General features: G+C 39.4%; 1 protein-coding gene across 9 annotated transcripts; it reads right to left on the bottom strand.

Moving 5' to 3' along the window:
• Window positions 1-9,157: 9,157 nt before the first annotated feature.
• On the bottom strand, window positions 9,158-46,358 carry LOC128862767 (uncharacterized). Of its 9 annotated transcripts, none has more exons than XM_054101490.1 (7): window positions 46,131-46,358; window positions 43,622-44,480; window positions 28,587-29,028; window positions 25,380-25,495; window positions 24,767-25,288; window positions 16,426-16,585; window positions 9,158-9,369 (listed from the first exon to the last, which is right to left on the bottom strand). In XM_054101490.1, exons 2-7 carry the CDS (start codon window positions 44,108-44,110, stop codon window positions 9,311-9,313), a joined length of 1,788 nt encoding a protein of 595 aa, XP_053957465.1. In that variant the 5' UTR covers window positions 44,111-44,480; window positions 46,131-46,358; the 3' UTR covers window positions 9,158-9,310. The 9 variants fall into 9 exon arrangements, with proteins under 9 accessions (XP_053957465.1, XP_053957464.1, XP_053957461.1 ...); XM_054101489.1 differs by lacking the exon at window positions 9,158-9,369 and adding an exon at window positions 9,401-9,931; XM_054101486.1 differs by lacking the exons at window positions 9,158-9,369; window positions 16,426-16,585 and adding an exon at window positions 19,108-24,539 and having other exon boundaries at window positions 43,622-44,279.
• Between the last annotated feature and the right edge of the window lie 25,731 nt (window positions 46,359-72,089).

Raw genomic sequence — 72,089 nt, forward strand, 5'->3', positions numbered from 1 at the left:
AACTCACAAGCGAGCTTGGCAGGCTGAAAGAGGCTGCAGATGGACTAAACTGATGTTACCTGTCATGTCCGATCGACTTTCGCAAATTCTTCTATCATTAAGCAGAAGGGAGTGCAGACAGCTGGTTGGACTGATGACGGGCCACTTTCTGTGGGCGAAGCACATGGATAAGGTAGGCGTCTCAGACAGTGTGCTCTGCCCAGCTAGTGAAGAGGATGCCTCTTGCAATGTTGCCTCGGAGTAAATGAATGTTTGTCTGTATGTCATCGATGAACTCAACTTTTGAACTTTTTTGAATAAAACACAAACGGTTTGACTTTTTTAACTAATTTTTTTTTATTATCGAATTTGAACATATACATTTAAGTATGAAGTTCGATTTCTTTTGCATAACCACCGCGTGTACGTTTTACGAAGTCCAATTGTTGAACCCAATTCTCGACCACTCTTTTGCATAAATCGGCCGAAATTCCAGCAATTTCGCGTTCAATATTGGCTCTGAGCTCACAAATCGTCGCCGGCTTGTTACTGTAGACCAATGACTTCACATAACCCCAAAACGGGACGGCTTGTTAAATGGCAGCAGCAACAGAACGATTATTTTCATAAAAAATTTGCACGATTTGCAATCGTTGCTCAAGTGTGTAGCGTTCCATGATGAAATTTATACTAATGAAGTTTACAAATGACAAGCGAAAAATAAAAAAATATTGCGTCGTTCGCCCTCCCTATCGGAAAAAAGTTGAAGCGCGCCTATTGAACAACTCTATATATGTATCTCAAACTGCAAACTGTGTGGTACAAGTAGCATTGCCACTTCAGCCAATACGAGATGGGTTGTTGGTCTGACATCTAACGCTGAAAAAAGAATTTGTCCAAAATGGGGCGTAAGACACTCAAAGACGCTACTTAATAGGTCAAGGAAAAACCTTTCTATGTAAGTTGCTTTTATCATTGGCCACTGTCTCCTAGGTCGATATGCTCAAAATTGAACGTACCTCATTTCGACCATTGCAGAAGCTGCAAGAATAAGGAGCAGGAAGAAACTGTCAGACATCTTTTCTGTCACTGTCTTGCGTGGAATGCCACTAGATTTAGATATTTTGACTCATCGTTCTTGAATGATATGCCTGCCCGATCAATGAGCTTGCACCTAAAACAAGTGGGTTTCACGAGTGAAGAGAAGCAGGTAAATTGCTACTAAGGTATCACAATGCATCGGCAACGGTCCAAGTCAGTTGGCTTAAAGACCGACTACAACTTCTACTTACCGATCTCCCTACCTACCATCCCCAAAGCGGGTTTGGAACTTGTTCTCTATCGATAGGTAGTCAAGCACAAATCAAATGCATCAGCAGCATTATCGTCCAGTATAAAACTTCATACATTAAACATGAACTGCTTTTCAGATCTATCGTACGATCGATTTATCGTAACGATTATTCGTACTGCTTACCGCCTTTGCAGCCTACATTTAATTGGATATTTTCGAAATACAATCGCATTTGTGCTTTTAAATTTTAAATTTTCACACCAGCAACATGAATATTAACGTTAAGTGAAGAAAAACGCCTTTACCCAAAAGTTTCGTCGTTTAGTTTAGGTATGTGAGTGAACCTATCGACATACTTGTAACTAATCGCTCATCAAACTCATGAAAGTTAAATACATTCCTAGAATTCAATTCGTTAGTAAGCCATTAATTTGCATTGAACTTCAAAGCGCCAAACCTAGCAAAATTTCATCATTTTAAAAGCACTGCCTGGCTGAATGCACTCCTCAACTCACCATTTCAACTTCTTAGCCCTTAGGCAGGCTCAGTTCAATTTAGAGAAAACAAGGGCGCGCAAGTGGGGAGAGAGCTGCCAAAACCTTTGCGCTTAAATTTTGTTGTACGAGTATTCCAAATAGTTTTACCATCGCACTTCGTTCTTTGATTCCGCAATAGCAATCGCACTAAGCGCTAAAGTGTGAATTGAGGCGAATTACCGCCCTACTGCTACTGCTCGGTCTTTATCATTGCATTTATTTTGCGGCCAAAACTTTAATTGAGTTTAAGCCCAACCATTTCGTTCTGAACTACTTTTCACTTTTCCTACCTCGCTGGGTGCTGAGTGCATTAGGTGTACATGGTACAGAGCTGGCCTGGGTGCCTTGCGCTGCACGTGAAATTTCTAGCTGAGCGTTCGGTTGAGTTGAGTGCTGAGTATCTTATGCTGCCCATTTAATTTTGATCTCACTACTTTTTCTACTCGATTTTACATTTTATATAAAGTTTTCGATTGGTTTTTTTTTTGTTTTTGAGATTTTAGGTTTATTTCATTTGTTTGGCTTACCATTTTTTAGGAGTTAGGCCAAAAGCGTTTTAGGCACGAACCCTAATTGCTAAAGTTTTTTTTTTCGTATACAAATGAAAATGCCAATAAATAACAACAAACGCACTTTTTGAGAGTCAGAAAAACGTAAATGCAGAAGTAGACATTTACTGCAAATGCAAACTTTTTTTTGGGGTGGTAGAAGCAACAATAGTTTTCGGCAATCAAACTGAATTTTACATACACATACAAATGCCGTTGTGCTAACAAACAGAGCAGCACCATTGGACTATGGCACAGGGTTTTGATACGTCCGCACACATAAGTATATGTGCGTATATATGTATACATTAGGGCGGGTCGATTTAAAAATCGCTCATTGCTCTGTGAAAATCGTATTCTAGGGATCAAAATAAGAAACTTTGCCGAAGGAACCATACCTCTAAAACGAATCCTGATGTCCCCCAATTTGGGTCGAACGAAAAATCCCACTTTGACCCATTTAGAGTGCTCCAATCGAGTCCAAATGTATGACCGACCCCGACTAACTTTGGACGGCCGATCCACCCATGCCAGTGGCACACCCGCTGGAACTCCCCTGGGGGTTCCCCATACAATCATTTCAAAATATCACCATTTTTGGCCTTTACATGAGAAAAGAAACTAAAAACTTCGACCCAAATTGGGGGACATCAGAATTCGTTTTAGAGGTATGGTTCCTTCGCAAAGTTTCTTATTTTGATCCCTAGAATACGATTTTCACAGAGCAATGGGCGATTTTTTTGTCTCCCCACAAAAGACACTAAAAGTTCGACCTAAATTGGGGGACATCAGAATTCGTTTTAGAGGTATGGTTCCTTCGACAAAGTTTCTTATTTTGATACCTAGAATACGATTTTCACAGAGCAATGGGAGATTTTTTTGCCTCCCACAAATCGACCCGGCCTAGTATACATGCGTGTAAATACATTACGGTACCACACGCCAAAAGAATTATAGTACAAAGTGGCACAAAATTAATCACTCTATCACCCAATTTTTGCAAATGCCGTACTATTCATATTTGACACTTGTGGAATGGAAACCTGCGGTTTACAAACAGACAAGCAGTGCAGCGCGTAAAGGTCAAAGTAGAGATTACCATCATTCAAAATATATATATTTTTTGGAATAAAAAAGTTATTTCATAAAGAAATTCGATGATTAATTTTGCTCCTTGTATTCACTATATCTTAAAACTTTCCCTAAGATATTTCATATAGGTACCTATGAAATGAGACTTTTTTCAATTTCAAACGTTTATTAACAAAAAATGGTTACAAATTTAATCTTCAAAATAATAGCCATCACTAGCGACACATGTTTCCCATCTCTCAGGCAATTTGTGGATGCCGCACCAAAAAAATTGGCCGTCTTTGACCGCAAACCAATCATCGAGCCATTTTTTGGCTTCTTCGTGAGAATTGAAGCGCTGCTCGGAAAGTGCGTGGCCCATCGATGCAAACAAATAATAATCGGTAAGCGCCAAATCTGGTGAGTAAGCCGCATGCACCAGCGGTTCCTAATCGTACGCCTCCACCAATTCCCGGGTCGCTCTTGTTCGATGTGGCGGTGCATTGTCATCAAGAAAAATTACTTTGTGACGCCGATCGGCATATTCTGGGCGTTTTTGGTGTATAGCGTTGTTCAAATCGGCCAATTGTCGTTGGCAGCGTGCACCGTCAACTGTTTCACCTGGTTTTAATAGCTCGTACCAAATCATACCACGCTGATCCCAGAAAACACAAAGCATTGCCTTGCGGCCGAAGCGATTTGGTTTGGCCGCTGTTTTTGGCTTATGGCCGGACGGACCATACGATCGTCTACGATTGGGATTGGAGAAATACACCCATTTTTCATCACCCGTAACGATTCGATGCAAAAAATACTTCCTTTTGAAACGGCAGAGCAGCATTTCACAAGTAGTTTTTCGGTTCTCTTGCTGCCTTTCAGTCAGTTCATGCGGCACCCATCTTCCGACCTTCGAAATCATCCCCATGTCTTTCAAACGTTTGGAAATGGTTTCTTGGATCACTCCCAACTGCTCTGCCATCATTTCTTGCATTTGACCATCATCTTCATTCAACAATGCTGGCAATTCGGCGTCCTCAAACTTTTTCGATGGCCGGCCATGGTCCTCGTTCTCCACGCTAAAATCACCACTTCGGAATTTTTCAAACCACCTGAAGCACTGTGCTTTACTTAGAGCATGTCCACCATAAGCTTCTATAAGCATTTGATGAGCTTGAGAAGCGTTTTGCTTCAATTTATAACAGAAATACAACGATGTCCGCAAATCGTAGTTTGAAGGCACGAAATTCGACATTTTTAAGAGCGACAAAAATGCATTGTTGTATGAAGCGTTACAAACAATGAGCGTTACAAAAAAACTAAAAAAATGGTCAACCCGTTCTAAAGTTTGAAGATTACAAAGATTCAGGAACCAAACGATTAAAAAATTATTTAATGCCGATGAAGAAAGGTAAGCATTTTTTTTTTTTGTACCGATAGTGACGCACCCTGATGCACATATTTACATAAGCTCCTATGCATTCGTACCTACATACATATCTTCAAGCATCCGGAGGGATCCCATAATAGTAGTATTAGCAAATTTTTTGAGTTGGTTTTTTTTCGTAAACTTTCACTTTGATTAAAAGTTTATTTGCATTGTTCTCATGCAACTCACATGCGCTTTGAGCAGCACCATTGGTTGCTGCTCTATCAAGGAGGTGATAACTTAGGTACTACCGAAGTCCCCCTCTAGCAGCGTACGCCCACTATTCACACTCGTTTACAGCAGCTGCCTCTACTTCAGTATTTTTATTTTATTTTCTTTTTGTTTTTGCATTTTAGATCTTTTAGTTTTGTGACTAAATTTGCGTACAATACTCACGAAAACCACAAAAATCAGTTGAAATAAATTTAGAAGTTTTGACTAGAACTCAAATCAAATTGAAATTCTGCGCCCGGCCCGTTTTAGCAATAAGACTTTAATTGCTTCAATGCCTTTGCATTGAAATGTGCGAAATTAATGCTAAAGTCAACGGATTTCTAATTAAAAAAAGACAGAAAAAAAATATAAAAAAAATTATGAAAAACAAATTCCGCTGTTGTTTTTCAAAAACACCTTAATTTTTTAGTTATTAATTTCTTTCCATTCAGATCTCGGGCTCACGATTTTGACTGTTAACCAACATCTTTCCCAGTTCGAGAATAATTGAAAAATGTCTAGTCCTGAAAATCTATATTCTGCAAAAAATGGGGACTTAAGCCCCAAGTCGTTTTGCTGAATATACAACGTAGTGATTTTGCCAATTTTAACGTTTGGATGTCTGGTTTGTTGGAAAGCTCTTCGGAAGGGCTATAATATCACTAAATTGGGGAGGGTGCAAAGGACTGCATGTATTGGCACCAGCGGAGTACGTAGAACTTGTCCCAGTACTGCCCTGAATCGTCGTTTTGCCCTTACTTCCCATCGACTTTGCGCACGTTGGCGTCTAGAGGCAATCTCTCAAGGGACATGGGAGCATTTTTGGGCAGTTAGTAGACCGCTTTATCTGCAAACTAAAGTTTGAGAAAACCTTTCCAAGTAGGCAGGATTGGAACGAGGGGAAAATATATATACATATCATATTTTCTTAAACCTGCCTAATATTGCTAGTGTTTTGCATGCAGAAGTCTTCGCGCTTAAGGCTCTGACGACGCCCTCGTGTAGATCGAAATTAGTAAACTCCTGTTAGGAGGAGATCAAATCTATTGGGTGTGCAGGTAACATCCCTCAGATCTGGATTCCAGGACATAGGAAAATCGTGGGAAATGAAATTGCTGATGAGCTCGGCAAAAAGGGGACTGAAATCGTCTCAGAGATCTCCTACCCAGGCATCGTCATCCCCTCGGCTGTTGTTAAAGGGAAACTGCACAACTTATTTCTCAGAAGAGCGCTGGACAGTTAGAGCTCTATTCCCTTGTGTGCTATTTCGGAAATCTTTGGGCCCAGTATTATACGCAGAGCATACATAATTCCGGGGGGCTCCTCGCCACTCAATTTCAAAACTCGTACCAATGCTTACCGGCCATTTGACGACCTGAAAACACGCAGGAGGGCTAGGGCTTCCATTTAACCCTCATTGCAGAAGCTGTGAGGACCTTTCAGAGAAGGACTCTGTTGGGCACTGACTCTGTAAATGTGCGGGCTTGACAGCTAGACGATTAAATTGACTGGCTCCTCCTTTCTTTGACAGCCTGGGTAGAGCTTCAAGCAACCAGATTCCAGCAACCTTCTCTATTATGAACATAAACAGCTCTCGTTGTCTGCAGACATCTGCGTGGTGGAGGTCTCGAAATGGTATCAAAACGGCGCTTTAGTGGTGCTTGGAGAGTGTCAGATTGATACGTTAATCATTTCACCTATCTTCCTAAAAAAGTTATTCAAAACAAGATTGACTAATTAATTTTGCGCCACCTGTTTTATTGATTCATACTTCTTTAGATGGGTGGCTAGTCGAACTCTTCATCGAATTAGTGGTGTGCATGTAGTTGTTGTTGTTGCTGAAGTGGTTGAGTATTTCCACTGAAATAATCCTAGTTAGTGACCAGCACCGTTTCAGTAAAGTTTTTTTTTTTTTTTTTGTTGTTCTAAGTCAAATCAATTTGGTGAGGTCCAAGTATATCAGCAAATCTTTTACCACGTCGGAGATCTCATAAATTTGCTACAAGAAAGGCTTGCCAAAGGAGCGGAGTCGTGCCCTATCTAGCCCCGGACATTCACATAAGTAGTGGAAAAGACTTTCCTGCACCCCTTCCGCTTTACAGCTTCTGCAGATGGGATTGAAGCAGAGGTTGAGTTTTGCTGCATGCTCCCCTACTTTTCAATGACCTGTAAGTGTTGCAGTGGTGCGTGAGATGTTTGGTCGAGAGCATCCTAACAGGAAAATTTCGCCTTTGGATTTTGTAGGACGGCCATGTGTTTTTTGTTGTAATACAAGTAGTTAGGTGCTTCCATCTTCTTTCGGCTAAAGCATGTTAGTGTGAAGCAATGGATGATTTTAATGTGTTGAGTGGGGTGGAGACTGCCACCGCCTCTGCTATTTCTAGTGTCGAACCTTTTCTTGGCAGCTCATCCGCTATCTCATTACCCCGTGTGCTCCTGTAAGTGATTTCAAGCCAATGACTGAGCAGTTTCAGCTCCTCTTTACACTGTAAAACTAGTTTCGATGAAATGTAGTTGGAGTCTAAGGCCTTTATAGCTGCTTGACTGTCTAACAAGACAGCTACTCTTGCATCAATTTCCTTGTAGAGTTTTAGTGATTTACATGCTTCTCTGATCGCTAAAAAATCTGCTTCGAACACGCCGGCATAGTCAGGAAGATGAATTGACTGAGATAGGTTGAGTGGCTCCGAATGGAAGCCATCTCAGACATCACAGTTCATCTTGGAGCCATCGGTATAGGTTTCAATATCGTTTTTTCCAATCACCTTCCCTTTGCTCCATTCGGCTCTCGGTGGAAAACGTACCGTAAAGTCTTTCTTGAAGTTAAGGTCGGGGACTGTGTAGTCTGATCTGTTTTTGAGCAACGAGGGTTCCTGACGGAGGATCTTACTGTGGCCGCACAACCTTGTTGTCCAGCTCCTACGTCTCTAATGCCCGAATTCTGTAAGCGAATCTCATCTCAAGTCACTAAAATTGAGATTATAAATTAGTGACTCTTTTTGTGACTTGAGACGATTTTGCTATTCAGTAAGGGAAAGTCACAAGAATTTCACCAAATATCATGGTGAAAATAAATAGAGACAGTCAGCTGATGGCACGTATCAACTAGAGATAGTCAAAAAGTGGAGCAAAAATTCACTTTTCGATTCCATGTGTAATGGAATTTTTCAAACTCATTTATCAAGCGATATTCTTCATCAAAAACATAAAGAATATGAATATTACTAAGCTCATACAAAATAACGTTTTTAATTTCTGTTTTATAAACCTTTTACCTGAATTGGTTTATCAACAATTTCATTGAGACAAACAAAATTAATTATCGATAAATGTTGAATTGCATCTCTATATACAATACATTCCGTTGAAACGAACGAGCTGGGAATTCCGCTCAAACTTGTCAAGTGGCTTGAGATCTTAAATAAGTTCCCAGCAGAAGGATTTCGGGAATCTAAAAAACCTCCTGAAAACGTCTTCTTCCAGAAGGAATGGGTCTTCCGTGCTGCGTAAACTTGCCGGAATCCGTCTACGCATATTTCTAAAACGTCAATAAATACACAATTATTCGTGTTTTTAAGAAATTTTTACCCAAAACATATTACTTCGCTTCATTTTCGCGCTTTTTTTGCAATATATATAAAATAATTAATTCCTCTTCCATATTTTTCGTTTTGTGAGCTGCTCAGAAGTAGATCACTAACTGACTTTTTTTTAGACTAATGACGTGAGATTGCTTACTGAATTGCAATTAGTCTCAAAATCAAATTTCACCACGAAAAGTCTCAATTAGTGACTTGAGACTGCTTATAGAATTCGGGCATAAGTCACACCGCGCTGCAAGTAGCGATTGTTTTATTGTGCAAATCTAATGGTAGCAGATGCGTTAGTCCATTGAGCGCTTCAGTAGAACTGGTGCTAAGCGCTCCTGTAGTTAGGATGCACGTTATTCTTTGTATCTTGTTCAGCTTAGTTTTGTTGTGCTGTGTTGTTTTTGTGGTGTGCATATTGATGTTGTTCAAATATGCCACTACTTACCTTTTATAAAGTCCCATGAACGTTTCGGAAGTTGTTAAAAAAATGCATAGATATATTGAATAAAAATTTAAAATATATTAATATTATATTTACTTGGATGCTTATTTTAATTATAGAATGAACTTATCTCATTTTAGATACTTTACAAGATATGAATATTTTAAATGTGAAAGTAGTGATGCCATAAATTCTTAGGTAAAGCAAGCACTTAAAAGCGATCCTGTAGATAGGGATCCGTGGCATAAGCAATACAACTGCAGGGATACCCTATACAAATAAAACAAAAGAACAACAGTGCTTGAATTAGAATTGCGTACTTTATTGATTAATATTCGCTTAAATATGAGAGTATAAATACAAGAGTAAATGTTATACAATGTTACGAAAATAGTAGTAATTTTAAGAAAATTTAAGTACACAGCAAAAAAGGTAAGTGATTACAGTGGAAGTTTAAAACTTCAGCTTAAAACTTTGTCACATTTAACATTTTTCGTATTTCTATATAAAAATATTTGCTATAAGTGAACTACATACATATATACTCGTATATACAATATGATCAGGAAATTATTAGATTTGAGCCAGACTAAAATATTTAAGATAGTGGAGTTGTAGTTATAACTTAAATGTTTATATGTACATACATACACTCTTGCAATTTATAGTCAATGTGCTCTAATGTCTGTCCGCGTGAGAGCGTGCTTATACAAACCCATACATATTGATACACACACATATGTAATTTTTAAAGTGCACTAAAATTTTTCTTTTCAACTCAAGTACAGTGGGAAACGGCTCCAAACTACTTGGCCTATGCTATTAATAACAACTGTATTTAAAAGTTTATGGAAAAGAAAAGGACATAGAAGAATAATTAAAACACTAAACGAAAAATATGAGGGCAACAAAAAAAAGAAACCAAAAATGGTGGCGATGAAAAAATATGATGTTAATAAAAATAATAATAAACATGAATTAAGGGACGAATTTTGATTAATTGTTAGAAATAAAAAAGAAAAAAAATGAAAAAGAAAAAATATAAAATATAAAAAAGGCAGAGGCACAATTATATGTATGTATGTATGTAGTACTCATATACTACTGTGGGCAAAAAGTAAGGCGAATTTATTTGTCAAACTTCGTGGGATTAAAATTTCGCTCTAGTTATTTTTTTCATGAGTTGGCAGCACTGTTAATAACATCTGGGCCAACTTTCATGTGAATGTCATTATCAGTAATATATTTACGCCTGTGTTTACCAAACGACCAAGAGTGCGTTTTTCGATATTTACAAACTCTGATTTGATTGAGCAGAGAAGTGCCATCAAATTTTGTTTGCGGAATCAAATTTCGGCTGCGGAAACGTTTAGCATGTAGAAGGCATTTGGTGATTCGACCATGTGGCAGAAAAATGTTTATAAGTGGTACAAAGACTTCAACGAGGGTCGAGAACGTGTTGATGACTTGGAGCGCTCCGGACGACCATCGACGTCAACAGATGACCAACACGTCAATAAAGTGAAGGAGTTAGTGCTCAAAAATCGTCGGTTGACTGTTAAAGACTTTACTGATCTGTGAAAACCATTTTGAAAGACCATTTGGGCCTACGAAAAGTCAAATCTCGTTTGGTGCCGAAAACTCTGAATTTCTTGGAAAAAAGTCGTCGCGTTGATGTGTGTGAAACAATGCTTTCAGACTATCAGGAGAAGCTCAAATGCATCATTACGGGAGATGAGACTTGGATTTATGCTTAAATAAATAAATAAATAATTGGCGCGTACACTTCTGTTATGTGTTTGGCCGAGCTCCTCCTCCTATTTGTGGTGTGCGTCTTGATGTTGTTCCACAAATGGAGGGACCTACAATTTCAAGCCGACTCCGAACGGCAGATATTTTTATGAGGAGCTTTTTCATGGCAGAAATACACTCGGAGGTTTGCCATTGCCTGCCGAGGGGCGACCGCTATTAGAAAAATGTTTTTATTAATTTTGCTTTCACCGAGATTCGAACCAACGACCTCTCTGTGAATTCCGAATGGTAATCACGCACCAACCCATTCGGCCACGGTTGGATTTATGCTTACGACCCTGAAACAACCGAACAATCAAACGAATATCGTGCTAAAGGCGAGGCCAGACCGAAAAGAGCACGTCAAAGTCATTCAAAAATAAAGGTCATGATGACAGTTTTTTTCGATTTTCGATTTTCGTGGTGTGGTGCACTATGAATTCCTTCCACCTGGCCAAACTGTTAATAAGGAATATTATTTGAGCGTTATGCGTCGTTTACGTGAAGCAATTCGTTTAAAAAGACCAGAATTATGGGCCAACAACTCTTGGTTTTTGCATCACGATAATGCACCGTCTCACACTGCACTCGTTCTTCGTGACCATTTCGTCAAAAATTCCACGCATATCGTTCCGCAACCACCGTATTTGCCTGATTTGGCTCCGTGTGACTTCTGGCTATTCCCAAAACTCAAGAGACCACTCCGGGGAACGCGTTTCAAGTCGATTGGGGAGATAAAAGCAGAATCGAAGAAGGTGCTGATGGCTATACCGGATATGGACTATTTGGCATGTTTCGTGGGTTTGAAAAATCGTGGGCATAAGTGTATTTCATCGAGAGGGGATTATTTTGAAGGGGATGGAATTGATTTACAAGAATAAATAAAGATTTTTCATTTTACAACCAAATTCATCGTACTTTTTGCCCACAGTATATATGCTGATGATTGATAGTCAGACAAATTTCATGTATTTGTGCACTAAGTTGCTTGGGTTAGGTTTAGGTTTTCAGTATAATTTCATCATTTGCATATACATATAAACGTATTTGTATGCATATATGTATATACACATATACAGCGCACGCTCGATAAAGTGAACGGTCTAAAGCGTGAACACCCCAAAACGTGAGCGGACATTTTTGTGCATTGACTACTCTAAAACGTGAACAAACCCAAAAAGGTCTATAACATGAACAATAAACGTTACAATTATTTGAATGTAGCTTACATTGATCTCAAGTAGTTCTGAAATTGGGGTATCCCCTAGTTATAAAATAGGCATTTTATTCGTAATTGCATGTAAGGAGTAAAATATTTCAGTCGCGGTTTTGGTTTTGCAAAGAGTGTTTCGTCTTATGTTTTCAGGTGAAAATGAGTTCTAAAAAACCCGTGTGCTTGACATTAAAACAAAAGGCTCATCTGTGACGATTTTAGCAAAGAAATACAGCGTAGCCAATATTCCTGGGACCCATCGGGCAACCCTGTATCTTTTGACAGAGACGTCAAATCGCTTAATGACATACCGCGTTGGAAGCGTCAGTCTAAGCAGATTTTTACCATGAAGCGTTCCCAAATTGTTGAATTTACATTAAACAAAAGAAGTCAATTGTGAAAACTTAACGTGCGTATAAAAAATTAAATAATGTGAAAACTGCGCCTTCTAAGAACACCATTAAACGTTTATACGAAAGGTTTTCGACTGGTGATGCTCTTTCTAATCCAAAGAGGCCAAATCAAAACCGACCAAGGCGTCGCCAAGGACATCCCAAAATCACCGTTCTCAGCAGTTGGGCATTGCTCGGACCACTTTACAACGAATTATCCGCATTGATTTGCATTTATTCCCGTATAAGATTCAATTGACGCAAAGGTTGTTGCCTGCGGACAAGCCTCGTCGATTGGAATGGGCCCAAAAACGCACATGGGTCCGTCGAATATGGGGAAACCCTGTATAATGCTGCTAAATCCACAATTTGTAACATTAAAGCGAAAAAGCGAGTGAATTTAAAATGCGTAAACAGCACGTATTGTGGACCTGGAAATAGAAAAACACTGCATTCTTCAGAGTTGTCCAAAACGGAGAGAGCTCTTTAACGTTGGTTTATCCGAATGCGAGAGAAAAACTGGCCCTTAAGTGCTCTAATATTGAAAGAACAGGCAAAAACACTGCATGCAAAATTTAAAGAAAATAAAGCAAACTTCTTCGCTTGTGATGGATGGCACCAAGGATTCAAGAAGAGGTACGGTATTCGTCTTCTTATAATATCAGGCGAAAAACTGTCTTCTTAATCTCAGCTAGGGGATCCGTTTAAAGAAAAACTTAAAGCTAAAATGGCCGAATTGGAGTTGTGCAACGATCAGTTATGTATATAATGCTGATGAGTCGGGGTTATTCTGGCGACTTTTGCCAGAGAAACGTGTCAAGTTTGGAGAAGAAAGCCCCAGGGGTAAAGTCCGAGAAGCACCAAATCACGTTTTTATGCTGTTCAAACGCCACTGGATGAATTCTTTACCTATTTAGGCTTCAAACTGAGTAGAGACAATTCAATGAGCCTCACCATCGATGAGAGAATTCTAGCAGCGAACAGATCGTATGCGTCGTTAACGAAGCTCTTCAAATCAAAACTACTAAACAGACAATGCAAATTGACTCTGTATAAAACCATCATTAGACCAGTATTATGCTATGTGGACGCTAATCGAAGCAGATAAAACCAAACTGCAAGCCTACGAACGAAAAGCACTCAGAAGAATTTTCGGAGCAATCAAAGATCACAGCGAGTGGCGGATAAGATGAAACGACGAGCTAGATCAACTGATAAAGGGCGAAAACGTTATACGTTTCATCAAAGCGCAGCGGTTAAGATGGCTAGGTCACATTACAAGAATGGACGGTACGAGGGCGCAGAAGAAAATCGTAGAAGCCAGAGCGTTCAACACTAGAGCAAGAGGAAGGCCGAGAACAAGATGGACCGACGAACTAGAGGACGACATCAAGAAACTTATTATAACGAACTGGAAAAAAGTCGCAGGCGATCGAGATGCATGTATGGAGGTCCCACGTGCAGCAGGCCGAAGTGCACAAAGAGCTGTAGAGCCAAAAGATGATGAAACGCCACTGGATCCCACAAGCTTAAGTTTTTGGTAATTGGAAAGGCGAAGAATCCACCCTGCTTTAAAAACTTTTAGTGTCCCACCGACTATAAGAGCTCGAAATCCGCCTAGATGACGTCGGCTATTTTCAAGCAATGGTTTCATGAGTCATTTGTTTCACAGGTGAATATTCCTTTTTAAGTTTTGTCCGATTTTAAAGGTTAACTAGTTGTTTTTTAAGGTTACACCGTTTTTAAAGGTGAAAGCCTTACCAATTAAAGCTCTCCTCCTAATCGACAACGCTCGTTCTCACCCAAATGAAGCTGAACTAACAACGGAGAATGGACAAATTTCGGCAATGTAAAGGGGTTTTCAATTGGCGCGGGTCGATTTTGGCGCCCTGTGGCAGCCATTTTGTTTTGGTGAAATCTGTCAAATCTTTTCTTTATTATTCAGTTGTTTATGCCAAATCATCTTGGCAAGTTACACGATTGAACAGCACGTTCAAATGATAAAACTTTATTATCAAAATGAGTGTTCATTAACGCAAACGTTGCGCGCATTGCGCCCATTTTTCGGTAGACGTGGTGGCCCTTCAAAGTCGACTCTTCAACGTTTGGTGACCAAATTTGAGACGACCGGGTCAATAAACAATCAGCCAACACCGGCACGTTCAAGGAACGCAAGATCAGCCGAGAACATTGCCGCGGTTCGTGAAAGTGTACAGTCTATTCCTCGCCATGCACAAGAACTTGGCCTTTCGCAGACTTCAACTTGGCGAATTTTGGGTCGAGACTTGGGCCTACACCCGTACAAGATCCAACTGACCCAGGAGCTCAAAGTTGATGACCATACACAACGCCGTTCGTTCGCTGACTGGGCTTCGAATCGTTTGGAAGAGAACCCCAGTTTTGGGCGAAAAATCATCTTTAGTGACGAGGCGTATTTTTGGATGAATGGCTGTGTTAACAAACAAAATTGCCGTATATGGGACGACACCAATCCACACGAGGTTCATCAGGTGATAATGCATCCTCTAAAAGTTACCGTTTGGTGTGGATTTTGGGCCGACGGCGTCATTGGTCTGTACTTTTTTGAAAACGACGTTGTTGAGGCGGTCACCGTCAACAGCGAGCGCTACACAACGATGATAACCAATTTCTTATGGCCCATATTGAACTATATGGACCTAGACGACATGTGGTTCCAGCAGGACGGCGCTATTTGCCACACAGCAAACGCCACGATTGACATTCTGCACATCTATCCGCCCTCATTGAAAAACCCTTTATATGCCACCAAACGTTCCTCCCTTCATTCAACCGATGGATCAGATTGCAATAAAAATCACTAAGCTGCGTTACAGAAACAGCCTTCTAGCTTCAATAGCAGCGGCAGAGTCTGATTTGCTCGAGCCGTTGAAAAAAATTAACTTAAAAACAGCTATAAATCTTTTGGATGCGGCTTGGTTTCGTGTTGGTGAAGCAACATTAGCTAAGTGCTGGAACAGTATTATAAATTTTACGGCAAACAATGATGATCCCGAATATAATGTTCCGTTGGCGGTTTTAAAAGAAAAATGAGAAGCTGAACTTCGCACCTTGATGAGCAACACCGTCGATCTCCTTAGTCGTTTAAATCCTGAGGTTCGTTCGTGTTCGCAGATATGCTCAAAGATATGTATGTGGGTTATTGAAAAAACTTTTTTTATTAACAATTTCAGATTGAATTCACGTTACCAGCCATTCATAAATGGAATAGAGATATCGAGGAGGGTAATGCAGATGACGATCATCAACAAGAGGACGAATCCGATGATGGCAGCGTATCAGAGCAACTGGAGAAAATTAAGCCGACTGAGGCAGTTGAAATTTTCAACAAGGCGTTAATATGGGCTGGTCATGAATACGTCGACCAAAATGATATGAGTGTGCTAAGACGGTTAAGGGAGAACGCTGTGCTTCAAGTTGTAGAAAAACAGAAGATACAAAAAAAGATTCCTGATTTTTTTAAATAAAACCATCGTATACTAAATTTTCAATTAATATGTAACGAAAACAATAATAAAATGTGAATTTATATGTGAAAAAATATATTTACTTAGTCTTTTTGGGCATTCCAAAACGTGAACACTTTTGTTAACGTGAACTGCCTTGGTTTGAATTAGTTCACGTTATCGAGTGTGCGCTGTATATGTGTGCATGTATGTATATACTCGTATGTATGCAAATATACAAAATCTTCCACAACTGCTATTGAAAATATTCTAAAGTCACGTAGTAAAATAACTCTGCATCCGTATGTGTATATGTGTATGTATATGCATGTATATGTATGTGTGTATGCATGTAGTATGTATATAAGTGTCTAACTGTTGTCACGCTAATCATAGCGCTCCGAAGCCAACACCCAATAAATGCAATTCAAACATTTCAACTTGCCTCGCGGTTTACACTGCAAATGTTCTTTTATATACTGGCATGGACATTGGAATTGCCCGCAGTGCCTTCCCGGTTCCAATGGTGTTACATCAACCAGACCACGTAACGCCTCCATGCCCCAACGTGAGGCGTATCGCAAAAAAAGCTGTGTGCCGCGCTCCTGTCGATTCAAGGGGATTTGGTTTTTTTGTTGATTTCGATTTTGATTTTAATTTTTGGTACATGGCAATAAAATAATAGAGCAAAAGAATGTTAGCATGCAACTGAAGTGGTAAAATGGTGTAATGCAAATACTTATTAAATGAAATGTGTGCATGAAAACTTTCGTGAAAATTTTCGTATTTTTTAGAAAACTCATTCATATTTTTGAATGGCATTAATGTAACAAAGTTAGGATGCTCGATGAAATGCGCTATTAATTCTTGTGTGAGTGTGAAAGATGAGCACGATTTTACAGCAATACAGTTATTGCTTAGTATACTAATTCAGATTTATTTACAATAATTAATATACTAAAATGAGCTTCATTGTTTTAAAAATTGTTTGTTTCCAATTCCAACCTTATTTTTTGCCTTATGCATTTATTAAAATAATTTAAAATGTTACATAGTTAGCCCTTAAGTGAAGAAATACTAGAATTACTAATGCAGACGCACTTTCCAGGTTGTCTCTGCAATGAAGACAGTAGAACCCACCCTAAAGTTCACTACGAGAATCCCCCAATAGATTTTTTAAGGGAGGATAACATAAAATTTGCCATTGGCAGCTTCAAACCTTACAAATCACCGGGACCTGATGGAATCATCCCCGCTGATTTGCAACACACAAAAGATATGATTGCACCTACACTCGCCTTAATTTTTGAGGCACCCAGTGCGGCAATAAGTCTGAACACTCTAAATAAGTGGTCAAACACGGATTTTGGTCACGGTAAAATCATGGCTGGCACTTTGCGGCTGCCCGGACTGGTGGACTATGCACTCCCGCCTATACTTGCCATTACATCGTTTACGACCCTCCTACCCTCAAGGGAAGAGTGGGAACGGGACGATGTAAGACAGGGCCAAAGATGGTTCAAAGCTCGAAGGCAGGGTGGGTGGAGGTGTATATTCCGAACATCTGGGGATCTGCTTCAGTTTACGGCTCCTCGACTACTGTAGTGTCTTTCAGGCTGAACTGATGGCAATAATAAAAGCCGCGACACTGATACAGTGGGACGCGATATCCGGAAATGATATCTACATTTTCCCTGATAGCCAAGCGGCGATAAAATCCCTCACAAAACAGTCGGCTGAATCATTTCACCTAAAGGTAACATGGGTTCCTGGCCATCGCGACTTTGAGGGTAACTGTAGAGCCGATGTACTAGCGAGACTCAACACTAAATTGACTGATGAGTACATAGATAATGACATAGGGATACCATTACAAAAATGTAAGCTACTCATCCGTGAAGAAATTGTAAAGAAAGCAAACGAAAGATGGCGTAATAAAGGCACCTGCAAAATCGCCCGTCAACTGTGGCCGACTCTAAATGCTAAACGCACAGAATCTTTGCTAACCCAAAATAAACAGTCTTAGCACATTGATCTCAGTCATAACGGGGCACTGCCTAATAGGTAGACACGCCCAAAGGATGGGTGTGCAAACACATGACTTCTGTAGAAGTTATCTAGATGAGAACGAGGAAGAGATAATCTCGCACCTACTGTGCCACTGTCCTGCTCTATCCAGACACAGGTTTACTATTCTGGGTTAACAAGTTTTTAATGTTCAGTTCTACAAAAATCAGAGATATTTTAAAATTTTTGAAAAGCACACACTGGTTTTAGGAGTGATAGGATAAGCTATGAACCTGAGTGTGCCCCACAAGACAACCGCTTCAACCTAACCTAACCTAGCCCTTAAGTGATGATGTTGGTCCATGGGACTACACAAACAAAATCACGCGTAAGTACTTCCTTTCCTTTCCATCAAAATCAACTCAAACTCACATTGGCTTTCAGTTCGACAGCCTTTCGCTTGAGTTAATACCCATACGATGTGGTTAGTAATGAGGGGACAAACTACCACCTAACTCAATTCCTTTCAGTTCGCGGGATGTTTAAAATATACATAAATAGATTTCGCCATAACAGTTCTGGAAACAGCCGAATTTGCACGGCGAGGGAAAGATATGTTGATCACGTCTTGTTTCAATGCCCACGCTATGCCCCCGCCACCTTTAATATTTTAAACGGAGAAAATAATAGGACTATGAATAAGTTCGTGCGGTTTTTTCGAAATTTGAAACTTTATTGACGTAAAATGGTTACAAATTTAATATTCAAAATATTGTCCATCGCTTACTACTACTTTTTCCCATCTTTCTGGCAATTCACGGATTCCCTTTGTGAAAAATTCGGTCGGTTTTGCCGCAATCCACGAATCGATCCATTTTTTGACTTCATCGTAATTACGGAAGTGCTGGTCAGCCAGGCCATGTTGCATCGATCGGAAGAGATAGTAATCGGATGGCGCAAGGTCTGGACTATACGGCGGGTGGGGTAGGACATCCCATTTGAGCGTTTCTAAGTATGTTTTGACCACTTGTGCAACATGTGGCCGAGCATTGTCATGTTGCAAAATAACTTTGTCGTGTCTATCGGCGTATTGCGGCCGTTTTTCTCGCAGTGCTCGGCTCAAACGCATCAATTGTCGTCGGTAGACATCCCCCGTAATCGTTTCATTCGGTTTCAGTAGCTCATAATACACAACACCCAGCTGGTCCCACCAGATACACAGCATAACCTTCAGGCCATGAATATTCTGCGCCGACGTCGATGTTGAAGCATGGCCAGGGTATCCATACGTTGCCCGACGTTTTGGATTGTCGTAATGGACCCACTTTTCATCGCCAGTCACAACTCGATGCAAAAAACCCTTTCTTTTGTGCCGTTGAAGCAGTTGTTCGCATGCCATAAAACGGCGTTCAACGTCTCTTGGCTTCAATTCATACGGCACCCAATGGCCTACCTTTCGGATCATTCCCATGGCTTTTAAACGTTTGGAAATGGTTGATTGATCAACTCCCAAAGTTTTTGCAACCTCTTCTTGCGTTTGAGCCGGATCTTGATCGAGCAATTCCTCCAATTCGGTATCCATGAACTTTGGCGGCGCACCCTCGCGTTCTTCGTCTTCCAAGCCAAAATCACCACTTTTAAAGCGTGCAAACCACTTCTGGCACGTTCGCTCAGATAGAGCATGCTCACCATAAACTTCCACCAAGATACGATGACTTTCGGCTGCTTTTTTCTTCATATTAAAATAATGAAGAAGAATTCCCCGCAAAAACACATTATTTGGCACGAAATTCGACATTTTCAAGTGTGGTAAAAATATTGTTGTTTACGCTTCAAATAAAAAACTTATACTGACGTTTGTGCCTTACGACAGTAGCTCTCCAATGAATGTTTGGAAATGTGGATCGATGGAATAATAATCAAGTTACGCCATCTGTTGTAAAACCGAAACGAACTTATTCATAGTCCTATTAGTTTTCATTTTATGCTGAAACCAGCTGATAACTGGAAGGGAATTTGCGCGCATGTAAAACATATTCGTAGCGATCTAATACGTGCAGAATTTCGTAGGCGTCCACAACAACTAGGTTCAAACGCTCCTAACCGGCCCCGTGAGGTAATACCTTCTTGGCAGTTCTGCGAGGCGATTGGTAGATTGTGGAAAGGTGTTTAGGTGTAGCTGTGAGGCTGTAAATCGTGCGTACTGCAATGCCGATATAGAAGAACTCATGACCGTTTCCTCTTCACGAGCGTCAATCCAGAAAAGAAGACAGTATTACGTGATCAAGCATTGTGCGAGCAAGGATTTTTCGTAGCAACAAGTGAAGGGTCTTTTAAAAGTGACTGTAGATGTCAGAAGTGAATACTTCGTAGGCGGTTCCTTTTTTTATCATTTTTCGGTGAAAATAATCGTCGGAAAGAGTCGACAATTGAAGGGTTAGAAGATCAAAAACTGAACGTTCTGTTGAGAATATTGTTGCTGTAGCGCGAAGTGTTGCTGAACAATTCTCAATATCTTCCCAGCAATTAGGCTTTCATAGAAGCAACAAGAATGTTCGCTTTTATAACTGTTATTTTGACACACTATTGTACTGCGCTGCAATATTTCCCACTCATGTTCAATAATATTTAAATCTGGGCTTTGCGGTGATGTGTTTAATTGTCTTGTTGTCAGTCCATCCTTTACAAGGTGTGTCGTATCTTTTGGATTATTACCTTGTTGAAAGATCTCACCTGCGCCAAGTTCCAATTTAACGACCGAGGCTTCCAGCAAAGAATTCTATTTATAACGATCCATGTTACCACCAATTATTGTTATTCCAATTCCATATGTTCCCCAATTTATTACGCTGTCGCCACCGCGCTGGACAGTTGAAATTAAATTCTACGGATTAGTATTCAGATTGCAGAATTTTTTTCCTCTCTTCCATCGCCTTTAAATGCATTAAACTTTGAATCATCTGTAACCAAACTTTTTGCCACAAATCCATTTTCTTTTCTTTATGTGGTTTGACGAATTCCCAACGAAGTTTTCTATTTTTTTATTTTCAGAAATTATGAGATTTGATGTTCGTGATGTTCTACTGTGCATTGTGTGCATTTTTGTTCAAAGTTCTCCGGATTGCTTTTGGACGGGCACATTTATCTGATGTGCTTGCTGCAGGTTCGGGTAATTTTTAAGCATTAACTTTTAGAATTTTGTCAGTTCTTTGAAAATCCAATCCAGATAGTTTCCTCGGGCGGTCACTACACGACTAATTTACGGTAGAACCAATACAAGAAAAAGAATTGGTTGTCTTCGCGTGGGTCGCACCAGTAAAGCCATAAAAGCCGTTCGAGAAAGAATTCGTCGAAATTCTCTTAGAAAGCAGAAAACCATGTCCATGTCAAGACTATTCATAGAAGATCTCCACTTGAAAGCCCTCCGTCGTTCAACTGGTAATCTTTTGCAAACGCGCTTGAAGAAAATTAGGCTCGACAGATGCAGGCAGTTTCTTCGGTGACACGCGGTCAACGGCCATGGAAATATTTTTTTCCACAGATGAGAAAATTTTCACTGTTGAAGAAGTTTTTAATTAGCAAAACGACAAAATCTATGAAAAAACGTCTAAAGACGCAAAAAATGTTGTACCAAGGGCTCTGCGTGGCCACCATCCAGCCTCCGTAATGGTTTGGCGGGGAGTGTTCTGTAAAGACGTTACATCTCTTAATTTCTGCAAAAGAAGGAGTTAAAACCGGGCAAAAGTGTACCAGGAGGATGTCTCAGAAGGCGTAGTGAAGCAGTTGAGTAGTACTCTCTTCAATGGAGAGCGTCGAATCTTCGAGCAAGATTCCGCTCCAACCCATAAGGCAAAAACGCAGCAGAGGCTAAAAAGCAATAATCCTGGGTTCATAGCCGCAGAAGATTGACCGTCTGGAAGTCTAGATCTGAACCTATTGGACTACAGTTTGTGGTCAGAATGGGGAACATAGACTGCCGAAGACCTCACAGAAATTTGGAGGGTTTCAAACAATCTTTGGTTCTACCAGCGCTCAATCTCGTACAAAACTGCCAAATTTATGCTAAGAACTTGGAAAAGAAAACTACAAACGTTATTTTATTACTGATTGATGCAAAATATTAGTTGTGGTGCTGACGGGACACCGCTTCACCCCACATCACGCAGCCAAAATGGGATTAGTCCCGAGCGATGCGTGTAACTTATGCAACAAAGCGAATGCTAGGGGTATTTTGAAACCCCCACTGTGCCACCTACTTTGCCTTCGTCCTTGCAGGATATTGCGTACAAACAACACTGAACAGCTTGTCAAGAAACTCGCGAAGAGGTGCCATAAGAATCGCATAAAATAATATCTTCGACTCCAAATACATAGCACAATTAACCCTAGTGGTCTAAATGAGATCTTTTTACAGATCAGTGCTGGCTTTAGTTGGTGAAAAATATAATTGTGAAAATAATTTCGGCTGCCACATCATCATGGATTCGACAACAGATTTCTGACCGCTCATTTCACATGTGATTGGACGTTGTTCAGGCGATAGGGAAGTAATAGGGGTCGAAGGTTGCGTTGATTTTTTTCGTATATCACCAACACAATCTCAACACATGACCCTACATCAGGCAATCAAATTATTCTTTCAAATTCGCTGAGATGCGATTAAAGGTCTGGTCTTGGACACACCTCTAAAAAATTTTACACCATGTGTGTATAAGTTCGAAGCTTCGCTATGTATTTATACTGTTCCCCTGTTAAAGCGGGGATTTTTTCAGTTCATTGTGATTAGAAATGGGTTTCAATAAACCTTTTTTTTGTAGAGGTGGAGGAATGCATTGAAAGTTGAAGTGTAGAACGTGCCTTTCTGTTCACCGCACTAAAACCCCGAAATTAAAAAAAACAACGACAATGGGTGTTGTATGCAGACTATTGCCCACCACTGTTCCTACAAATGCATTCATACCAGTATAAGTTTAAGTTATATGGTGTGATAGGTGTGGTAAATAGATTTTATGGTATAAAGGGTGGTTAAATTTCAAAGGCCGATATTGAATGTGAACCACACCTAAACGTCAGGCTTTTTTCTACATTTCATTCGACGCTTTTGAATTTCAGACTAACTCAATTTGAACCATGGTAAGACACACAATCGAGCAACGCATTAAAGTTATTCAAGCTTATTATGAAGACGGGCGTTCAAATCAAAATGCATATCGCGCACTTCATGAAGAAAATCATCTTCAGTGATGAAGCACATTTTCACCTCAGTGGATTCGTCAATAAGCAGAATTTCCGCATTTGGCCGAATGATAATCCAAGAGTGATTGCCGATTGAATGAATGAATGCACCCACAAAGAATGACTGTTTGGTGCGGTTTATGGGCCGGCGGCATCATTGGGCCGTATTTTTTCCAAAATGAGGCCGGTTAGGCAGTTACTGTGAATAGTGTTCGCTATCGTGAGATGATAACGAACTTTTTATGGCCCGAATTGGAAGATATGGATGTGGACGATATGTGGTTTCAACAGGACGGTGCCACTTGTCACACAGCTAACGAAACAATGGCTCTTTTGTGCGAAAAATTTGATGGCCGAATAATCTCACGTCGCAGCGATGCCAATTGGCCCCCAAGATCATGTGATTTGACACCGTTGGACTTCTTTCTTTGGGGTTATTTGAAAGCAAAGGTGTACGTTGATAAGCCAGCAACAAATCAAGAGCTAAGGGATGAGATAATTCGGCACATTAACGGCATAGAACCTCAATTATGCCTCAGCGTCATCGAAAATTTGGACCATCGGATGGAGGTCTGCCGTAAGGCCGCGGCGGCCATTTGGCCGATATTTTGTTCCGCACGGAATACCAATATTATCATAATAAAGAGAAATGACAATAATTTGCTAAAAAATTGTATTTTATTCACAACGGCCCTTGAGATTTAACCACCCTTTATATTTGTGTATACGGGTAATTAAAAGGTGTACTAAATACTAATGCGAAGTGATTATCTTAAAAAAAAATATTTATTATTAAGGAAACATTACAATGTAAGCTTTGTGATGCATTTTCAAAACATTTAAATAAGTATTAATAAGTTCTCACGCTGCGATCGGAATAGTTTGTATAAGCCTACAACTATTACTCATTTTAACATTGTACAATAAATTTTACAGAAAACAATTAATGCAAATATATACATAACTAATCATATTTCATATTAAGGTACATTGTGTACATATGTCTGATGTAAAATATGCATATTAACACATTTTAGGTAAATTTTACAATATTCAAAGTTTGTCGCTTTCTTCCCACTGTACAGCTTAAAGCCAACAACCAATACAATTAACGCCACAACATTGCCGACTTTTCAATTGTATTTTGATTTTATTGCGCAACAGCTCCTCCTCATACTGACAGGGGCATATGGATGATTGCAAATGCCGTGGAGTTTCGTGCACGCCCGCCTCCTGCACAGTCCAGTCCAAGCGACGCCGCAGAAAGTCCTTGCCCCAACGCTGCAAATAGCTGAGAAACAGCTCCTGTGCTACAACCTAAGCGAGATGAGTGAGTAACCATAGTTATGTGTAGTAGAAAAAAAAACTATTTTTATGATTTTACATATGTATGTATGTGCATACATACACAATTTATGTACGTGCGTGGAAAGTGCGTATGTGTATGCGTGGCGTGTGAATGTGTTAATTGTGAAACAGTACAAATGGTGTGAGAAAATATTAATAGCGAAGACTTCTCCTTCCACCCACACACACTTACATACCTGCTTACGCGACAAGCGCACCGGATTACTGCCCTGTATTACGATATCGTTCACATCGATGTCTAATTTACGTTCCCAGCCCGCCTTAATTGCCTCACCGCCATTTTGTTCGGTGTGTTCCAGAAATTCATTCAAGAAATTCACGCATTGAGTCGCATCGAAGTACAAAAAGCACAAATTTACTTTGTGACAGGAAATGCGTCCACGATCGTCCAGCACGAGCAGAATTTTATGCTTCATTAGTTGACGATTGACGCGTCCCAAACATTTCTCTAAGCCACGCGATAAACGCAATTTCACCCACATACAAAGGAATATGGCGGCCGCATTGAGAAAAAGCCAGCCGACGCCGAGTGAGAAAAGCGCGACGCCCTGCAGCCCAGAGAAGAGTAGCGTCAGTAGCACTGTAAAGGCGAGCGCAATCCAACAAACGAGAATGCGTTTGTAACAGATGTTGTAGAAAGTGAAACGGTAATCGTTCACCATAGTCTCCATGGCGTGCACGTACTCTTCGACGGTAAGCTGGAGCGAGAGCGATGCAAAAGTTAAAAAAAAAAACGTTATTCGAAATGTAACCACAAAGTAAGTATGATAGTTTAGGTTTATCACTTACAGTTAGGCCTTGCGCCATCAGCTCTTCGGGTACGAGCTCTGGTCGGAAGAGAGCTGGTGTAATCCATGGCCATTTAGTGTTGGCGGGCAATAAAGTGACTATGACATCGCCATTTGCTAGAGAGAAAATAGAGAAAAAAAAGAGTGCGGAAAGTTTTTGCTTATTATTTTTGTTTTAAAGAAATATTGTTTATTGGAATGCCTAGTGCAATAAAGGCACATATAAATGTAAAGAAAGGAGAGTCCTTATCTCCCCTTTAACCTCTTCAGGTATATCGGCACATATGTGTACGTTTAGGTTTTTTTTTTATTTTAGTTATTTCAAGAGAAATGAAGCAAAATTTTATTAGAGAATATTTCACTACAGAGTCCCTCAACTAAAGAAAAACAAATCGTTAAGTATAACGGAACGGATAACGGAATATTCTGCAAGCAGCAGATTTATGTGGTTATGGTTGCGGTGAGTTAGGCAGCAGCGCGGTAAAATGCTCTATCAACAGGGGAACCACCCAGACTCCTGTCTTATCCCCGCTGCTGTGGTTACTAGTTGTCAACAATATCCTTACCAAATGCAACCGAAAGGGAATTAAAGTAGTGGCGTACCCGGACGACATAGTGCTTATGGTTTCAGGAATGTTTTCAACCTCAATCAGTGAGATTATGGAATCAGCTCTGTAAAAGCTCAGTCAAGCCAAGAAAACCTGAACTGATGCTATTAACCAAGAAAACCAAGGTAGCAAACTTTAATCCCCCAAAACTAAACGGCGTTAGTCTCACGCTAACCCAACAGGCAAAATATCTAGGTGTTATCCTAGACCCCAAACTCAGCTGGAAGTCCAACGTAGAGTACAGGGTAAATAACCTTCACTCATGGATAGTCAAACCTGGTAATCCATCAGAATTTTATTTAAAATAATTTGCTGTGTAAGTTCAAACATTGTCTTTGAGATTAGGCTCATATTCTGAATAAGAACTTGGGTAGGGTAGATATATGTATCTGGCGGATCTGAATAGGTGTCATATAGACCAAAGGATCCGTAGTGTTACCAGTGTTATTAGAGCCGTTCTAAACATAGTTTGTGATACATGTCCTGGTGAGTTTGAATAAACAGTTTGAACTTTTGTCAAGAATATGCGAGATGAAAGTTGTAACGACTTCTGCTTAGAGCAAGGCAGTGACAAAGGCATTGACTTCTATTGACGTATAAGTTGTGCTCGATATGAAGTTTGACAATATTCCGTCCAATATTTTACATTCCTTCCTTCGGAGTGATAAAATAAAGTTGGTTGTTTTCATGTTGGAAGTTCATAGAATTATTTTGACAATCTGATGGGAGGTCGAGGTTTCCCATATCGACTGTGCTTCCATAGTTAGTTCCGCGTCCAGTTCGTCTTCAAAACTGAGATACCGTTGCGGACAAAACTCTCTGTATGACCCCATTTGTCTTAATTTATCCCGATCTAAAGCATTTAAAAGAAATATAATGATGCAGTTTTGTTTCAAGTCTAATTATGTTATATAACAAATGTAAAAAAAAAATATTTTCAGTACTTAGTTTAAAAGTAATTCACGAAAAACCAAAAAAAGGCACTGACAAAAGTGTACAGACAAACTTAGAAAATAAGAATTATCTACAAAAACTGATTAAATTTGTGAAAATTAATATTTTGTTGGGCCACCACCAGCATCGATGACTGCTTGCAAACATCGGGGCATTGAAGCTGCTGAAGTTTTCAAGCTCCTCCACCGAGATATTCTGCCATTCCTCCAGCAACTTCTGTTTGCGGATCGGAGCACTAGTAATAGAATGCTTCAGGATCTTTCGCTGAAGAATTTTCCAAACATGCTCAATAAGGTTTAAGTCTGGCCTTTGTGGAGGTGAATATAGTTGCCGTGGAGCATAATACAGCAGCCAGTTCTTGACGATTTGCGCAGTATGCTTCGGGTCATTATCTTGCTGGAAGATCCAGCTCGAGCCTAGGCTTAGTTTGTCCATGGATGGCATCAGATTTTGTTCCAAAATGATCTTGTATTGGAAGCGATCCATATTTCCTTCAGTGAAAACGAGGTTTCCTACTTCTGTCGCTGCAACTGCTCCCCAAACCACGACACTGCTTCTATTCCCTTATTAAGGTGCTTTTTTGCAAGCTACAGACGAAGCTTTCGGTTTTTCTCGCTTATAAGAGGCTTCTTGCGAGGAGTTCTGCAGTTGTAACCTTCATTATTAAGGGCCCTGGTTATTGACAATTTGATACCTCTCGGCTCCCTCCTGGGCCAAATCCATAGCATGTATTTTCGGATTCTGATTCACTGCTTTGCGAATAAAGGATACATCTCTCCTGTTGAGCTTGTTGGGCCGGCCACTACGCGGCTTACGCTCCAGAGAATTAGATGTTTCAAAGTTTTTACAAATAGTTTGTACCGTAGACTTGCTTAAATGCAATAAATCAGCTATTTCACTTAAGGATTTCTTATTACTTCTGTACTAAACAACTAATTTTCTCAAATCAATAGAGAATTCTTTGCGGAGCGACATTATTCCGATCGTACACTTTTACAAAAGACAGAATGCCATAAATTTTAAGAAGAATGCAAAGTAGAACCACAAAATAAAACAAACGGTACTTTAGAGTTAAGTTTTCGCAGAAAAGAAGAGTAAAATAAGTGTCTTAATATAACGTATGTACACTTTTGTCAGTGCATTTTTTTGGTTTTTCGTGAATTACTTTTAAATTAAATACTGAAAATATTTTTTTCTTACATTTGTTACATAATTAGACGTAAAACAACACTGCATCATTACATTTCTTTAAATGCTTTAGATCGGGAGAAATTAAGAAAAAAAGGGGTCGTACGGAGAGTTTTGTCCGCAACTGTATATGTTCGACGTACTCATCCTAGGCAAGCGGGTGTCTGCCTTAGCAAGCTCGACAACTCTCTCATTTTCCTTTGTTGCCTTGTGCCCTGCTACCCAGTAAATTTTGGCCTATCTATTCTCGCAGATCTCGTCCATTTTGGAATAAGAGCTAAGAATTAGGGACTTTTTATTGGGCTTGCGCTAAAGTTCCCTTTAAATATGTACTTAAAGCCAAATGTAGTTTCTGTTATGTGGTGAATTAGTTCAAAAGAAATCTACCCCCTTAATGTGCATAAATCTATTATGAATATTTCATTTAAAAACAAATAAATAAAAACGTTCGTACTTACCGAAACCTTCACGTATGCGACCCGTCGACAATTCAATGGTACGCATTTGTGGCACCGTTTCCACCGGTATTGATACACTCGATGTGTTTGCCATGGTTGTTGCTGTTGTTGCCACTTTGTTACTACTACCATTCGACGGTGAAGTGCCATTGTTATTTTGATAATGTTGTTGTTGTTGTTGCTGCTGCTGCTGCTGTAAATGGCTGCCACTCGCCGCGCCAGCAACATTCGATGGTGACAATTTAGCCTTTTGGTGATATTGTTGCAGCTGCTGGCCTGTTGGCTGTGGCTGTGTGGGTGTGTGGGTATGGTGTGGTAGCTTGTGTTGCGCGCTACCGGATGCATTCAAATTGACATGCGTACTCTCGGTGTTTAAAACAGCGGGCGCTACATCCGGCATAGACGGAGGAGGTGAAGCCACAGTAACCGTTTTTGTTGCGCGCTGAAAATGGCAATAAATGTTTTGCATATTGAATAATGAAATTTTTAAATGTATTGTACATTGTGTATGTATGTTTATATGCATGTGTATAACGCCCACACGTACACATGTACATGTACACATACATATGTATGTAGAACGCACGAGCATTTATGGAAGCAATAATTTTTACTAGCGCCTACAGGCAAACGGAGTTGGTAACCGAATAATTTAAAGTCACGTCGATTTACCGTAATTTAGCGGAATTTTTTTCACACTGATAACTTCGCGTATGCGTTTCTACTATTTTAGTTCTGCGTTTTCGTTGTTTTTTTGCTTCCCGTTGAATTTTTGATTTCCACTTGCTTGCCTTGAATTCGGTTCTCGTTGGTTAATGACTTTGAAAGCACGTGCTTCAGTCGTGCTGGATTTTTTTCTGTACATATTTGCCATGCACTGCAAGTGCATTTTTACGATTTTTTTTTAAGCTTTGTTTCACCTACCTACTTATACATACATATTTATTTTTTTCTGCAAGCCCAGTGTTCATTAATATTTGAAAATTTATGAAATCGATATTATTGATTCGCAACGACTACTTTGCCCTTTATTTCACTTTTTCGTAGGCATGCACATATTTCTGGGCATACTTGTATGTGTGTATGTAGATGTGTATGGTATGTGTGGCTGTTCGTATTTATCGTAGATATTATTTAATAATACGCTCTTTTCCCCATACTTGCAACATTTTTCATGAAATAAGCGCACCATACGCATAACTTATTTGTGGAATGTTGATAAAATGCGAACCCATTTGGAGCATGAAAAATTAATTGAATTGAAGGAAAATTATGTGGTCAGACCTTGACCCCAACAGCTTTTAAGATTTACGCAAAGCTATAAAATTAGACATAATAAATATTTATTTAAAATTGATTGATTTTTCAAAGTAAAAAATTACAGTCAAGAAATTTCTACAACAAGTGGGAGACTTGTTGATTTCTGGAATGTAATAGGCAACAAGGCGGGTCAGAAATTTAAGAGGAAGCAAAAGGAGGTACCATACAAGATGGCGAAAAATTAATCAATTGTTTTTCATTTGCATCCCTCTGCTTATCAATAACTTTTTTGCTAAATAAAAATGAATAATTTGGGTAATGAAATCTTTACTTGGATCTTTGCGCTCCGTTGCTTGTCTCTTTGTATACTGCAGCGGTCTAGTTCACACGTGGCAAACATGATTGACGCCATTTGCACTCGACAGGATAATTAACTTTACGCCACCTTGCACCTTGTACGTGGCACCGAATCTTCCAATGCAATAGGCAATCATAGCACCGTATTTCTGGCACTAATTTTCATTTTGTGGCGTCAGCTGATAGTGTCCAGATTTAGTGTCCTCAGGCGGCCGCCGTAGTCAAATGGATTGGTTCGTGACTACCATTCGAAATTCAGAGAGAGAACGTTGGTTCGAATCTCGGTGAAAGACTAAAATAAATAAAAAAGTGTTTTCTAATAGCAGTCGCCCCTCGGCAGGCAATGGCAAACCTCCGAGTGTATTTCTGCCATGGAAAAGGTCCCCATAAAAAATATTTGCCGTTCAGAGTCGGCTTAAAACTGTAGGTCCCTTCAGTTGAGTAACAACATCAAGACGCACACCACAAATAGGAGGAGGAGCTCAGCCAAACACCCAGAAAGGGTGTACGCGCCATTTATATATATACAGGGTGAACGATATGAAGTGTTACCTATTCAAAACACCATACATTTTTTGTGTGAAATTAGTTTTTACTGATTTCAAAGACAAAATTGTTCAAAAATGAGTACAATTTTAAAATATGTATTCACTTTAGCTCGATATGACCACATTTTGTCTTTACTATAGCCTTCAAACAGTCAAAAAATGAGTTGCATCCTGCATGAATGTGATCTTGAGGTATTTTGGCCCATTCTCGTATAATCGCTTTTTTCAGCGCATCCATACTGGCATATTTTTTAGTCCTCACCTTGCTCTCCAAAATGGACCAGATGGAATAGTCCATCGGATTTGCGTCTGGCGAATTCGAAAGCCATTGTGTGTACGAAATGAATTGTGGAACATAATTTTTTAACCATTCTTGGTTCACACGAGCTTTATGAGACAGTGCCGAGTCCTGTTGGAACGTCCATGGTCTATGACCGAAATGTTTGCGTGTCCACGGCTCTAAAGCAGCTTCTAAAACATTTTCCCGATAAGAAGTGGCATTCACTTTGACACCAGGCTCGATAAAAACGATTGGAGAGCGTCCATCAGCGCTCACTGCGGCCCAAACCATTACTTGCGATGGGAAATTGCTTCGAGTGGCCATACGTAGATTCAAATTCTCATATAGCGTTCGGTCAAGTAAACACGATCGTTTTGAGTGTTTATGAACTGCTCAATTGGGAAATTTTTTTCATCAGAAAACACAATGTTAGGAAATTCGCCACGTTCGTGCAAGCGTAACAATTCCTTTGCTCTTTCGCATCGAACTTTTTTTTGCTGGGGTGAAAGATCGTGTGCTTTTTGGAACTTGTAAGCCTTGACCTTGAGCTCATTTGCCAATATGCGTCGAATGATGTCTTGCGATATTTTCATTTCTTTGGCCATTTTTCTTCCACTTCGACGTGGATTTCGTTCAAGTCGAGCCTTCATTTTCCGAACCATTTCTGGCGTTGTTGCGGTTTTTTTGGTCCACCTCCGTAGCGTTTAGCAATGCTACCAGTATTATTGTAACATTTTATAGTGCGATACACAAACATTTTATTCACTTTGAGGTGACTGAGCTCACGAACGTGAGTTGTGATTTTCCAGCCAAATATAACGCAATCACACTATTACTTTTGAATTCCATCGCAGAAAAAAAAATCAACAAAACTGAGACGCAAATGCTTTTGATGGCTTATAAACAATATATTGAACTGTCATTAGAACAATTTTGACGTTGATGTCATAAGCTGTTTTACAGATACAAGCAGTGTGAAGTTGGTAACACTTCATATCTTTCACCCTGTATGTATTATTTTGTTTTATTTGTTATTACTTTTAAGTCCAAAATATGGATGACTTCTTTACCTACATACGTATATACGATGCAACATTAAAAGTTTTTTTTTTTTTTCTTAACCTACAAGTCGGGCTGTGATCGGCAATTTTATATATTTTAGCATACAGGTGTGAATTACCTGGCCATTTCATTTTGCCACAATTTCATGCATTGAAAACATAAGACATAAGGTTTGTCTTAGCTTGCAGATAGAGAAGTAAAGACACACCGTAAAGAAAAATAACACATCTGTTGCGATAATACATTTTTCGGCTCGTTTATCGCATAATTTTTAGCACTTCAAAAGGTTTAATTTATGTATTGGAAGAACTTATTTAAATGCATACAATATTTCTGTCTTGGCGCAAGGCGAAGTCATACAAGGTGGTGGCACTAGGGCAACAATAATTTTTACAAGTCTTTTGTTTTGGAAATTTAGTATTTGGAAAGTTAAAAATTCAAACAGAATGAAAGCAAACAAACATTCCTGTTTTTTAGAGAACAGTGGAAGGTCTCTTAAATACTAAATCGCACGAAAAAAAAGAAAAATTGGCTGTTATACCGATATCATCTTGTATAAATTCGCCTTGTTTGCGCGCGATTGCTTTGTGGATTCGGCAGTGCTTTCAATCTTCGGACAGGGTGAACTGAATTCGATTGAACTTTCATTAATACAAACACAAGTTTTCTAGGCACGAAATTTCGATCGCCAAATGGCGCTGGTGGCAAACTATTTCTAAAAATTACTTGTAAACGAGGTGTGTTCAAAAAGGATGGCGAATTTTGTGTTTTTTTTCAAATATTGTTTATTTATTCATTAGTATCTATTTTGTCCCCTTCAAAGTAATCCCCATGAGATATTATGCACTTTTGCCAACGTTTTTTCCAATCTTCGAAGCATTTTAAAATATCATTTTTTTAATCTTGTACAACCCCTCCTTCGATGACGTCTTTATCTCATCAATCGTGGCTTAGCGTCATAGGCCTCTTCAGTTTCGGGAACAAGAAATAGTCACAGGGGGCCAGATCTGGGGAATACGGGGGCTGTGGCATCATTCATTTGTTGTTTTCGGCCAAAAAGTTGCACACAAGCGACGATGTGTGAGCAGGGCCGTTATCGTGATGCAAGAGCCAATTTTTGTTCATCCACAAATCAGGGCGTTTCTGGCGGATTACTTCGCGCAAATTGCAAATTGCGCAGAACTTGCAGGTAATATTCTTTATTGACCGTTTTACCTTGTGGCAAGAACTCATGATACACAATGCCCCTGCATTCGAGGAAAACGGTAGGCAAAACTTTTACATTCGACCGAACTTAGCGCGGTTTTTTCGGTCTTGGTTCATGCGGCAGCTTCCATTGATATGATTGAGCTTTGGTTTCCTCGCCATAATCATAAACGCACGATTCGTCACCAGTTATGACCTTCAGGAGCAAATTTGGGTCTCATTAGCAATGTTCATGCGATGCTGCTTTTGATCAAAATTGAGAAGTCTTGGTACGAATTTTGCGGATACCCGTCTCATGCCCAAATCATTGAAAAAATCCGAATGGCACGAGCCAATCGATATGTCTAGGTTCTCAGCAACTTATCTAACGGTGATTCGACGTTTGGCCAATACCATTTTCTTCACTTCATCAATTTTTTGTCTGTTGAAGTGTTGTTGAAGTGCCCAGGCGTCCGGCACGCTTTTCGTCGTTCACATCTTTCCTCTCGGCCTTCTGAGACCATTTGTACCACCGATAAACGTTGCTTTGGTCCAAAGCAGCTTCTCCGTAGGAGACAGTTAACATTCGGAATGCATATGCGCACTTAATTTCGTTTTTCACACAAAATTTGATACAGGTTCTTGGATCCATCTTTTTGAATAGGTAAAAATCAAAGACGTGCAAGCAAACCAGCTGTCAACAATTAAGTGAACATTCAAAATGGCCGAACTCGTCGGCTTGAGTGAGAGACATGAGTACCAACATATCGTCACAAAACAAATCGAAATTCAAATATGCGTAACCTGCGAAAATTCAAAATTCGCTATACTTTTCGAACACACCTCGTGTTTATTTTCCTTTTTAGCACACATTCAAAAAATACATTCTTCTTCTAAACCTAAACACTCTTCAAAAATCGGCCATCTAGGCGGAGATAGGACCAATACAATGCGGAACTTCGTGTTTTCAGTTCATTTATACGTTGGTTGACTTTACATTTTGCGCCTTTGCAACACTACTTGTGATGAGCTGTATTTAATATTTGTATCAAAAAAGTTTGGTATTTTTTAGCATTAACTTATATTTAACGTTTTCCTGACGAGCTTCATTTGTTCTTTTTTCTCTAAGTTCAAAAATTCATCTCGCTCAAAAGATGGTATTACTTCGTAAAAATTCTCGTCCGAAGAATTATTACGATTTTCGATGTGGACTATCGAGATAGGTCTGATCAACTTACTTCGACTTATGGTGTTAAAGAATCAGACATAGCCCCTATGATCCGGCGTTGCATGAAAATTTGGTCTACAAGAAAACTTGTTCTCGCAATTGCCCAAAAAGTACTCGTGTCGATTGGTGTAACGAAATGTTGAAGAAATTCAGTCGCGGTGGTTCAAAGCACGCCTATGACATCATAACAGATAACGAGTCTTGGATATATACATATGAGTCGGGAAAAAACAGCAATCGACAGTATGAGTGTTCCAAGACGAGCTTAACCCAATAAAAGTAAACATAAAATAGTAAATTCTGAATAGTATTTGTTTGCCAGAAGTTTTTCGGAAAATTAAGGGAAACCAACCGCCGTAGACGAATCATTTTTTACCAAGACAATGCGAGCTCTCATGTATCGGCTCACACATTAGAGATTTTGCCCTACAGCCCTGATTTGGCACCTATTGATTTCTTTTTGTTCCCGAACATCAAAAACAAAATGCGAGGCGAACGCTTTTCAGCGCCTGAATATGTTGTTGAAGCCTATAAACAATTCGTTTTGTAGATATCCACTTGTGAGTGGTAAAAGTGCTTTCAAAATCAGTTCAATCAAATGCGGAAGGAAAATATTTTGAAAAATAATAAAAATATATTCATATTTGGGCGCAAATAGAAAATACAACACTTATAATCGGAATATATGGATGTATGTCATTGTCATGAAAAAACTATCTAAGCTAAAAATTTAATAGCTAGGAAATACTCGAGTCAAGTACTTTGGTTAGATTTCTTTTCAATTCATAATGGATATCACTGGGCAGCCCTTAATGATTACAAGCACTGGAATGACACCCTGGCATTAGTGACAATTCATATCAAATTTAAAATGTTTTTGGGTGAGTACATGGAAGGAATTCGTTTCCCTGAAATAGGTTTGCCAGCACCATAAGTAGATGAGTATAGTATATGAGATAAGTTATAATCCAGTATAATTTCGATAGATTTACTTTTATATATATGGCTCAAAATCACCAAGGTGCAGAATTGGCTTTGCTAGCAATTTAATGTCTTAAATCTTGACTTATTTGAGAAAAAAAAATTAATAAATTACTTCAACTAACCTGTTTTGTGTGTACATGAAACAATATAACTAATTAATAAAGCAAATTTTAAATAAAATCAATATACATGCATGGATAATCATTTAGGGAACGCGTCCTAATGTACAATCTTCAGCAACAAGTCCAAAATTTAATATAAAAATTTGAGGTAAGTTACCCATTTCATTACCTAATACATCGTATTTTTTATACAAAATTTAGTTTTAGAAAGGATACTAAAAGATTATTTATTTTTAACTATAAAAATATCCAATATAGTTTGTCCGATACCGCACAAGTCATTTCAGTGAACGTTTCGATAATAGATCAAAAATAATTTTAAGTGAATGCAGCCATTCGGTGTCTAACGTCAGTCGAGGAAGAAAACAATAACAAAGCGGGCTGTAAGAGTATTTATCGTCAAATAAAATAAATCTAAATGGTAAGTACCTTTCAATTCATTATTCGTAGAGCGTACATCAATAGTCCGTCATTTCGTGAACGAAATTATTACATTTAATTATTGATGAAATTCTTTTTTACGACACGAAATAACAAAGTAAACTCACACATTTTCCTATTGGCAAGCACAGATCGCATTTAAGATAGCCGCCGTCTAATCAAAGCGCGCGCTTATTTGAAATCGTCATTTCGTGAACGGTCATTTCGGAAACGTTCCCGGACATGATGACACGTTCCCGAAATGACTGTTGCGTTCTCGGAATGATGATTATTATTTCTAAGGGCGAATAATTTTCAATTTTTTAATAAATTTATTTTAAAATTTTTTTTCTTTATAATAACTGCATAATGAAAACTCCTGATAAAGAAAAAAATAAAAAAAGAATCTCAAAAAAGGCTTAAAAAGGATAGTGCAGCGCAAATAACCAAAGATAAAAAGTGAATGCTAGAAGAAGAAAGTTCTTGGATAAGATGACTGAAGAGCAGAAAGAAATTAAACGGGCTAAGGAAAGAGAATATTATAGAAAAAAAAGGCGAGGCTGGTCATGGTAAAGACCCAATGGATGGTGTAGGAGGATACCTAAAAAGAACAGCTGACAGACATGTCTTGATGGGTGATGATGTTAGAACAGGTTTTTCTCCTCAATCACGTTGGGTTCTGGGACGGCGAATTCTGACAATTTGTTCAAAAATGCTGCTATCGAAGTAAAAGTAATCCCAGAACACAACGTGATTGAGGAGAAAAACCGCGTTCCAAAGTCTCTTGATGCTATTCCAGGTATAATGGACATCTCAAAAGTGTACTGACAAAAAGGACTAGACATTTTAATACAATTATATCGATACGAACATTTTCATAAAGAGCTAAAACTATCGAGGCTTTCTAGCCTTTGTAAGTTAAGTAAGAAAGTTTTTATGCCTGCAATTGAATCTCCTGTTGACGAAGAGCCCATAATTACAGATAACGATTTGAGATTTAAAAATAGAGTAAGCATCTATGAATCTGAATACTGGTCATCTTCCTCGGACAATGAAGATTTAGAGACAATGACTCGTCGTCAGCAGATTAAAGTTAAACAGATTGATGTTGAAGCAAATACGTCTTATTGCAAAGAATTCAAATCTCGTATCCCCTGGGACATTATTGCTTGTTAAAGTTCCTACTGAGAAGCCAAATATTTGCTTCAGATATGTTGCTACCTGCCAGACATGTGTCGATGACGATGATGAAGAAATCTTAGTACCCTTTTTGAGATCTGTGCGTAACAATATTAGAAAATTTAAGCTGGAATCTAAGGATATATCATATATTGATTTTGAGCAAATAAAATTTCAACACCGACGCTAAAAAAAGAAAAAAGTCAAGAATATTATTATTTTGATAATGATATTGATGTTTTTGAAAAATAATAAGTTTTGTAAAAAAATAAATAAATAAATAACTTAATTCTTTAAACGGTTGTTTATAATTTAAATCTGTCCCTATTTCTACCTAATTATATCAATATCATCATTTCGAGAACATTTTTGTCATTCCGGGAACGGTTGATCATTTTCGGGAACATTACAATATTTCAATAAAATACGCATAAATGGAGGTATTAAATATTATATATATATTTATTAGATTACAGAACTTTTGTTCTGTACATATTACGTTAATTCGATTATAAGAGTTTGAAATATTTTGAAATTTCTTAAATTTTATGAGGAATAATAGCAACTTCTTTAATTTTTTGACGTATTTTGCTTGTAGAAAATTTTTAATGTATTGATTTCATTATTGCTTATTCAATATAGATACATTATATACCCATGTTTTTAAACAAAGCTCAAATTCTGCGCTTTGTTTGGTTTTTGCGGATTTTATGAAACTTAGGAAAACGTTCCCGAAATGATGGTTTTCTACAAGATATTTACTACTAAGCAATATTACTAAAAAAATAAAGAATTCTGTGCGCTGGCCTGTAAAGTTTTAAAAATATTCAAATTAAGCAACAGTATAAACTAATAGTCATCATTATAGCTTGCAATTTTTTTTGTCATAAAACCGATTTTGAAATTCGCAACCTTGGTGATTTTGAGCCATATGAGTTATATATATATATATATATGTTATATATATATAACGGGTGATTTTTCAGCTATTATCTTTTTAAATAGTTGGTTTAAACAACTGACGCACCTTCCGTGTTTTGTTTCACTGTCAAACATTTTCAGTTTGGTCTATAATTTAACCAGAATCGTCTTACAACCGAACAACGCTTGGAAATCAATGAATTTTATTATAAAAATACGTGTTCTGTTAAGAAAGTTTAAGATTCACTTTTTTATCTAAAAATTGTGTTTAGCGACGAAGCTCATTTTTGGATCAATGAGTACGTAAATAAGCAGAATTTTCGATTTTGGAGTGAAGATCAGCCAGAAGACAGAAGAATTGCAAGAGCTACTAATATATCTAGAAAGGGTCACAGTTTGGTGCCGTTTTTGGGCTGGAGGTATCATTGGACCGTACTTCTTCAAAGATGCTGCGAATCGTAACGTAACTGTGAATGGTGAGCGCTACCGTGAAATGATATACAATTTTTTTTGCCCAAAATGCAAGAACTTGACTTGCATGACATGTGGTTTCAGCAAGACGGTGCCACATGCCACACAGCATGCGTAACAATGGACTTGTTGAGAGGCGACTTCGGTGAACATTTTATTTCACGTTCGGGACCTGTCAATTGGCCACCCAGATCGTGCGATATAACACCTTTACACTATTTTTTGTGGGGCTATGTTAAAGCGCATGTCTATTCAGAGAAGTCTGCTGCAATTAACGCATTGGAAGACAACATTAAAGCATTTATATGTGAGATACCGGCCGAAACATTGGAAAGAGTATGCCAAAATTGGACTAAGCGGATGGACCATTAGAAGCGCAGTCGCGGTCAACATTTGCATGAAATAATCTTCAAACATTAAATTATATGGACTGTACTATCGATTTAAATAAAAATTTCATGCAGTTTTCTGAACTTTACGTGTGTTTTTTTGAAAAAATTTCCTATGGCTCTTAAAAAATCACCCTTTACAAGCGTTTCCCCACACATTTTGGCAAATACGGTGTATCCAAATATTTGTGCATACAAAATATTCGTTTATAAAAAAAAACACCAGTCTAACGGTTAGACGCGATAGAAGTGAAACCTTCCGTAAAACAAACTGAGAGAGAATAAGACGAAAGCAGCATTAGGAGCAAGCATTAGGTTCATTATAATATTGCTATAAAGTTTATATTTTATTTTCTTCATTTTATTATTATTCATCCTCAATGTATTCAATTTCAACAAATGATACGAGTGGCTTATGATAGCTAAAATATGATACAAATGCTTTGGTTTCGATGTTGTCAAGATATCTTTGAAATACCGCGTCAATTGTTGTTTTTGATCGTGTTGTCGATTCAGTGCGATTGTTACACATTTTTAAATTGAATGTTGTATTGAGAAAGTCAAAGGAACCGCTGTGTCCAATGCAAAATTTACGTTAAAATCGCCACTTAAAATCATTGGAACTTTATTGTAATCTTTTCTAAGTATCCGCGATACTTCTGGTGTATACTTTATTAAATTTTCGTGAATGAATTCCGTGATGCTATTTATTGATTTTTTTTCTGTCGATATTCACGACACTTTTCTGCATTATTTTTCGGCATAATTGCGGTAAATATTTAAAAATGAAAATATTTACGAATATAAAAATACACACGCGGTTGCTATTATGAGCGTCCCGAGCAAAACCTGCGTGACCGAAACTCTAACACAATTACATTTTTTTGAATGTTACAAACACATATGCACGCAGGTTTTGCTGGGGCGTGACCGAAACTCTAACACAATTACACATACGCACTCGTATTTGTTTGAAAATCGACTTTTTTTTTTGGTTCTCCGTCACCTTTGGAAAATGTGTAAACAGTAAGCAAACTTTATTCATATATTTTTCCTCATTTTTGCATCAGTAAAATTAAACAAACGCCGTAGCCGAATGGGTTGGTGCGTGACTACTATTCAGAATTCACAGAGAGAACGTCAGTTCGAATCTCGGTGAAAACACCAAAATTAAGGAAAACTATTTTTCTAATAGCGCTCACCCCTCAGCAGGCAATGGCAAAACACCGAGTGTATTTCTGCCATGAAAAAAAGCTCCTCATAAACATATCATAAAATAAAAAAATAAAATAACTGTATAAAAAAATTTTTTTCTTGTGATTCGAACCAAGGATTTTGGATCGGAAGCTCACATTGCTAGCCGCTCGGCTATCGCGCCATGCTGTCGGCGCTGGCCTAAACGTTATTTAGTTCGTCGCTACGTGTATATGTAATATTCGTAGCCAAGAGTGTCGCTTTTTTCGTTTCACTTTTTCTCAAATCACTCCCAACGATTCTAAAGAAGTTTTCACTTCAAAAGTATGAAATACTTGGACATATCCCCGTATACAATATGACGATTATCATGAATTCCGTGTGGATTCAGTGTGGAACAAAGAGCTAGACTGAATTTCTTCCATCTGGGTCTATTCTGCGTCAATCTCTTAACTTCATTCCAGCTAAGGCGTATGGCGCGGGTTTCGTCATTAGGTATTCATTTGTTTTTCCCGTCTTTGGCTTCTTTGAAGACTCCAATCGCGAGTCCTGGGTCCTGTTATATCGCCATTTTTCCTCTTCTTCTTCGTGTGTTCTGGCCTATAAATAAGCTTTCGATATAACTTTTGGCTAAAATATTTTGAACATTTTTTCTGGGCATCTATTTACAAAGACTTGTAGTGAGATTGTGCCAGCAGTCGTTGCATTTCACGTTAAGCACACGTAAAGTAAAGACGACTTTACATTGGAACTACAAATTTAAAGTTTTGCGCGCCGTGTTTTTTGTGTGATGCGTCTCAAATTGCTTGCAGAGAGTCAAACGCCGCCGTTGCTTTCTTTATTCGGCTTTTGATATCATCATTCGAACTGTCCCTCATCGCTAGAATGCTTACAAGTAGCAGAGTGATTGCACTTCTTCCAGATCAATGCCAACAATTGAGAATTTTTGCGTATTTTCTGCGCTCGTACGATGTTCTTGCTTCTGCTTCTTGCACTGCTGTATCTGGGCTGTCAATGTCAGGGTAGTTGTGGGACAATAGACAGATGTCGTCTGCATAGTGGAGACCCCGCTAGGCGCGCTTGCAGTCCCCTGGTAATGCCACCGCGAAATGACGTTGCGTTCTTCTTGACGGCGACCAAAATAATATTGGTACGCAACTAAGTTCCCGCTGCTTAGATGCCGCCAGCAGTGTGTGCTAGTCGATTCTAACATAACCTAAATGTCATAAACCAAGCTTAGACAATAGACAGATGTCGTCTGCATAGTGGAGACCGCGCTAGGCGCGCTTGCAGTCCCCTGGTAATGCCACCGCGAAATGACGTTGCGTTCTTCTTGACGGCGACCAAAATAATATTGGTACGCAACTAAGTTCCCGCTGCATAGATGCCGCCAGCAGTGTGTGCTAGTCGATTCTAACATAACCTAAATGTCATAAACCAAGCTTAGACATATGGTAAACAAACTTTGTCGACACATTAGTGATTTGGTTTTGGTGACATATACTTTTGGTTTTATGAAAATGCCTGATTTTGTGCCGAATAATCCTCGTTTGCGGGAAGTGTTGCTTTTACTCTTTCATTCGAAAAAATGGCGGCTGAAGCGCATCGAGGGCTACAAAAAGTTTATGGAGACATGCCGAGATACGTTCCGTGACTTCAAAGACCGTGATTTTAATGTTGACGACCGTCCGCGTAAAGAAAGCCTAAAACCTTCGAAGACGTTGTATTGGAGGCATTGCTCAATGAGGATCCGTGTCAAACGCTAGAGGAGCTTGCTTCAGTATTAGGAGCTACCCGCCAATCCATTTCCAAGCGATTGCATATTTTGGGAATGATTCAGTTAAAGGGGACTTGGGTTCCTTATGAGTTAGAGCCAAGGGATGTTAAACGTTGTTTTTTCGCCTGTAAACAACTGCTCAAGCGGCAAAAAAGGAAGTGTTTTCTTCATCGCATCGTGATGAGTGATGAAAAATGGATTCACTACAGCAATTCAAAGAAAAGAAAGTCATGGGGACTGCCCGATCATGCTTCACGCTGCGAAGGTTGTGCTATGTATTGGGTGGGACCAAGTTGGTGTTATTTATTATGAACTGTTAAAACCAAGCGATACCATCACTAGGGATCGGCATCGACTTCAATTGATACGATTGAGCCGAGCACTGTGCGAGAAGTGGCCGCAACATGCGGAGAAGCATGAAAAACTGATGCTACAGCATGACAACGCTCAGCCTCACGTTGCCAAACCCGTTAAAACCTATCTGGAAACACTGAAATGGGAAATCCTACCCCACCCAACATATTCTCCCGATATTGCGCCGTTAGATTATTACCTGTTCCGATCGATGGCACATGGTTTAGATGACCCGCAGTTCCATTCATATGAAGACATCAAAAAATGGCTTGATTCGTGGATAGCCTCAAAAGATGAACAGTTTTACCGCGACAGCATACGAGATCTACCAGAAAGTTGAGAAAAAGTAGTAGCCCGTGACGGGCAATACTTTCAATGATTCACTTGTGACCATTTTTTCAGAATAAAGTTGTATTTTCATCAAAAAAAAAAAAACAGCGCGAAGTTATTATAGTTGCGCACCTAATATTAAACAGCGGTGGTGTTGCTAAAAAGCGCTGTGCATATTTTTTACTAAATTAAAAGTTGTATCTATGCAAACGAAGTAGTTGGAACCAGTCTGTGCGTTCAAAAACCCTGCATTACCTACCGAATATTTTAGCTGGTAAAAATATTAAATTATCTCAACTGAGATTTGTATTTACCGCTGACAAGGAAAAACTACAAATGACTCATTTGCCGCTATAAATATGGAAACTAAATCCCAACCGCAATGTAACTACTAATACTCGGGCATGGAACGTACTCGTTCTTAAATCATTTTTTCATTACTGCAATCTCTCTTTCTTTTTTATGACCTTTTCGTGCTGTGACTACAAAACAAACCAAATAAATGGTTGTAAGTATGTAACTGAGTATGAGAAGTTGAAACAAAGTACGAAAGTTAACAAGAAATAAATGAAAATAATTACGACATAGCCTATACATATGCATGTATGTATGTATATACATATGTGAAAACAGATATGGAGAAGTAAACGTAGATGGAGATACGAGATACCTACTTCAATAACGAATAAAGACCCACGAATATATCATAAAAGATGCATGAAAGCAAAACGAATGACAGTTGTGATCAAAAGTGGCTAACTGATGTTAAAGTGCGTGCTCACTAGGGCGCTCGCTTGCAAATTCGGCAGGAAAGTGAGATCGTATGAAAGGCGCAGCGTATACTCGTGCACTCTTTAGAGCTTACAGCCATACAGCTTTGTAACTCAGAGAACCATTCTGATGCGTTCCACTCAGAAGCGGAATTTCAAAAACAAATAAATAACCGCTGGTTGCGTTGCGTATCGATAACTTACCTGAACAGGTGCTGGTGCTACGATCGCTTCGGCGCCGCTTCCGCTCTCCGAACCGCTGAGCGGTGAACGCGGTCGCGCTATTGCCGCTGTTGTTGGTGTTGTTATGGGTATTGTCGCAGTGGCGACAGATGTTTGTTTTCTGCTGGGTGGCGCTGGCAGCAGCATTGAGGGGGATAACCGGTTTGCCGGAGTTGGCTTTGACACTGGGTCTGCTGCCAGCGTGTCTCGTCCACTGCTTGAGACGTTAATAGGGCTATTGCGAGTGGCACTTCCTTCGCCATCATAGCTAGCACTGTGATTGCTATTATTGTTGCTGCTGGCATTTTTATTGCCCGCCTCATCGTCTTCGAATTTAACCCAGTTCTTTTTGCCAGCTGCGGCATCGTCCATCACATCCAATGCAACATCCTCTAGGGGATGAGAGACGGATGCGACGTTTGTGGTTGGTGATGCCTGCTGTGAGTTATGTTGTTCGCCGTTATCGGCCATAGCTGGAATTTTAGTGTACGTAAATTTGTTGTTGCCGGTGACTGTTTTGATTTCACTTGTATTTTCGCTTTTGCTTTTGTTTTAATTTTTGTATTTGTTTTAGTTTTTGGTTTTTCTATTTTTGTTTTGTATCTGTTTTAAATAGTTTCTACCTTCTGCTATTCCACTGCTACTGGGTTCAGAGATGAATTGAATTGCGGCGACAACGTGTGCGATACGCAATAAATGCTTTCGCAGGTAGCTGTGTTATTTCGTGCTTTTGGTTTTTCTATATTATCTAAAACTTTTTATTAGTTTAGAGAGTTTTTTAGAGTTCTATGGGCCTATTGTATAAGTTTCTAAAAAGGGTATTTGGTATTTTATCTCGCCGCTTAAAAAAATACATAAAATACACAACAACAAAAAAATTGTTAGTAAATAATGAGCATAAAAAATTACTGTTTTTTCATCAATATTATAAAGGGTGGTTAAATTTTAAGGGCCGATGTTGAATGTGAACCACACCTAAACGTCAAGTTTTTTTCTGCATTTCATGTGATATTTTTCAATTCTAGACTAACTCAATTTGAACTATGGAAAGATACATAATCGAGCAACGTGTTAAAGTTATTCAGGCTTATTATGAAAACGGGCGTTCTAATCAAAATGCATATCGCGCACTTCATCTTCAGTGATGAGGCACATTTTCACCTCAGTGGATTCGTCAATAAGCAGAATTGCCGCATTTGGTCGAATGATAATCCAAGAGTGATTGCCGAAAAACCAATGCACCCACAAAGAGTGACTATTTGGTGCAGTTTATGGGCCTGCGGCATCATTGGGCCGTATTTTTTCCAAAATGAGGCCGGTCAGGCAGTTACTGTGAATAGTGTTTGCTATGGTGAGATGATAACGAACTTTTTATGGCCCGAATCGGAAGATATGGATGTGAACGATATGTGGTTTCAACAGGACGGTACCACTTGTCACACAGCTAACGAAACAAAGGCTCCTTTGCGCGAAAAATTTGATGGCCGAATAATCTCACGTCGCGGCGATGTCAATTGGCCGCCAAGATCATGTGATTTGACACCTTTGGACTTCTTTATTTGGGGTTATTTGAAAGAAAAGGTGTACGTCGATAAGCCAGAAATAATTCAAGAGCTAAAGGATGAGATAATTCGGCACATTAACGGCATAGAACCTCAATTATGCCTCAGCGTCATCGAAAATTTGGACCATCGGATGGAGATGTACCGTCGAGGCTGCGGCAGCCATTTGTCTGATGTTTTGTTTCGTGCGTAATTGAGCCATGCCAGTATTATCATAATAAGGAGAAATGACAATAATTTCCTAAAAAAATTGTATTTTATTCAAATCCAACACCGGCCCTTGAAATTTAACCACCCTTTACTATAAAAGCGTGAAGATGTCTAACCCTGAGGAAGTGAGTTTAAGAACATTTATCCTTAATAGTTTCTAAAATACTGCATCTTCAAGTTTATGAGGAGCTGTAATTAGCTTTGGACACAAATATACCATATTCTCGATTTAATCGTTTTTCTTTAGATACCAAGGAAACCCTAGATACCTGATTTGGCTTATTAGGTCATGCGTGGTATATCCAAAGTAGTGGCCTCCTAATGCGTATTGGAAATTATTTTATCCATTAATTTTTTAAAGTTGTACTCAATTTCTGAAACTTAGCGGATCCGTTTTGTTATTGAAATTCTTCCAACCTTTCTTTAATTTGTGTATATTACATATATTTTTTCCATTGAATTGTTCCAACTATTCTCTTAACCTTCATTTGCATGCGCTCACTTTATGGCGCACACTCACATTGACACTTTGATCACATCATACCGATATATGGTTTTTTGGTATATGGACTCGTGTTCACATTTTCCTCACTTGCGTTTTACTTCTACTACTTTAATACGTTTTCACAGCCACGTTTGCACTCCCAACTCAACTATTAAGTTGCGTTTTGTTATTATGAATAATATTTCAAATATTTTTAAATTTAATCATTTATTACATAAGCTTGCGTGCTGGCCTAAAGGCATTTTTCCACTATGCACACATTAAAAAACTAAAAAAATATGCGCAAAGGTTATGGCGAAGCAAAAGTTGAAGGAGAAAATGAAAAGATAAATAAGTATGTAGACTTTAAGCCGCGTTCGCGCCCCGCCAATTTACGCCTCACACGTTATTGCCAACAATTTGACGCGTTTAAGCCAGCAATGTCTGTTCACAACTGAGCGTTACACATGTGGCCGAAAAGCGGCACACCCAGCGCACCAAGTCAAAAGCGATGTGTGCTCACTAATACCTTTAGTCATTTCCAAGGGGCTCTGTCATTTCAATCGTACATCCGTAAGCTCGACTGGCAGTCGTAAACTCACATTTAAATTCATATCATATTTATGCTGGAAGTATTTCTCACAACCGTTCTGGTGGTTAAACACTCACAAGCCTTTATTTGGCACACCTTTGCTTTATATCTGTACGCATCGCATTGGTACGCTATTTCGTTTACTCTAAAAGCTCACTGCTTCGACTCATTTTGTGCATTTCGCCACGCGACGCTACTGTTCGACAACCAGCTAACGAATCTACCTGCTTACTTGCTGCATACCCGTATATACCTAACGACCAATTAACTTTGCTTTCGTTTTTGAGCTGCTCATTTTCGTTCGCAGTGCTGTGCTCACTTACTATCGGCTGAGGTGAGATGATCGCTTGCTTGCTCTCACCGTAACTGCCGTTCCGCTACATGCGATCGGCACTCGCTCACTCATCACTTCGTTTAAAAGCTAATGAGTAAATATTGACTAAAGTAAAAAACAATGGAAATGGTTTAATGAAAGTTATCTGCTTTGCATTTGTATAAAAATGTTTTTGTGTGTGCGTGTGTTTGGCTTTAGCAATAAACTCCTATCGGTCATTGAACGACTGTTGGTCACCATTCTGCATTTCTTTGAGCACACAAACACTCATTAAACAATTCTTTAGAAATTAGGTCAACTGAGGTGAGTATTTCACACACACACACATTTACAGTGAATGATTTGGTTGTACATATTCACAGTTATACCTATATTTTATTTATTTATTTAAATTTAATAATTAATACCAGATTAAACCAGTTGTCTTTAACACCGATTTTCGACCGCACTAAAAATTTTTGTATTTCATTTTTAGAAGTAAAATTTCCTTAGACAAGGCAAAATATATTTTGATTATCATTAATAATTTTAAACAAATCTTCATTTGCATTATAACAAAAATACGGGTATACATACAGCTATGGTCAAACATTTAGCGCACTTAAAAAGAGTTCAATATAATGCTCGATTAAATGATATGAAACCAAATTAAATCCAGTTTTTTTAACTAAATATATTTAACACTTTATTATAAGACAAAATAACTTAAAGTAGACAGTTTTCCCTAGTGAAAATATGATAAAATAGAAGTAATTCTTATTTGCTCATAGTGGGATTTGGACAAAGACTTAGCGCAGTTTTGATTTCTGTAAAAAATATGAAATATTTGTAAGAGTTGAGAAAAGATTGTTGACTTTTATTATTTACCATATCAATATTTGGTAGAATAACCGTTATTCTGTATAACTGCTTCTCACCTGCGTGGTAAACTCTCTATTAACTTTTAGCACTTGTCCAAAGGAATAGAGTTCCATGCTTCATGTACACCTTCCTAAAGTTCATCGATATTTTTAAATTTTTTTTGTCCAACCATCGTCTTCACATCATTCCACAAGTTTTCGATTGGATTTAAATCCGGACTTTGTGCTGGCCAATCGAGCTGAGTAATATTTTCCTGCGAAAGTCAGTTTTTGACCACTCCTGCAGTATGTTTGGGATCGTTGTCGTGCATAGATGTCCAATTTACTGGCATAAACTCGAAAGAATATGGCCCCATATTATTTCTAAGTATATTCAGATACATATGCTTATCCATATTTCCTTCTATCTTGACCAGCGGCCCAACCCCCCAAACTTTTAAATTCCCACCGCCATGCTTCACCGTGGATTGGTTTCCTGATTTTTTTCACGATGTACATACGTTTTTCCATCAGGACCGATGCGGTTTATTTTAGTTTCATCCGTAAAAAGTACTCGTTTCCAAAACTCGGTCTTTTTTTTGGAAGAGGTGCCTGTGCGCGAATGATAAACGCGCTTTAATATTCTTTTTTGATAGGAGCGGTTTTTTTCTGCTTATGCGACCAAATATTTTATTTTCATTCAGACGCCTTCGCAAGAGCTTACTGGTCACAACTAAGCCTAATTCTGCCCTTACGTCAGCCGCTATCGTTCATGAAGACATAAAAGGGTCCGATCGACTTTTCCTTACAATTATTTGATCCTCACGGGGGGAACTTTCACGAGGCGGAGCTTTACGAATTTTTTTTTTGTTTTAATAAATTAGCATCCGACTTGACATCTCTGATGGCATTGAATACCATTTTTCTTGAACAATGCACTATTCTGGAAATCTTCACTTGATTGGTCCCCATTTGGTAATGGTTCCATATTATTTTTCTTTGTTCAACTGAACAACACTTTCCTCTAGCCATTTTAGCAAAAATTTAAATAATAGACGTTATTAATTAAATATTCGCCATAAAAAATAGTTATTTGCCGAACCGATCGCATGTAAGAGAAAAACACGTGTAAGTGCGCTAAATAGTTGTCCAGCGTAATTGAGACAGAACTCAAGAAAAAATAAGCAATAACAAATACGAAAGAATTATAACGGTTATTTTTTGGGCATTTGAAGAGACCCATAAATAACTCTTATCATGCTGAAAACAAAATTAGGAAAATTTGCACTCTCTTAGAAGTAACTGCATTATTTATCAGTATATATTTATATAAATATATCAACGGAAATGACCTTTTCAGAAATTTTCAAAAAAATTGATTTTTGGGTAAATTTTCATTTCATTTCGTGTATTCTAAATTTTAAAATTGGAACTGCTTTAAAGTCACAACAGCGCAGTGATAAGGATGTGGATTGTCCAGTGTGAAATTCTCATCAGGATTTATCATCTTGGATTGTAACCAAATCAGACACATTATTGCCGGCCTGCATAGCGAATGTTTTCCAATAGCAAAATGTTGCCCAAACAGTCTCACAGCTTACGTAGGCGTACTGCGGTGCCGTTTTGGCAAAACATTTTATTTCAAAATGCACTTTGCACCAGCAACAATACTCAGCTTGGAAATATTTCTCCAATTTGACTATGCCCTGTTTTTCATTGGCTTATCTCATGTTTGTTTTTTAACGTGTACGGATAGTAAAATATTAATGGTTATCACAGAGTTGTGATCTTTTCGCACTTATGTCAAGACGCCATTTAAAAATAAATCTATAGAAAAAAGGAAATCGAAACAATTCAACATTAAACAAGCGAAATTCGTTTTATCTTTTTGCGCTGTCGTTGAATGAATCAACAGCAAATCAATTTTACTGCTCAATTATGCATCCCATTGCAGCTAGAAAATAATACATAAAGAGGTGTTAATTGTTTTTTTTTTTCAAACAATTAGCGAGTGTAAGCAATAATGTAAAACACTGTGCATTTAAAATTGTTTACTGCCGTTTTTAGAGCCTTTTCATGCAGTTTATTCAAGCGCACTAAACGAGTGTGCAAAAAAAAAAAAAAAAACTACCAAGTAGTTAAAATTACATTAAAATCGAGCTCTATGTGGTTTTATATCGGAGAAATACAAGTACTGACCAGTACTGCTTTTACTTTGAGTTTATTTGGTATACAAAATAATCGGATTATCCTAGCGAAGACGGAACGGAACGTGGTAATTGTGAACGTATATCACTTTAAGTCCTTTGGACAACGAAAAGTGGCCAATCACTAATGAGACAAGTTCCTTCTGCTTAAGGGGACAGACACCTGTAAACGGCCATATTTTCCCTGATTTTCATTAAAATTATTTCAAATGAAGAAATCAATATATTTTTTTCAAAACTGGCAAACAGTTTATTTATACATTCAAATAATATACACTTTTTTTGTTTTATTTTAATCATTTAAAATGCCGGATGTACACTGAATTCTTCTAGGAAGGTCGCAGCGTGGCTTCTCAATCGGCGGGCATTGTAGCTTCGGCGTCAATGAGCTGAATACAAAAAAACAACAATTTTTTTGTTTACTAATGCCATAATTTCTATGTGAATTAAAAAAAATGGGTGAGAAAAAAATCGCGGAAAAAAATGCTTCAAAAAAATGAATTTTAGGGCGAATTTTCCTACTATTTTTGCTGTGAAAAACTTATTTTTCGAAAAATTTTCGAAAACTTGTAAAAAGTTTATATATATATAACTGGCGCGTACCAAATGTTTTTCTGAATTTTGGTGTTTCACCGAGATTCGAACCTACGTTCTGTGAATTCCTAATGGTAGTCACGCACCACCCATTCGGCTACGGCAGCCGCACATAGAAAGTAATATCATAAAAGAGATGTATGCAAAATTTCAGGGAGATCGGTCAATAACTTTTTGAGTTATCGTGTACACCAATTCGAAAAATATAGTTTTGAGAAAAACGCGTTAAAGTTTGAATACATCAAAATTCAATGATTTTTGAGATTTACCGATTAATCGGCAATTCCAGCGCCATATATGTAAATTAATAATCCTTCTGAAGCCTCGTAGAACTCATTCTGTTCAATTAGTTGCTTTGACGTGCTTTACGAACTTCTTTAGTGGCTAATGAGCTGAGCCGATTTCCTCGAATCACCCTCTTTTCATCCAGTTTTTCAGCGTATGAATTACATTATCGGCCAATTATTATATTTGAGGAGTTCATTGCTTCTAAAGTCGATGTATATTCTTCATTGAATAATCCAGCAGCAATGTATGAGACCATTTCAATAATTTTTAACCCCGAATGTAGGTGTTTTGGGGCGAGACGCCAAACGGTAAAGTTGAAACTCTCAAATGCGTTTTGCGTGTGACCACCCAAACATCTTTCGAGCAATTCATCTCCTGATAAATCTAAAGCTATTGGATCTACGTGCTGCTGAATATCTGGGTGTAGTGGTGCAGGTCGCAAAGCGAATGGGTCTGGTGGTGAACGAGGACAAAACGAAGTACCTCCTGTCTTCAAACAAACAGTCGCGGCCCTCGCGTATCGGCACCCACGTCACTGTTGACACTTATAATTTCGAGGTTGTAAAAGACTTCGTTTATTTAGGAACCAGCATTAACACCGATAACAATGTCAGCCTTGAAATCCAACGTAGAATCTCTCTTGCCAACAAGTGTTACTTTGGACTAAGTAGGCAACTGAGCAATAAAGTCCTCTCTCGACGAACAAAACTAACACTCTACAAGACTCTCATCATGCCCGTCCTAACGTATGGCGCAGAAGCTTAGACGATGACAGCATTCGATGAAGCGACGCTTGGAGTGTTCGAGAGAAAGATTCTGCGTAAGATTTTTGGAGCTTTACACGTCGGCAACGGCGAATATCGCAGACGATGGAACGATGAGCTGTATGAGCTTTACGACGACATAGACATAGCGCAGCGAATAAAGTTCCAGCGGCTACGTTGGCTGGGTCATGTCGTCCGAATGGATACAAACGCTCCGGCTTTGAAAGTATTCGATGCGGTACCAGCTGGTTGTAGCAGAGGAAGAGGAAGGCCTCCTATGCGTTGGAAAGATCAGGTGGAGAAGGAGTTGGCTTCACTTGGTGTGTCCAATTCGCGCCGGTTAGCATGAGAAAGAAACGACTGGTGCGCTTTGTTAAACTCGGCCAAAATCGCGTAAGTGGTTATCGCGCCAATTAAGAAGAGAAGAAGAAGTGGTGCAGGTTGATTAAAATTTTCTCCATAGGCTTAGGTTTTTGCCATTTGCACCAGCTGTCAGGACCAGGTGGACAGTACTCATGGCTTGGCTTGTCATCCGTGGAGCACAAATGATAATAGGTGGTCATTACAGCTTTTTTCATACTCTGAACGCTGTCAACATTTCTACGAATATCTAACCCATAGTATACTGATTATTTGTTGATGAGAACTTGAGTGAGTTTGCCTCTTCCTCCGAGTTTTGTTTATCTTTTGTGACTTTTCGAAGGCCGGTACCCCATACGGATTTACATCGATAATACCTTTAAATGTTTGTGAATCTCTTCTGCAGATATTACGCCGTCCGATTATCACCTGTACCGATCGATGGCCGTGGATAGACTCAAAAGATGAACAGTTTTACCGCGACGGCATACGAGATCTACCAGTAAGTTGGGAAAAAGTAGTAGCCCGTGATGGGCAATACTTTCAATGATTCACTTGTGACATTTTTTTCAAAATAAAGTTGTATTTTCATCAAAAAAAAAGCAGCAAGAACTTAGTTGCCCACCTAATATTAATTTGTGCTTTCACGCGGCACTTCTTTTCCATTAGTTTGTTTAATTTAAATCCCAAAAAACGCATTACTACCTATCCATCCACTGAATTTTCACAAACATGTAATTTCTCCAATTATTTTTTTTTTTTGCTTGTATTCAGCCTGTCATCAGGCTTGCCAAAATTGCGAAAAATAAACTAACTGGTTTGGGAACACGCCACCTTTAGGTACTCAATTCGCCTTACCCGGATGGTATACAATTTCCTTTCAGGTCTAAAATTATTTGTGAAAAAATTATATTTTCAGATTTCTTAATCATTAATATTGAAAGACTCTTTTGATAAATATTTCATTAAGTTCTTGTATTCAGTGTCACCACAAGGAAAAATCCACAAGAACCTCTTTGTACGAACGCATTTATGTTGATTTTCACTTCACAGCTGGTAGGATAACGAAAGTATTTTTCATTAATTTCGCTCAAAATGTTCAATAATAAGTGGAAGTACACTTCTGTATAAGCAGAGCTGCATCAGCACTTACGAACATTAAATAAACGGGTTTGGCTGTGAAAATTTACATGAGAAAGGTTTGCTGCCGTTTATTAAAGTCGAGACTTTCGGGATCATATTTTGAAATACCGGGATCCCGAAACTAAACGAAAAATAGTTAATCATCTCTCGATAGCGCAATTCATTCACCCTAACTGTCGCTCCAGCTTCATTTTCGAAAAAGTAAGCTCCAATGATCTCCGCCGGACCATAAACCGCACCAAACAGTCACACGTTGAGGATAGAGACGCTTTTCAACAATAACTCTTGGATTTTCTGAGCCCCAGATACGACAAATTTCTTTGCTGGCGAAGCCACCGATGTGGAAATGGGCCTCATCACTCAAGATGATTTTTCGACGGAATTCTGGATCATTTTCATCCACCTCAACGACCCAATCAGCAAAGACACGACGTTGTTGATGATCGGCTGGCTTGAGTTTTTGTGTTAACTGGACTTTATAAGCCTTAAGACTCAAATCTTTATGCAAAGTACGGTGTATTGACGTTTGTAGAACGACGAGGAATGGGCAAACCTGGGGTTTCTTCAACGCTTCAACAGGAACTACAACAACAATATTTTCGTCTGTTCTTGAGCGACGTGCACGGGTTTTATTCTTCACATCACTAACTTGTCCCAACAGCTCGAATTTTTTCACCAATTTCTGTATTGCGGTCCGACAAGATGCTTTACGATGTCCCAAAAATGTTCGAGTTTTACGAACCGTCTCTGCCAAATTTCCACCATTTTTATAGTGAATTTTAATAATTTCAATGCGTTGTTTAAGGCTGTATTGTTCTATTTTTATTCATGGCGTACTTTCTACTTGTCAAATATCAAAAAAAGACCGCTTCGAAAGTGACATCTACCGAAATAGCGGGCTATTCAAAATAACACATGTTATTGGAAAACCCTCAACCCAACACCTGTTATTGGAAAACCCTTTCCAACACAGGATTAATCATATCAGGTGGTTGGCTTTTCGGTGGAACCTCAGTCTTCACAGCCGAAGCACTGGCAATCAAAATTGCTATTGAATATGCGACAAAACTGAAGGGGAAATTCGTAATATGCACAGACAGTTTATCATGCTTGAGTGGACTCCAAAGCGTAAACACCTCCAATAGTTTAATTAGAAATATTAAAGCAGCACTAAATACCCATCATAAAAAGATCAACTTATTATGGGTTCCGGGTCATGCTGGGATCCCAGGTAACGAGGCAGCAGATGCGTTACTTTTGCAACATTTGAAAAACACGATTCGATTAGGACCGTTGCAGCATATATTCAAAGTGAGAAAGATAAGAATTGGAAAGAATTTTCATCCTGGTACAGCAAAGTTAACCCATCAGGACAAAAGCCCCACTTTCCAAATAATAACACTCGGAGCCAAACCACTACCTTTATACGGTTACGCATTGGGCACATCCTCTTGACGCACGAACACCTCCTCACAGGGAAACCCAAAAACACATGTCATTTGTGTGGGTCACTTTCCACAGTCGACCACTTACTAGATGAATGCCCCAATCTCCAAAACCACAGGATCAAAATATTTGGCGACATTAAACCCTCCGCACTTCTTGAAAAACCTTCTTCTGAAAATATTCACAAAATATAAAACTTTCTGAAACAATGTAAGTCAATAAAGATTATTTAAACTCCATAATTAGAACTAAATCAACACAGGTATTATATACTTAAAGAAAGAGTCGTAAGCCCTGGCAGCTAGTACTCCTCTATATTTAGATACAAGCATTTTGATATATCTAATAAATAATAATAATAATAATTTGCAGCCATGTTGTTTGTTGTTGTTGTAGCAGTACCTTAGCCCTGTCAGTGTAGCGTAATCATCGGTCGTCTTCGTCTAGCTCATCTAACGGTAGACTCAGGAAACTAGCTGTTTCGACGGGTTGGGTCCAGGGGGAGAGGATGTTAGATGAGTGGGTATAATGGGGCATGTGAAAAGGTGTTTAGTGTCGTGCGAGGTGTATTCACATAAATAAAAAATAAAAATAAATAATTGGCGCGTACACTTCTGTTAGGTGTTTGGCCGAGCTCCTCCTCCTATTTGTGGTGTGCGTCTTGATGTTGTTCCACAAATGGAGGGACCTACAGTTTCAAGCCGACTCCGAACGGCAGATATTTTTATGAGGAGCTTTTTCATGGCAGAAATACACTCGGAGGTTTGCCATTGCCTGCCGAGGGGCGACCGCTATTAGAAAAATGTTTTTATTAATTTTGCTTTCACCGAGATTCGAACCAACGACCTCTCTGTGAATTCCGAATGGTAATCACGCACCAACCCATTCGGCTACGGCGGCCGCCTTCACATGCTGGACATATATTTAGTATGTCGGGGTCAATTCTGGATAAGTAGGAGTTTAACCTGTTACAATATCCAGAACGGAATTGTGCCAAGGTCACGCGGGACTCGCGGGGAAGTCGGAGCTCTTCGTCTGCGATTGGTGGTGGTTGCACTCTGATAACGGCATTCGGGGGTCGGGAGCTTAAGAAGGTGGTGAGAGTCTCCCGATGAATGTCGTTTATAGCCTGTTGTTGGTATTGTCTCAGATCTCCTCCGTGTAGTTGAGGAGATGCCTCCTGATGTGCCTGGGAGGTGGCTCAGGCTCGAGCAGGTATCTGCATAGGTGAGGCCTGCGGTAACACCCTAGCAGAAACTGCTTACTGAGCAATTTGTTATGCTCCTTAACAGGCAGCCTGCATAAGGGCCTCATCGTGTAGATGTTGTATAGGTGACATCAGAAGACATCCTGGCGCGGTCCTTAATGCAGTGTTTTGGCAGGTCTGAAGCTTCGTCCACTGCGAATCACTGGTTCCAGGCGACTAGACAGGCGCAGCATAGTTTAGAACCGGTCGGCCTATTGCTTTAAAAGTTGACAGCAACATTTACGCTGCCATCTTTTCTACTGCCTTCCTGCTCTGACGAACGATCTTGGACGTTATACTAAATGATATAATTGCTTTAAGTATGACTATCTACATATTATGAGTTAACTTTGGAGTTGGTCTCCTGGTAGTATCATAAGCTAAGTCTGCTACCTTTCCAACTGCGAAGCCTCTGCCTGGAATACACTGCAGTGAACTGGATGCTATACAAATAGAAAATTTTCCTCGAGTACCGATGGGGAGTCAATCACGTCTCTTATCAAATCGAAGACGAAGGTGACTTTAGTGACTTTAGTTAATAATAATCAAGAAATACAGCATTTTTACAGACTATTTATTACACACAAAGCCAGCAACTGAGAAACAAACTATAGACATATCATTCGACTTTCTATTAACCCTGAAGTGTGCGAACTGCTGGTTAAAGCCCTGTGTAATCTTTTCTTCAGTCTAACTCTTGTATGAGCGATTTTTTCGTAATGAAAATTTGACCAATTGCACCTGCTGAAAAATAAAAATATACTCACTGAGGATTTGAATCGATTAGTACCGAAATTTTCGGAATTTAACAAAATCCTATATTCCCGGGATTGACATCCCCAATAATCCCATACGGAATGTAAGTTGGCATATATATATATGTATATATGTGTATGTGTACGTACTTACGTGCATTGTCCATTGTGCTTCCATCACCTCCAGCTGTGCTTTTAAACGAATACTGTCAATATGTCGAAGACTTCTTAATGCGTTTGGCTGATATATTTTTATACTCGAAAATATGGATGAGTATGTAAGCTTATGCATACATACATACATACCTTAAAAAGCAATAACAATACTGGTACAATACTGATGCTGCTTTAGGGAAATTTCATTTATATGGACATTTCCTGCATGGAATGATTGTTAGTGTACCGCTCTGCTATCACATCTTGTGGCATTGTATCCAACCGCTATAAAGTGATTATGAAGCAGTGATGTCAATACCGGGATACTGGTTTGTTACCCAAGTTCCGAAAATTTTGATATACTGATTTGAAAAAATTTAACAACAAAAGCTTTTCCACTTGAAATATTTTTTTTAACTTACTTACTCAATATGGAGAATTGAAAAGTGCACCATTATTATTTATAAATAAATCAACTTATTAAAGGATGCTTGGCATCAAAGGCATATGTGGGCTTCTGGATTCCATCGAGATGTACCAGAAATGAAGCAACAATGGAAACAGATGGGTTTAGGCGTTAATTGCGGTTGCTAGAAATATTGAAAAAGTTTTCTTTCCAGATGAAAGTGACCTTAAAGCGCAGTCCATGAATGCCTATGACTTTGAAGAGGCTTTGATAGACAGCAACCTTTGATTATAAATTCAAAATCGCCTATTTCGGGCTATATTTTTCAGCATTCTATGCAGATATTAGAATGTGAGTCCGTTGCCATTGTTGAGTCTGTCCGCGAGGATCATGAAACATTACACAACCGCTCGCGTAACTTATCTAAACAATATAAATAAAAAAGTATAACAAACAGGTGTTATTAGGAGAAGACAGCAACAAATTTGTAGAGAGTCTTCAAATGCCGAAGAGATTCATATTTCATTGCTGCATTCACGGCAGTAGCTGCACATCAGAAGCGTATGCACATGACGGAAGAAAAGCATTCGGAAGAGCGGCATGGTTTGAATTGCCAACTTATGCGGTTAAAAATTAGACCCAGGAAATTTTGACTTTAGAAGCCAATATGCGATGTGTTATGTACCTTTTTTTATTGAATTATTTTATTTTTGTTTTATAACATAACATAACATAACATAACATGCAGTTCGAGCAAGGTAACGCCGCATGAGCAAGATAACGACGCATGATCAAGATAACGACGCATGAGCAAGACAACGACGCATTTTATCACGTCAAAACTCTCTTAAATGACCCGTTACGTGAGAACTCGCATTGCCTTGGTGAAGGATGACTCAGGTTCGTTGGCTGGTTTTCTTTAATTTTGCGAAATTTTCAGGCATGCAAATAGTTGTGTACGACTCCGAATTTACTGTTTTAAGTACCAGTAGTGGTATCAGTTCCGATATTACCAGATTCTCCGAAAAAACAGGCGCCCACTTGTAGGAGGTGCAAGTTCTTCCGCGAACAACTTTTGTTGGACTAAGCTAGCCTTGGAACACCCATACTGTGAATTGCTGTTTGTGGTTTCGGACTTATATTCCATCTTAAAATCCAAGATCTATCACCTGTTACATTGTCGCAGACGTGCTTCGAGCCACAGCGGCTGAATTTCTTAAACATTTCTTTATAAAATCATATCGTATCCAACGAGAACGAATCTTCTTGACGACCAATTGTACATGCAATAGTGAATGAAAGCTGGTCCCCCTAATATCCAACTACGCCTCCATCTCGCAATACGTCACAATTCAATTGATTGTTTCTGGCATTTCAACCTTTGGATAGCCTTCATGAAACTCATCCTGAAAGGATCGACGGTCATGCCAAAACTCGATCTACCAGCGTTTTGGAGTGACTTAATGTGGTGTGGTGGAGGATGGATCCATATGTAGAAGTCCACGCAACTGGGTAAAGTTACTGATCGCCATTCACTTGGGAATGGCCAGGACAACACTTCTTCCTATGGTTCAAGCAGCTCACAAAGTCCGGGACTAGCCCACCTATTCTCTGGGTAGCTTCCGAACACCCGTTCGAAAGCGAGCCAACGTGAGAAAGCGAAGCATCCCATGATCGCTGGTTGTGCGCTGGGTTTGGGACCCGCCACTTAAAAGTCCCCTCCAATTAAAATATTAAAAAAGCCCCGGATGAGACCCCCGTATACTGGTGACGACCACTGCAAACGAAATAAGGATTACGATTTGAGGGTATGCACCTGGAATGTCCGGTCCCTTAATGGGAAAGGTGCCTCTGTCCGGCTGGTTGATGTTCTCGTGAGAGAAAAGGCTGGCATCACTGCCATTCAAAAAATGCCATGGACGGGGCAGGGTTAGAAAGACATAGGACCTTGCGACGTCTACTACAGCTGCCATGTAAAGGAGCGGGTGTGGGGTTGTTGTGGGAGAGAGATTTCGTCGCCAAATACTGTTGTTCACTTCGGTGGACGAGCGTCTCGCAATAATCCTCATCAAAGCCCGTTTTTTTAAATCTCGCTGATTTGCACCCACGCCCCGACGGAAGAGAAGGACAAGGCGACCGAAGATTCCTTCTGTGAGCACTTGGCACGTTCTTACTTGGCGACTTCAACGCCAGGGTGGACAAGAAACGCCAGAAACGAGAGGCAAAAATACGTGAGTGCGAGGCACGTCCGAATGGATATAAACGCTCCGGTTCTTAAAGTATCGTTGGAAAGATCAGTAGGAGAGAAACTTGACTTCACTTGGTGTGTCCAATTGGCGCCGGTTAGCACGAGAAAGAAACGACTGGCGCGCTTTGTTAAACTCGGCCAAATTCGCGTAAGCGTTTATAGCGTCAATTAAGAAGAAGAAAATAGTTATTAAAGAAAATGGATGATTAATTTTGCGCCTTGTATTTACACTCTTATTTGTGATGTATGCATTCCAGAATCACATGATTTCTTAAATGCAGTTTAAAATATGCTTTACTTTAAGGTTTGTCTGTACATATTAAAAAATTTGGGATTTTTAAAACCAGTTCATCTCAAATTTTAATTGGCTATATTTCATGGTATGTTCAAGTTTTCTTATCTAATAAATTCTTACTTATCATCATTTGAAAAGTTATATTGTAAAAAAAATCCTGGGATCCCGAAAAAAGCTCACCGAAATTTGGGCATCAAATTTTTTCTCTGATATGATCTTCTGTGTGGGGAGCGTATCGAAGTTTGTGTGTGCGTATGAATGTGTGTATTTTGCTAGAAAGGCCAATATGAATGACTTTGGCGCGTATCACACACGCAGTGTCTTCTACGCCTGTAGTGCGTAAGTAAATTCAACGAAATCAAATAAAGGGTGGTTATATTTCAAGGGCCGGTGTTGATTTTGATTGAAATACAATTTTTTAAAGAAATTATTGTCATTTCTCTTAATTATGACAATACTGGTATAGCTCAATTACGCATGGAATAAAATATTGGCCAAATGGTCGCCGCGGCCTCGGCGGCACACCTCCATTCGATGGTCCAAATTTTCGATGACACTGAGGCATAATTGAGGTTCTATGCCGTTTATGTGCCGAATTATCTCATCCTTTAGCTCTTGAATTGTTGCTGGCTTATCGACGTACATCTTTTCTTTCAAATAACCCCAAAGTAAGAAGTCCAACGGTGTCGTTGACGTTTAGATGTGGTTCACATTCAACATCGGCCCTTGAAATTTAACCACCCTTTACATAGTTTTATCGGAGTCAACAGTTTCGATGTGTTGCATCAGCAACTTACGGTTATCGTCCTTTTCGCCGTTAACTACAGGCTATTGTCGCAGTTTCCAAGCATTTTGTTGTTGGCAATTTTTTCCTTCAATGTTTTTTTCTTTGCTTTTTTTTGCATTTTGCCGTCACTCATTCACTTGTCCACTCATTCATTCATTCACTCACCGATGCACTGATAATTCTTTTATTAATTTTTTTGCACTTATTAAGACGTGTTTTTGTTTTATTTTTGTTAGTGCTTCTGTGCTGACTCTTGCTGCTTGCGTTTTTTCAGCTGGTGGTTGCTGTTGTTGCTGAAGTTGTGGCCGATTGCTGCAAGCTTTTCACTGTTGCGGTGCTACGATGGTTTGGTGACGGTTTACTTGTTTCTTGCCACTTTTATATTCAGTTTTTTTATCACTGCTTTTGTTGTAGTTCGCACACACTGCTGCTCCGTGTAATGATTTTACTTTCATTGTTCGAAACCATCCGGCTACGATGCGTTCTGCTCCGTGTCTATACTTTCATGTCTATCCACATACCTACAACCAATCCTTCATATGTACACCCACGTCATGGCAACCATCAGTTGCTTCGTTCAGTCTGTGGTCCTGCGGTTACAACGCTTTTACTCCTACGCGATTTTATTTTTATTTTTTAAGCTCTACGACGTAATTAAGTTCCGCGTATTAACTTTAAGAGCTCTTAAAGCACTTTCAGCTGGCCATCAAGTGTTGTCACTGCCGGTGGATATATTTACATATATGTACATGCATATATTTCAGTATAAAGGGTGGTCCAAATACAAACTGCATTTTAGGTCTTCTTGGCCATTCTGACTCGTCCTTTATGATTGAATTCTTGACTGCCAATCGGCAACAAATCTCGGCAGAATGAAATAAATCACTTTAGGCTTTAGAGAAATATTTAAATTTATCTCCAAAGGAAGTGATGTGTTTGCTAAATAAGAATGATGCTGATATGATCGAGAATGTGCTACTCAATCCAGGAAAATCGACTGCCTATCGAACTTAAGATTAGACGTGCCAGCCTGATGATGCATAAAGAAAGATCTCGAGACATACTCTTAAAAGGTAAAGCCGGTTCAGAAATTAAAGATAATCAACTATCCAATTCTCATTCGTGTTATTACTAAAGCAGTAGAGCCTTCTTTAAAATCCTCAATCTATTTTTTAACGACCTTCCCCTATAGCCAACTTCTGCAATCTGGCGGTCCCCATAGCTCCCGTTCGGGAGAGCCAGTGTTCGAGACCCATAAACAACAAATCAAAGAAAATTGTTTTTCTAGAAGCGGTTGCTCTCGGCAGACAATGGTAAACCTCTGAATGTATTTGGTTATGAAAAAGTGTTTATTAACAAAACCATCACCCATCAGCATAAAACTCATGTTATCTCCATTTAGAAGATGGTAATTCCTCATATAAAGAATACCTTGGATGAGAATGAAGTTACGTAGTTTAGTAATGGAGCAGCGAATAAAATTCAGCGGCTTCGTTGGTTGGGTCATGTTGTCCAAATGGATACAAATGCTCCGGCTCTGAAAGTATTCCATGCGGTATCAGCTGGTGATAGCAGAGCAACAGGAAGAAATAGGAAGAGTAGTCCAGTCCATTAAATCCAGGCTGAACTATGTCGGTAGACATAATAGTCTGATGCTAACATGGATCCCGGGACACGTGGATATCGTGGGTAATGAGACCTCTGACTCTTTAGCTAGGATAACCTCTGAGGCCACTTTCTTTGGCCCAGTACCCGTTTTGCACTCCCTTCTGCAGCCATCAAAGCCACGGTTAGCAAATGGGTTACTACAACCCAAAAGCGAGCTCAGCAGGCTGAGAGAGGCTGCATATGGACTAAACTGATGCTACCTGTCATGCCCGATCGACTGTCGTAAATTCTTCTGTCATTAAGCAGAAAGAAGAAGAAAAGAGAGCTGGTTGGACTTATGACGGACCACTTTCTGTGGGCGAAGTACATGGAAAAGGTAGGCATCTCAGACAGTGTGCTCTGCCCAGCTTGTGAAGAGGAGGATGAGACGACGAACCACTTCCTATGCGTCTGCCCCGCCTTCGCTCGAATCAGGTTTGAGATCTTTGGCAGTGATGTATTAAGAAGCGATCAACTTGGCTCCTTGGCACCACAAGACCTACTCAGATTTCTTCGGAGATCGAGTAGATTTAAGGAAAATTAAAAGGGAATCCAAGTGCGGTACAATGGACTTTATGTTGTCTGAGTACTTGCTAGTAGTTCCGAAAAAAAAAACAAAAACAAAAAAAAACAGAGGAAGGCCTCCTCTGTGTTGGAAGGATCAGGTAGAGAAAGACTTGGCTTCACTTGGTGTGAAACGACTGGTGCGTTTGGTTAAACTCGGCCAAAATCACTTAAGTTGTAATCGCGCCAAACAAGAAGAAGAAGAACGGAGAAAAGTTTTGAACTAAATATCAGATTATGAATTTAACTCATCACCAAAAAGAGATTTTGATGGTCGCGCTGTATGCAGTCATTTCTTCCTAAATGTTTACCAACCGTCAAAGATATTGTGGCCCCCATTTTGAATTTTAAATTGTGTATCTTTACGATTAAAAGTAGAGGTATACTGAATTTTGAGGCATATGCAATTTAACGAACTCATTTCTTGTGATTCTCATACACGTCTGACTGACTCGAAAAGCATGGTCGCAACCTCAGCCTTCACAGCCGTAGCATTCAGAAAGGAAAACTTATTATGCCTACTAATGTGGGCAAAAAGTAAGGTGAAATTGGTTGTAAAATGAAAAATCTTTATTTATTCTTGTAAATCAATTTCATCCCCTTCAAAATAGTCCCCTCTCGATGAAATACACTTATGCCAACGATTTTTCCAATCCCCGAAACATACCAAATAGTCCATTTCCAGTATTGCCATCAGCATCTTCTTCGATTCAGCTTTTATCTCCTCAACCGACTCGAAACGCGTTCCCCGGAGTGGTCTCTAGAGTTTTGGGAATAGCCAGAAGTCACACGGAGCCAAATCAGGCGAATACGGTGGTTGCGGAACGATATGCGTGGAATTTTTGGCGAAATGGTCACGAAGAACGAGTGCAGTGTGAGACGGTGCATTATCGTGATGCAAAAACCAAGAGTTGTTGGCCCATAATTCTGGTCTTTTTAGACGAATTGCTTCACGTAAACGCCGTATAACGCTCAAATAATATTCCTTATTAACAGTTTGGCCAGGTGGAAGGAATTCATAGTGCACCACACCACGAAAATCGAAAATCGAAGAAAACTGTCATCATGATCTTTATTTTTGAACGACTTTGACGTGCTCTTTTCGGTCTGGCCTCGCCTTTAGCACGATATTCGTTTGATTGGTCGGTTGTTTCAGGGTCGTAATTTGATTTTTGAGCACTAACTCCTTCACTTTATTGACGTGTTGGTCATCTGTTGACGTCGGTGGCCGTCCGGAGCGCTCCAAGTCATCAACACGTTCTCGACCCTCTTTGAAGTCTTTGTACCACTTATAAACATTTTTCTGCGACATGGTCGAATCACCAAATGCCTTCTGCAACATGCTAAACGTTTCCGCAACCGAAATTTCATTCCGCAAACAAAATTTGATGGCACTTCTCTGCTCAATCAAATCAGACATTGTAAAAATCGAAAAATGCACTCTTGGTCGTTTGGTAAACACAAGCGTAAATATATTACTGATAATGACATTCACATGAAAGTTGGCCCAGATGTTATTAATAGTGCTGAAATCTGAAACTCATGAAAAAAATAACAAGAACGAAATTTGAATCCCGCGATGTTTGACAAATAAATTCACCTTACTTTTTGCCCAAATTAGTAGATGAAGGCAGTCTTCCTAAGTGTAGGCAATCCCTATAGTCTAATCTAAAATATTAAAGTAGCACTAAATACTCATAACAAAACAATTAAGTTATTAGAGGTTTCACGATATTCTGAGATTAAAGGCAATGAGGCAGAAGATTAAGCGGCAAAACCGGTTGTACATCTGTATATTGCCTTCATTTTCTCACATCAGGATGAAGCTATTTGATTATAATCGCCGCGGACGGAATGATAAAGGGAAGACTTGAAAAGAATTTATCATCGAGATTTAGCGAATTTAAGCAGTCATGAAGAAAATCACGTTTTCCAAATAACAACACTCGAAGCCAAATACTCGGTAAACCGCCTATTGAATGCCAGAGTCCCAATGGCCATGGTATCTAAGTATTTAAGAAAATTAAGCTGACCGCATCCTTTGACAAACCCTCTTTAGAAAGTGAATTTGACTCTTATTACTCCCAGGAAGGACAAAGAACATGCGTCCAATCCAACAAGCAACAAAAACAATGATCCTAAGGAGTTAGATCAGGTTATGACGGTTGTCTAAATATATTTCTCGAAAAAGTACGCTACAATGCTGTACTAGAAGCACAGCTCTTGACGTTCCTTCTTATTAGATACCGGAACATGTGAGTTCAAAGATATTGACATGGTGCGTTATACTCGTACGAGAAAAAATTATGAGAACAAGTTCGGCGGTTTGTAAAAGGTTCAATGGCAGGGATAACAAAGATGTCGACGTTTTGCCCGAAATCAGAAACGTACTCAAGTTATGGAAGAAACATTTCTGATCGCCAGTGACCTTTTCAGCATGGCTTCAGGTCCAGTAAATCAATCATCGGGTAGACATTCCCAAAACGTCGAGTTCTTGAATGCCTGTAAAAAAAGACGACACCTTCTATCTTTTTAATTAATGATTTTATACCCGTTTTCGACAACACGAAAACTAACTTTGCACTATAACATTGCATCCATCTCAACACCCAAGTCACTGTTGCAAGTTATAATCTCGAGGTACTAAGATATGTATAGTTATTCTTCAATTTCTGGTCACCATTCTCTTGCGAGTGGCCAGAACAATTACGGAGTGCACCCAAATATCCTCTGGATAGGTTTCAAACATCCGTCGTGAAGCGAGCTAATTTGAGAGGGCAAATTTGCCTTACATCTCTGGTTGTGCGCTGGGTTTCGTATCCCTCATGAGAAAAATTACCCCAACGAAAAAAAGAAGAATTCCGCTGTTCAGAACTCCCTTATTTGAGGACGACCACAGCAAACGATTTAAGGAGCATGATTTGGTAGTATGCCCTTTAAATGCGCGGTCCCTCAAGGAGAAAGACCTTCTCCGTATCAAGCGAGGTTTTTTAATATTTCACTCATTTGCTCCCACGCTCTGACGGAAGCCGACCCAACACGTCTTATTACACAAATATGTTCTACATCGAAAAACTCCAATCGGAACAGACAGCCTAAAGATTCTCCGCTCGACTCTTACTCCTGCTCTCAGAGTATACTGCCCAACAGTACCCCAACCCGGCATGAGCAATGAAGTCAATGGGTGTGCGTCCTGCCTCTGGAAATAAAACCGCATTTCGAAATAACTTATACGATGTGGATTATCAAGTTACCGCCGAAAGAAAGGACGCTGCCTGTAGGGCCACGTTGCGGTAGGCAAGGAAGTTGTAAGGTGCTTGCTTCAGCTGTTATGCAAATTTTGATCGGATAAAAGCATGCAAAGCCCAACATATTTTCGTCGATGTTAAAGTTGCTTTCGGCATCACCAAAGGGATCTGTCTTTATGCAGCGATGTCTGAATTTGCCGCATATTATCAGCTCCATCAGAATTGGGAAGGTCTTCTCCTAGCTAGAACTTAATCGCCCAGACCCCATATATCATAAAAGCCTGTAACTGATGGCATATGCTCTTGACATTGATATGACACTGAAAATGACCAAGATGAAGTATCTCCTGTCATCAAACGAATAATCGGTAATAGTAAGAGGCTTCATTTGTTTGAGAACCAGCATTAACACCGATGGTACTGTCAGCGAAATTCGGCGGAAAACCGCTCTTGACAAATGCAACTTTGATCTTAGTTGGCAATTGAGTAGTAAAGTATCTCCCGACGAACAAAAATCACATTTCATAGTCTCTCATCATGCCAGTCCTACTGTATGGCGCCGAAGCTTGTACGATGTTTAAGTCCGATAAGGCGTACTTGGAGTGTTTGAGAGAAGGATTCTGTGGAAGATTTCTTGACCTTTGCACATTGGTGGCGGTGAGTATCGCCGGCGATGGAATAATGAGTTGTATGACTTTTACGGCGAAATAGCCATAGTGCAGCGGCAAAGATACAGTGGCTCCGCTGGCTATATAATGTTATCTGGACGGATACAAACGTTCCAGCTCTAAAAGTATTCGATGCGGTTCTAGCTGGTGTTAGTGGAGAGAGGGTCTCCTCTGCTTTAGAAGGATTAGATAGGGAAGGACTTAATTTTTGTTAATGCGTATAGTTTGCGACCCTGCAGGTATGTATCTGAGGTGCTTAGGGAACGCGGGAGCGAGGGAGATATTAACATTTTCTCCGATAGTTAAACCGCGATTAAGGCGCTGACAACGCCATGGTGCTGAACGAAATTAGTAAGCTCCTGTAAAGAGGAGATCAAGTCTCTTGGGTGTGCAAGTAACATTTCTCTGATCTTAGTTCCAGGACATAGGAACATGGAGGGAAATGAAATTGCTGATGAGCTTGCCAGAAAGGGGACTGAATTACCCGGTCATCGGCATCCCCCTGGCTGTTGTTAAAGGGGTACTGCACAAATTATTTCTCAGGAAAGCGCAGAAAAAATGAAGCTCCATTTCTTCATGTGCTATTTTGAAAACCCTTTGGCCCCAGTACAATAAACGAAGGACTCAGAAAGTCTTTTGAACTCCTCGCCATTCAATTCCCAAACTCGTAGCTGTGTTTACCCGTCACTGGACGATCGGCACACACGCGGAAAAGCAAGGGTTACCATTTACTCCACATTGCAGAAGCTGTGGGGACCTTTCAGAGAAGGAGACTGTAGAGCATTTTCTCTGTGAATGTCCGGGTTTAGCAGCTAGAAGACTAAGGTCACTGGGCGCTCCTTTCTTCGACAGCCTGGGGCAGTGCGCCCACCTAAATCCACTCAATCTCCTCCATTATATAAACAGCTCTGGCTGGCTGTAGATATCTGCCTGTTGGAGGTCTCATAATGGTATCAAAGCGGCGTTTTAGTGCTACTTGAGGAGTGCCAGACTGGCACTTCCATTATTTCACCTACCTACCTACCATAATGTGCGCCAGTTAGCACGAGAAAGAAACAACTGGCGTGCTTTGTTAAGCCCGGTGGAAATCACTTATGTGGTTATCGCGCCAAACAAAAGATGGGGATCGGCATTCACACCGATAATAATGCAAGCTTTGAGATATAACTGAGACCCAAATTTCGCCTGCCAACAAATGCTGCGTTGGACTAAGCACGCAATCATCTCTCAACGAACCAAAAATATACTATGTAAATGATATTTGCATGGCGAAGAAGCTTGGGCGATGAGATGGTTAGCCCTTTGCGGACGCTTGGTAGACCTTTTGTTCACTGTCGATGGTCCATGGTAAATATCCTCGTGGATAAAACAAACCCAAAAGTATTCCATGCGATATTTGTTCGCCGTTACAGAGGTAGAGAGGAGCCTTTTTTGTTCTCGAGAGGTCAGGAAAGAAGGATTTGGCTTGTTTTATGTATCTGAGGTGCACCAGTTAGCATGAGATTTTCCGTAATTATCCGAATACTTTTAAGAAGCAAATGTGCCACCCAGAATTGATTGTTTTAAGTTTCTCTTGTGGATAGATTAATAGACAACCATTTGCATAGATGTGCTTCTTCCGCAATCCGCTTTGGTTAGATTAAGTTTGCCTGTTTTGTTTCCGACTCGTGTGTCCAATATTCGCCACCTATTAGGATGTCACAGACGTGCTTTGAACTACCTCGACTGCATTTTTTCAACATTCCTTTACACCAATCGACACGAGTTCTTTTTTTGCAATTGCCAAATTATGCGGTATCCAATAAGAACGAATCCTCTTGACGACGAAATGTTCAAGTTGAATCGACTAACAAATCACGTCCAGTATTAAAGAGTTGTCCAAATTAAATACAGTTATGTACTAATTAGGATTCGCTCATTGAATGAGCTTCTTCTATCCTAATTTGAGCAGTCGAGCATTCTAGAAACAACTTCGTAAACGAAAGGGAAAAATACATTAGAGCGAACGCAGCCACTTACCGTCAATAAAAGCAACAAAATATATTTATTTAATTCGCCACAGCCAACCAACGTTGCTACACTTATTAAATTTCCTTTGTATTTTTTTCTAAACTTCCGACCCTAAACTTCCTGCTGCTGTGCAAGTAGTTTCAATGGATTTGTAGTTGTAGTTGTAGTTGTATGTTTCATTTGTTGCTCCGTCGTTGTTCGCCACTTAAAATTTCCCACCCATTTAGTGTCAGTTCACATGAAAGAGCGCAACAATTGCAATGTCCTCTTGTTTGTGTTGAAACGATTGTTTCATTTCTTTTTTTTTGTGTTTGTTGAATTTTTCTCTTTTTGTTGTCCATTTGCTCCTCTCCAGGCATGGCGCCATTTCTTCCACTTTTGTGCGCGCACTTTTTTGTGGTTTTGCTGTAAATGTGTGCGTTTTGTGTGTTAGCATCCCCGTATAGTATATTATTTGTGCAACTTTTTGTTGCACAAGCATTCCTGATGCAATTGTGTCTGCGACTTTTGTTGGCCACACAAATTTAAATGTGTGTTAGGAAAATGCTTAGAGACCGTAACTGCATATCTCTGTATGTATGGTAGACACCGACGTGCTTACATACAGAGCTTCCGAGTTTGTCCTAACTAAACAACGGGACACGTTAATATATTTGTGCGATTGAGCTTGTGAACTGTATGTCTGGCTGATTGTTGTTCTTCTTTTCTCGGACTGACTGACCCAAATAAATTACAAACACTGCTTTCTCTAATTCTCGCATTAGTGTGCGTTTATGTGTGTACGATTATAAGGGTGGCTCAGAAAACCGAAACAATTTCGATTCTCATAATAATTAAGCCATGATAAATTTCATAGAATCGATGGGAGGTTATAATAATGGCTCGTCAGGGGATTTTGAATGAGAATGGCGGAATTTACAGATGTTTGATGTAAAGGTCACGGACTGTTTGAATCCCCATGACAAGTGACCTTGAGTCAGGCAAACATGTTCATTTCACCGCAACAACAAAGCATTTATGAAGTGTGTTTTTTTTAGAGGTTAGGTTTTTAAGTTGGCACTACTTTTTTCGTAGATGGTCTTTTTGACAGCTGTCACTTGATTTATGCTCAGTTTGGTTTGATATTTCATAATGAATAGACTTACACCTGAACAACGTTTGCAAATCGTGCAAATTTATTACGAAAATAATGGTTCGGTTCGCGCGGCGCATGGCGCGCTGCGTCCAATATTCGGTGGACATAATCGTCCATCAGAGTCACTAATTCGATTAGCCATGGATCGGTTTCGCACCACGTTTGCTCTAGTGGATAATACGCATCCTCAGAGACGTCGTACAGTGCGCACCGAAGACGCTATTGCTGCTGTGGAGCAGAGTATCGAAGAAGACCCGAATGAGTCCATCCGCCATCGCGCGCAGCAATTGGAGATGTGTCCATCCACAAGAATTGAAGCCGAACGACCATCAAGCGCGTCGCACGTTCGGTGAATGGGCCCAAAACGAGATGGCCACCGATCCCAATTTTCACAAGAAAATTTTGTTCAGCGATGAAGCTCACTTTTGGTTGAATGGGTATGTCAATAAGCAAAATTGTCGCATTTGGAGTGAACATAATCCACAAGCCATTGCTGAGACGCCCTTACATCCTCAAAAAGTCACTGTTTGGTGTGCTCTATGGGCAGAGGGAATAATTGGTCCATATTTCTTTAAAAATGAAGCCGGCCATAATGTTACAGTCAATGGAGAGCGCTATAAAGCCATGATTAATGACTTTTTCGTGCCTGAATTGGACGATGTTGATGTGGACGACCTTTGGTTCCAACAAGACGGCGCTACATGCCATACAGCCAACGCAACAATCGATTTATTGAAGGAAACTTTTGGTGAGCGCATTAGTTTGCGCCGTGGACCTGTGGCGTGGCCTCCAAGATCGTGCGATATAACACCGCTGGACTATTTCTTGTGGGGCTATGTGAAGTCGCTTGTCTACGCAGATAAGCCCGAGACGATTGGCGTCTTGGAAGAGAATATTCGGCGCGTTATTGCTGACATACGGCCCCAATTGCTGCAAAAAGTGGTCGAAAATTGGGCCTCTCGGCTGGAATTTATTCGAGCCAGCCGCGGCGGCCACTTGCCCGAAATCATTTTTAAAACATAATGGCAAACCCTTATCTTTATAATAAAGCTAAATTCTTGGCCATAACATTAAATTATATACGTTGTATTTCATCTTGAAAACCTAACCTCTAAAAAAAACACCCTTTACCTAAGCGTACCGGTGTACAGGGGCACTATTTTTTCATTCCAGGGCATGTGCAGACATTTTTACATCAAAGTGTTTGGAGTAAACAAAAAAATCAATTAAGCCATATATATTTGTTCGTCTATCCGTCAGGCCGGACACACGATAAACCGATAACATGAACAATCGAAAGTAGACACTCAGTCACGGTGTAGATCGGGTGCTAGTGAATTGGATTCGTTCGATGCTGGGCCAAAGAATCGTCTCGGTGCGAGCAGAGGAAGATCTGCTGTTGTCATCCGTGGTTAATAGAGGCTGCCCCCGAGGCGGTGTGCTGTCTCCATTGCTCTGGTGCATGGTAATCGATCCTCTACTCACCACCTGAAACGATTCGGGAGTCTAAGCACAAGCACATGTGGACGATGTGGCTTGTTTGGTAACAGGCCCTTCGCTTATGAACATCTGCAGGAAAGTGCAGAAAACTCTGGATCTGATTGACATTTGGTGCTGTGCGAATGGGCTATCGGCAAATTCCGTCAATACTAATATTGTCCTCTTCACCAGAAGGAGGAAGCTTGATGGACTCGTTCTGCCTAAGCTAAATGGAGTCACAATCCAGCTATCCAATTAAATTAAATATCTTGGAGTAATCCTCGATAGTAAGCACCTATGGAAATCACACGTTGAAAAAAGACATCCAAAGCACTGACAGCTTTCTGGCAGTGCAAAGGTGTCTTTGGGAAAACGTGGGGTCTTTCTCCTTCCTTTCTTCTTTCTCCTTCCTTCCTTCTTTTTCCTTTGGATCTATACAGCTTTGATACGACCTATTATCACCTATGCATCAGTGACCTGGATGAGTAGACTCTCTCTCGTGGGAGTCAGGAGGCCATCATCGAGACTACAGCACATTGTGGCCATCTGTTGCACCGGAGCTTTTCCGACTACTTCTCCCAATAGCTTGGCCAACATTTTGCATAAAAACCTAGCCCACCCTTTATATGTTACGCCTAAATTTGCGCCCTTTTGTTTCATGTCACTAGCTGTAAATCGGAAAAAAGTTTAGCTATTTGTGCGAAGCTCAGCAAGGACACACCTTGAAGCAAAATAAGTTTGTATTGAAAATGTCAGCAAGTAAAAATTCTAGTTGGGTTCCAGCTCGGACAGTACTTTTTATACCCGTGCCTTTCTAGCTAACCAATTTTAACTAAAAGAAAATAAATTAAGAAAAGAGCGTTAATAATCCGTTTTGTTAAACTATTTATTATTTGTTAATTCAAAATAAAACTTATATTAGCAACAATTTTTAATTTCCAGTTGTCTATGAATTGGTCCGATTTCAAAAATTATCAACCAGC

This window comes from Anastrepha ludens, chromosome 5, assembly GCF_028408465.1.
Source record: "Anastrepha ludens isolate Willacy chromosome 5, idAnaLude1.1, whole genome shotgun sequence".
In the NCBI taxonomy this organism is placed as follows: domain Eukaryota; kingdom Metazoa; phylum Arthropoda; class Insecta; order Diptera; family Tephritidae; genus Anastrepha; species Anastrepha ludens.

Excerpts from the sequence above, each read along its gene's own strand:
- LOC128862767 (XM_054101486.1), bottom strand. The coding sequence starts at position 44,110 with ATGGCCGATAACGGCGAACAACATAACTCACAGCAGGCATCACCAACC. Across the intron at positions 29,029-43,621 it reads TAGCACCAGCACCTGTTCAG|CGCGCAACAAAAACGGTTAC; the intron begins GTAAGTTATCGA and ends TGCCATTTTCAG. Across the intron at positions 24,540-24,766 it reads TGCGCTTGTCGCGTAAGCAG|GTTGTAGCACAGGAGCTGTT; the intron begins GTATGTAAGTGT and ends CATCTCGCTTAG.